The sequence below is a fragment of the Pristiophorus japonicus genome, chromosome 3 (genome assembly GCF_044704955.1).
Source record: "Pristiophorus japonicus isolate sPriJap1 chromosome 3, sPriJap1.hap1, whole genome shotgun sequence".
Lineage (NCBI taxonomy): Eukaryota > Metazoa > Chordata > Chondrichthyes > Pristiophoridae > Pristiophorus > Pristiophorus japonicus.
The window spans coordinates 216169062-216230009 of record NC_091979.1 but is presented as its reverse complement, the minus strand read 5'-3'; the positions used below and the strand labels follow the sequence as shown (position 1 = coordinate 216230009).

Genomic DNA, 60948 nt, shown 5'->3' with positions numbered 1-60948 from the left:
TGCAGGTCATCTCTAATTACAATCGTGTATGGCATGGTAAAATACAGTTATGTACAGTAGTGTGAGATACATGACATCACCCTCCCCCAAGGTCTTATTGTCTTTATAGGTTCAGTTTCTCAGGTGGTCTACGCTCTCGTGTGGAGCATCTTAGTTGTGGTTCAGTTGTTTGCCTTGGTGCCTGTTTTTCTTTCGGTGTGATTGATGGTATCTCGCCTGGGCTGTCTGTTCGTTCAGTATGATTGTTGGTGTCTCGCCTGGGCTGTCTGTTGGGATTGCCCTTTCCTCAGGTTGTTCCCTCTGTCTGTCCACCAGGTGTGGTGTGAGTTCCACATTTTAGTCTGCTTCTGGTTCAGCAGTGTTGTTGGTAAATCTACTTTTGACTTGGTCTACATGCCTCCGGCAGGTTTGGCCATTGTCCATTTGTACCACCAGTAGCCTGTTTCCTTCCTTGCCTGTTACTGTCCCTGCAAGCCATTTGAGACCCCTGCCATAGTTTAGCACAAACACTTTGTCCCCTATCTCATTCCACCTTCCCCTCGAATTTCGGTGAAGGTACTCGGTTAGCTTACGGCGCTTTGCCTCAATAATTTCATGCATGTCTGGGAGGATTAATGAGAGCCTTGTCTTTAAGGTCCGTTTCATTAATAGTTGTGCGGGGGGAACTCCAGTCAATGAATGCGGACGAGATCTGTATGCCAGCAGCAGTCGCGGCAGGGGGCCCTGCAGCGTGGGACCTTGGATTTTGAGCATGCCTTGTTTAATGATTTACACTGCTTGCTCCGCCTGGCCATTGGAGGCCGGCTTGAACGGTGCTGTCTTAACGTGATTTATGCCGTGGTCACTTATAAAATCTTGGAATTCTGCGCTGGTGAAGCACGGATCATTATCACTGACCAGTATGTCAGGAATGCCGTGCGTTGTAAACATGGTTCCAAGGCTCTCCACAGTGGTGGAGGTGGTGCTCGAGTTTAAAATGGTGCATTCGATCCACTTAGAAAATGCATCTACAACTACAAGGAACATTTTTTCCATGAATGGGCCCGCATAGTCTACGTGCACCCGCGACCACGGTTTGGTGGGCCAGGGCCAGGGGCTCAGGGTGGCCTCCCTGGGGGTATTACTGAGCTGGGCACAAATGGTGCACCGTCGGACGCAGAGCTCCAAGTCCGCGTCAATGCCAGGCCACCAGACGTGGGATCTGGCTATGGCCTTCATGAGAATGATCCCCGGATGCTCGCGGTGGAGCTCCCGGACAAATGCCTCTCTGCCTCGCAGAGGCATAACTACTCGACTGCCCCACATCAGGCAGTCTGCTTGTAGTGACAGATCATGCATGCGCCTATGGAAAGGTTTGATCTCCTCGGGGTAGGCATCGCGAGCCTCTGCCCAGTCACCAGTTAAGACACATCTTTTTACTAGCGATAACGTGGGGTCGCTAGTCGTCCAGGCTCTGATTTGGCGAGCCATCATGGATGAACCTGTGGACTCAAAGGCATTGATTGCCATGACTATCTCACAGTCCTGTTCATCAGACCCTTCTGTGGGTGCCAGGGGTAGCCTGCTAAGCGCGTTGGCAAAGTTGTCTGTGCCTTATGGTGTAATTGAAAGACGCCAGCATGTGTGCTCACCGTTGAATGCGCGCCGAGGCGTTGGTGTTTATTGCCTTGCTCTCGGATAGTAGGGACGTGAGGGGTTTGTGGTCGGTTTCTATTACTGCTTCTTTAATAATGGACTCCAACATTTTCCCAACCACAGATGTTAGGCTAACTGGTCTATAGTTTCCTGCTTTTTGTCGGCAAACTTGACCCCGAAAAGGTATTGGTGCAGCTTTTTGACACCGTACATGCACGCAAGCACCTCCTTCTCCACCATTCCGTACCCGCGTTCCGCCCGCGAAAGTGACCTGGAGGCATAAGCTATGGGTTGTAATTTACCCGCACTATTGATATGTTGTAAAACGTACCCGAACCCGTACGCTGACGCATCACATGTAAGAACTAGCTTTTTACCTGGATCAAAGAAAACCAATACACTGTTGGAGCACAGAAGGTTGCGTGCCTTATTGAAGGCGCGTTCCTGGGCGTCCCCCCAAAACCAATCGCACCGCTTTCTGAGAAGCACGTGGATAGGCTCCAGCAACGTGCATAAGTTCTGCATAAAGTTCTGAAAGTAGCGGCAGGGATTGTGGATGCATTGAATTTACTAAAATTCCCTGGATTCTGGGGAGGTCCCAGCAGATTGGAAAATTGCAAATGTAACACCCCTAATCAAAAAAGGAAGCAGACAAAAAGCAGGAAACTATAGACCAGTTAGCCTAACATCTGTGGTTGGGAAAATGTTGGAGTCCATTATTAAAGAAGCAGTAATAGGACATTTGGAAAAACAAATTTCGGTCAGGATTTATAAAGGGGAAGTCATGTTTGACAAATTTGTTGGAATTCTTTGAGGATGTAACGAACAGGATGGATAAAGGGGAACCAGTGAATGTGGTGTATTTGGACTTCCAGAACGCATTTGACAAGGTGCCACACAAAAGGTTACTGCACAAGATAAAAGTTCACGGGGTTGGGGGTAATATATTAGCATGGATAGAAGATTGGCTGACAAACAGAAAACAGAAAGGCGGGATAAATGGTTCATTCTCTGGTTGGCAATCAGTAACGAGTGGGGTACCACAGGGATCGGTGCTGAAACCCCAACTATTTATAATCTATATTAACGACTTGGAAGAGGGGACTGAATATAACATAGCCAAGTTTGCTGACGATACAAAGATGGGAGGAAGGCAATGTGTGACGAGGACATAAAGAGTCTGCAGGAGGACACAGACAGGCTAAGTGAGTGGGCAAGAATTTGGCAGATGGAGTATAATGTTGGAAAGTGTGAGGACATGCACTTTGGCAGAAAAAAAATCAAAGAGCAAGTTATTATTTAAATGGAGAAAGATTGCAAAGTGCTGCAGTACAGCGGGACCTGGGGGTACTTGTGCATGAAACACAAAAGGATAGTATACATGTACAGCAAGTGATCAGGAAAGCCAATGGAATCTTGGCCTTTATTGTAAAGGGGATGGAGTATAAAAGCAGGGAAGTCTTATTACAGCTGTACCTGGAATACTGCGTACAGTTTTAGTTTCCATATTTACGAAAGGATATACTTGCTGTGGAGGCAGTTCAAAGAAGGTTCACTAGATTGATCCTGGGGATGAGGGGGTTGACTTATGAGGAAAGGTTGAGTAGGTTGGGCCTCTACTCATTGGAATTCAGAAGAATGAGAGGTGATCTTATAGAAACGTATAAGATTATGAGGGGGCTTGACAAGGTGGATGCAGAGAGGATGTTTCCACTGATAGGGAAGACTAGAACTAGAGGTCATAATCTTAGAATAAGGGGTCGCCCATTTAAAACAGAGATGAGGAGAAATTTCTTCTCTCAGAGGGTTGTGGATCTGTGGAATTCGCTGCCTCAGAGAGCTGTGGAAGCCCAAGACATTAAATAAATTTAAGACAGAAATAGATAGTATCTTAAACGATAAGGGGATAAGGGATTATGGGGAGCGGGCGGGGAAGTGGAGCTGAGTCCATGATCAGATCAGCCATGATCTTATTGAATGGCAGAGCAGGCTCGAGGGGCCGTAGGGCCTACTCCTGTTCCTATTTCTTATGTTCTTATTATGTTGCCATGGTTATCTTCAGTGGAGCAGCCAAGGATTTTAGAGGTTAGAAAATCATAGTTTTAAAAGAGGATGCATTGTATAAATTGTAAAGCAGGGAATGTCTATTTTAATAGAGTATTGTTTTTTTTAGTTTCAAATAAAATTATTTTAGAGACGTTGTCCCTGGAAATAAAGGCACTGAGCATGCGCGGCGGCGCGGTGCATGGTGGGCCTGTCCTGGCAGGTTCCGCGGCTCAGGATGGCGCAGAGCTGCCGGATCGGGCCGTCCATCCTCAACAGCGACCTGTCGCGGCTCGGCGCCGAGTGCCGCCGCATGCTGGACTGCGGGGCCGACTACCTGCACCTCGATGTGATGGACGGGTGAGGCGGTGTGGCGGTGTGGCGGGCCGATTCTCGGACAGGGCTCTAGGGCCCCAGGGTCTGTGTGAGGATATCCCGGGGGGAGGGACCGACCCCTCCCCTCTTCCCCTCTTCCCCTCTCCCCCGGGGATGGTGCAGGGACTGGGACCCCCCTGTGCTGGAGGTGGTGCTGGGACCCCCCCCTCCTTGTGCTGGGGATGGTGCAGGGGCTGGGACTCCCCCGCCACCCTGTGCTGGAGGTGGTGCTGGAATCCCTCCCGTGCTGGGGATGGTGCAGGGGCTGGGGATGGGGATCTTCGATGCCTCTTGTATCCTGTCTGTTCATCCAGCTGGGTGGGACTGCACACGTCTGTCGTATCTAGCTGTAGCCAGAGAATTTGGCAAAAATTTGGCAGATTGACTATAATGTGGGCAACTGTGAGGTTATCCACTTTGGTAGGAAAAATAAAAAAACAAATTATTATTTAAATAGGGAACGATTACAAAATGCTGTATTACAGAGGGACCTGGGGGTCCTTGTACATGAAGCACAAAAAGTTAGTGTACAGGTACAGCAAGTAATCAGGAAGGCAAATGGAATGTTGGCCTTTATTGCAAGGGGGACAGAGTATAAAAGCAGAGAAGTCCTACAACTGTACAGGTGAGGCCACTGCGTACAGTTTTGGTCTCATTATTTAAGGAGGGATGTACTTGCATTGGAGGCAGTTCAGAGAAGGTTCACGAGGTTGATTCCTGAGCTGAAGGGGTTGTCATATGAAGAAAGGTTGAGCAGGTTGGGCTTATTAGAAGAATGAGAGGTGATCTTATTAAAACATAAGATTCTAAAGGGGCTTGATAGGATAGATGCAGAGAGGATGTTCCCCTCATGGGGAAATCTAGAACTAGGGGGGCATAGTTTCAGAATTAAGGGGAGCCCATTTAAAACAGAAATGCGGAGGAATTTATTTTCTCAGTGGGTCGTGAACCTTTGGAATTTTCTACCCCAAAGAGCTGTGGTGCTTGGGTCTTGGAATATATTTAAGGTGGAGATAGACAGATTTTTAAATGATAAGGGAGTCAAGGGTTATGGGGAGCAGGCAGGGAAGTGGAGTTAGGGCCAGGATCAGATCAGCATGATCTTGAATAGCGGAGCAGGCTCGAGGGGTCAAATGGCCTTCTCCTGCTCCTATTTCTTATGTTCTGATCACCTGCAGTGGCTTCTCGTCCTGCCCTCGCACCATTACCTCTGGTGTGCCCCCAAGGAAGGGTGTGTTGCTCCAGTGAATACTTGGAAGAATTCTTCCTTCAGTATATGGGTAGAGCTGCAGAACACCAAAGGGCAAAAAACGTTAGTAGGAGTTGTGTACAGACCTCCAAACAGTAATAGGGATGTTGGGGAGGGCATCAAACAGGAAATTAGGGGTGCATGCAATAAAGGTGTAGCAGTTATAATGGGTGACTTTAATATGCACATAGATTGGGCTAGCCAAACTGGAAGCAATACGGTGGAGGAGGATTTCCTGGAGTGCATAAGGGATGGTTTTCTAGACCAATATGTTGAGGAACCAACTAGGGGGGAGGCCATCTTGGACTGGGTGTTGTGTAATGAGAGAGGATTAATTAGCAATCTCATTGTGCGAGGCCCCTTGGGGAAGAGTGACCATAATATGGTGGAATTCTGCATTAGGATGGAGAATGAAACAGTAAATTCAGAGACCATGGTCCAGAACTTAAAGAAGGGTAACTTTGAAGGTATGAGGCGAGAATTGGCTAGGATAGATTGGCGAATGATACTTAGGGGGTTGACTGTGGATGGGCAATGGCAGACATTTAGAGACCGCATGGATGAAGTACAACAATTGTACATTCCTGTCTGGCGTAAAAATAAAAAGGGGAAGGTGGCTCAACCGTGGCTATCTAGGGAAATCAGGGATAGTATTAAAGCCAAGGAAGTGGCATACAAATTGGCCAGAAATAGCAGCGAACCTGGGGACTGGGAGAAATTTAGAACTCAGCAGAGGAGGACAAAGGGTTTGATTAGGACAGGGAAAATGGAGTACGAGAAGAAGCTTGCAGGGAACATTAAGGCGGATTGCAAAAGTTTCTATAGGTATGTAAAGAGAAAAAGGTTGGTGAAGACAAACGTAGGTCCCCTGCAGTCAGAATCAGGGGAAGTCATAACGGGGAACAAAGAAATGGCGGATCAATTGAACAAGTACTTTGGTTCGGTATTCACTAAGGAGGATACAAACAACCTTCCGGATATAAAAGGGGTCAGAGGGTCTAGTAAGGAAGAGGAACTGAGGGAAATCTTTATTAGTCGGGAAATTGTGTTGGGGAAATTGATGGGATTGAAGGCAGATAAATCCCCAGGGCCTGATGGCCTGCATCCTAGAGTACTTAAGGAGGTGGCCTTGGAAATAGCGGATGCATTGACAGTCATTTTCCAACATTCCATTGACTCTGGATCAGTTCCTATGGAGTGGAGGGTAGCCAATGTAACCCCACTTTTTAAAAAAGGAGGGAGAGAGAAAACAGGGAATTATAGACCGGTCAGCCTGACCTCAGTAGTGGGTAAAATGATGGAATCAATTATTAAGGATGTCATAGCAGTGCATCTGGAAAATGGTGACATGATAGGTCCAAGTCAGCATGGATTTGTGAAAGGGAAATCATGCTTGACAAATCTTCTGGAATTTTTTGAGGATGTTTCCAGTAAAGTGGACAAAGGAGAACCAGTTGATGTGGTATATTTGGACTTTCAGAAGGCTTTCGACAAGGTCCCACACAAGAGATTAATGTGCAAAGTTAAAGCACATGGGATTGGGGGTAGTGTGCTGACGTGGATTGAGAACTGGTTGTCAGACAGGAAGCAAAGAGTAGGAGTAAACGGGTACTTTTCAGAATGGCAGGCAGTGACTAGTGGAGTGCCGCAAGGTTCTGTGCTGGGGCCCCAGCTGTTTACATTGTACATTAATGATTTAGACGAGGGGATTAAATGCAGTATCTCCAAATTTGCGGATGATACTAAGTTGGGTGGCAGTGTGAGCTGCGAGGAGGATGCTATTAGGCTGCAGAGTGACTTGGATAGGTTAGGTGAGTGGGCAAATGCATGGCAGATGAAGTATAATGTGGATAAATGTGAGGTTATCCACTTTGGTGGTAAAAACAGAGAGACAGACTATTATCTGAATGGTGACAGATTAGGAAAAGGGAAGGTGCAACGAGACCTGGGTGTCATGGTACATCAGTCATTGAAGGTTGGCATGCAGGTACAGCAGGCGGTTAAGAAAGCAAATGGCATGTTGGCCTTCATAGCGAGGGGATTTGAATACAGGGGCAGGGAGGTGTTGCTACAGTTGTACAGGGCCTTGGTGAGGCCACACCTGGAGTATTGTGTACAGTTTTGGTCTCCTAACTTGAGGAAGGACATTCTTGCTATTGAGGGAGTGCAGCGAAGGTTCACCAGACTGATTCCCGGGATGGCGGGACTGACCTATCAAGAAAGATTGGATCAATTGGGCTTGTATTCACTGGAGTTCAGAAGAATGAGAGGGGACCTCATAGAAACGTTTAAAATTCTGACGGGTTTAGACAGGTTAGATGCAGAAAGAATGTTCCCAATGTTGGGGAAGTCCAGAACCAGGGGTCACAGTCTGAGGATAAGGGGTAAGCCATTTAGGACCGAGATGAGGAGAAACTTCTTCACCCAGAGAGTGGTGAACCTGTGGAATTCTCTACCACAGAAAGTAGTTGAGGCCAATTCACTAAATATATTCAAAAGGGAGTTAGATGAAGTCCTTACTACTCGGGGGATCAAGGGTTATGGCGAGAAAGCAGGAAGGGGGTACTGAAGTTTCATGTTCAGCCATGAACTCATTGAATGGCGGTGCAGGCTAGAAGGGCTGAATGGCCTGCTCCTGCACCTATTTTCTATGTTTCTATGTTTCTATGTTTCTATCTAGTGCTCATCCTTTGTTTCAGCTCCATTAACGTTTTACGTAAATCTTATTTTCAGATTGTAGCATTATCCCTCAGTAAATTTGCAGTAGTGAGATTATTGTTCGTGATGTTGTACATTAACTTTATGGAGCCTATTGAAGCATACAAATATTTACAAAAATTGTGACATTGGCTTCTTGGGTGATGCGTCAGCTTGTCATTAGAAATCACTCCTACAGTGACGGACCAGTACTGTACCCCAGTATTATGCAGTGACAGACCTGTACCCACCAGTACTGTACCCCAGTGTGATAGTGACAGATCTGTACCCACCAGCACTGTACCCCAGTATTATACAGTGACAGACCTGTACCCACCAGCACTGTACCCCAGTGTTATACAGTGACAGACCTGTACCCACCAGCACTGTACCCCAGTGTTATACAGTGACAGACCTGTACCCACCAGTACTGTACCCCAGTGTTATACAGTGACAGACCTGTACCCACCAGTACTGTACCCCAGTGTTATACAGTGACAGAACTGTACCCACCAGTACTGTACCCCAGTGTTATACAGTGACAGACCTGTACCCACCAGTACTGTACCCCAGTGTTATACAGTGACAGACCTGTACCCACCAGTACTGTACCCCAGTGTTATACAGTGACAGACCTGTACCCACCAGTACTGTACCCCAGTGTTATACAGTGACAGTGCTGTACCCGTGTTGTACAGTGACAAACCTGTACCCACCAGTACTGTACCCCAGTGTGATAGTGACAGATCTGTACCCACCAGCACTGTACCCCAGTATTATACAGTGACAGACCTGTACCCACCAGCACTGTACCCCAGTGTTATACAGTGACAGACCTGTACCCACCAGCACTGTACCCCAGTGTTATACAGTGACAGACCTGTACCCACCAGTACTGTACCCCAGTGTTATACAGTGACAGACCTGTACCCACCAGTACTGTACCCCAGTGTTATACAGTGACAGAACTGTACCCACCAGTACTGTACCCCAGTGTTATACAGTGACAGACCTGTACCCACCAGTACTGTACCCCAGTGTTATACAGTGACAGTGCTGTACCCGTGTTGTACAGTGACAAACCTGTATCCACCAGTACTGTACCCCACTATTATACAGTGACAGTCCTGTACCCACCAGTGGTATTGAAGCACATGGTATTAAGGGGATAGTGGTATCTTGGCTATGTAATTGGCTAAGTAATAGGAGGCAGAGAGGAGAGGTGAACAAATGTTTTTTTTGACTGGAGAGAAGTATGGAATGGATTTCCCCATTGGTCGGTATTAGGACCATTGTTTTTCTTGTATGAATGACCTGGACATGGGTATAGGGAATACAAATTTGAGGTTTGCGGACAGTACAAAACTTGGTAGTGTCATATGCAGTGAGAAGGATAGTAGCAGTCATTAGGGGTCCATAGACAGACTGGTGAAATGGGCAGACACATGTAGATGCAATTTAATGGCATAGAAATCCGGGCCTCCCCGGGACTGTGTGGAGTGTGTACGGACCAGGGAGACGCCGCAAAAGCCGGTTTTCAGCATACAATGCGTATGTGCTGAAAACCGGTGCTTTTGATCTGTCAAGCTCTGGCTTGCCCAGCGGATGTCCTGAAAACTCTTGCGCCTGATAAAAGCAGGCGCATAGCCTACTTTTACAGGCATAAGAGTTTTAAAACATACAAAAACATAGTAAAATAAAATTGAAAAAACACATTTTAATGTTAAAAACCCTGTCCACTAAAGTAAGTTTATTTTAAACCATAATTTTAAAAACTTTTTAAAAAATTGGAAAAATAATTTTCATTTAAATTAATCTTAAATCTGTAGTGTATTTTTTGTTTGGGGGGTGGGGTATTTCTCAATCATAATGAGAACTCCTACTTACGGAGTTCCCATTATTATGAATGAGAAAATATTGTAACTGGATTGGTGGCCCAGAGCCATGTGACTGCAGCTCCAGCTTACGGATGTCCTGACGTGCACGTGTTCTGATGTGCAGTGAATGGAGACCTCAGGACTGGGATCTCTCGTGGGTGCAGCAGGAAAAGGTATGTGCACATCTTTTCTACCTTTTTCTGTCGAGCGCCCAAGGGAAGCCCTCGACCGGGATTTCTAGGCCAATGTGGACAAGTGTGAAGTAATGCAGTTTGGGAGGAGCAACATGGGGATGCAGTATAATCTAAATTGCACTATTTTGAGGGGGCTGAAAGCACAGGGATGTGGGTGAATATTCACACATCCTTGAAGGTATCAGGGTAAGTTGATGAGGCAGTTAAGAAATATATGGGATACTTTTATTTGTAAATAGGAGCATTGAATACAAAACAAGGAAGTCATGCTAAAGCCATATAAATTACTGGTTAGGCCTCAGCTGGAGTATTGTATACAATTCTGGGCACCGCACTTTAAGAAGGATGTCAAGGCCTTGGAGAGGGTGCAGAGGAGATTTAGTGGAATGGTACCAGGATGAGGGACTTCAGTTATGTGAAGCGACTGGAGAAGCTGGAACTGTTCTCCTTGGAGCAAAGATGGTTTGGGGAGACCTAATAGAGGTGTTCAAAATTGAGGGCTTTGTTAGTATAAGCAAGGAGAAACTGGTTTCCTCTGGTAAGTGGCTTGGTGACCAGAGGTCATAGATTTAAAATTACTGGCAAAAGAACTCGAGGGGATAGTTCTTCACACGGAGGTTTGTTAAGATCTGAAAGGTTGGGAGAATCTGATTCCTTAGGAACTTCCAAAAGGCAATTGGACATGTACTTGAAGAAGACTAATTTTAGGGTTATGGGAAAAAGCTGCTGTGTGGGACTAAATTGGATAGCTCTTTCACAGAACCAGCACAGGCACGACAGGCTGAATGGCCTCCTTCTGTGCAGTAAGGTTTTCTGTCCTTTTCTCTCCAGACATTTTGTGCCTAATATCACCTTTGGTCATCCTGTGGTAGAATGTCTTCGAAAGGACCTTGGACAAGAACCCTTCTTTGGTAAGACTTTCCGCAGTAGTACCTCTATCTGCAGTTGTGTCAGTGATGTTGAAATAGTGGTACGAAGCAACGTGGGCAGCCTGGCTTTCCATTGCTACCAACTGGTAATACAGCCCCGCCACTATTAACCATTGGCATTATTGTCAATTGCGGAGATACCGCTTATAGCATCCATTTATTTTGTAGAAACAGCCGGGGGGGCCAGTGTTTTATTGGAGAGAAAGCCGATGATTGATGGCAGAGCTCCAGATTCATGCTGCCGGGAAATTGTTGGGAGCCAGCGGGTTTTCTCTCTCTCTGTCTCGGGAATTGTTTTTACCTCTGTCTGACCTGCCCTGATTTCCCACGGCCGCAGACTGTCCCTCACAGCTCTGGCTGAAACTCGTTGTTTACAATGTGTCTCCTTGGAAACACCATCACAAAGAAACTGCATTCAGAGATTTCCTGGGCAATTGGCTTTGATAAGTACTGTCCCCCAGTGAGCAACTATGATAAATGCTATTGAAACTCATCCCTCTGGTCCTCTACTCAGCTGCATTTTGAACTCCGTTTTGTTTTTGCTACATTAGCTGGTAGATTATTGCAAAAACGTATCACCTGAACAGTGTATAAATAAATTATAAAGCTGACCTGGATATTTTTGAAGGACAGAGCTATTTGCACTAGAAAATGCTCTGAGTGGCTCTCCATGATCACATGACCTGATTGCTGATTGGAGGATAAGCCACACCCAGAAGTTTCTCTGGCATGTGCAATTGGAACTGCCCAGCCCAAGTTCTGAGTGACATTGCAAAGTGTAATTTGAGCCATTCTGACTTCAGACCCCAGAGAGGATAGAGCTCCCCAAGCCGGCCCCAGTTCGTGCCCTGCCCCCCCCCCCCCCCCGGCCCCAGTTCGTGCCCTGCCCCCCCCCCCGGTCCCAGTTCGTGCCCTGCCCCCCCGCGGCCCCAGTTCGTGCCCTGCCCCCCCCCCCCCCGGCCCCAGTTCGTGCCCTGCCCCCCCCCCCCCGGCCCCAGTTCGTGCCCTGCCCCCCCCTGGCCCCAGTTCGTGCCCTGCCCCCCCCCCCCCGGCCCCAGTTCGTGCCCTGCCCCCCCCCGGCCCCGGTTCGTGCCCTGCCCCCCCCCCGGCCCCGGTTCGTGCCCTGCCCCCCCCGGCCCCGGTTCGTGCCCTGCCCCCCCCCCCCTGACCCCGGTTCGTGCCCTGCCCCCTCCCCCCGGCCCCAGTTCGTGCCCTGCCCCCCCCCCCCCCGGCCCCAGTTCGTGCCCTGCCCCCCCCCCCCGGCCCCGGTTCGTGCCCTGCCCCCCCCGGCCCCGGTTCGTGCCCTGCCCCCCCCGGCCCCGGTTCGTGCCCTGCCCCCCCCGGCCCCGGTTCGTGCCCTGCCCCCCCCCGGCCCCGGTTCGTGCCCTGCCCCCCCCCGGCCCCGGTTCGTGCCCTGCCCCCCCCCGGCCCCGGTTCGTGCCCTGCCCCCCCCCGGCCCCGGTTCGTGCCCTGCCCCCCCCCGGCCCCGGTTCGTGCCCTGCCCCCCCCCGGCCCCGGTTCGTGCCCTGCCCCCCCCCGGCCCCGGTTCGTGCCCTGCCCCCCCCCGGCCCCGGTTCGTGCCCTGCCCCCCCCCGGCCCCGGTTCGTGCCCTGCCCCCCCCCGGCCCCGGTTCGTGCCCTGCCCCCCCCCGGCCCCGGTTCGTGCCCTGCCCCCCCCCGGCCCCGGTTCGTGCCCTGCCCCCCCCCGGCCCCGGTTCGTGCCCTGCCCCCCCCCGGCCCCGGTTCGTGCCCTGCCCCCCCCCGGCCCCGGTTCGTGCCCTGCCCCCCCCCGGCCCCGGTTCGTGCCCTGCCCCCCCCCGGCCCCGGTTCGTGCCCTGCCCCCCCCCGGCCCCGGTTCGTGCCCTGCCCCCCCCCGGCCCCGGTTCGTGCCCTGCCCCCCCCCGGCCCCGGTTCGTGCCCTGCCCCCCCCCGGCCCCGGTTCGTGCCCTGCCCCCCCCCGGCCCCGGTTCGTGCCCTGCCCCCCCCCGGCCCCGGTTCGTGCCCTGCCCCCCCCCGGCCCCGGTTCGTGCCCTGCCCCCCCCCCGGCCCCGGTTCGTGCCCTGCCCCCCCCCGGCCCCGGTTCGTGCCCTGCCCCCCCCGGCCCCGGTTCGTGCCCTGCCCCCCCCCGGCCCCGGTTCGTGCCCTGCCCCCCCCCGGCCCCGGTTCGTGCCCTGCCCCCCCCCGGCCCCGGTTCGTGCCCTGCCCCCCCCCGGCCCCGGTTCGTGCCCTGCCCCCCCCGGCCCCGGTTCGTGCCCTGCCCCCCCCCGGCCCCGGTTCGTGCCCTGCCCCCCCCCGGCCCCGGTTCGTGCCCTGCCCCCCCCCGGCCCCGGTTCGTGCCCTGCCCCCCCCCGGCCCCGGTTCGTGCCCTGCCCCCCCCCGGCCCCGGTTCGTGCCCTGCCCCCCCCCGGCCCCGGTTCGTGCCCTGCCCCCCCCCGGCCCCGGTTCGTGCCCTGCCCCCCCCCGGCCCCGGTTCGTGCCCTGCCCCCCCCCGGCCCCGGTTCGTGCCCTGCCCCCCCCCGGCCCCGGTTCGTGCCCTGCCCCCCCCCCGGCCCCGGTTCGTGCCCTGCCCCCCCCCGGCCCCGGTTCGTGCCCTGCCCCCCCCCGGCCCCGGTTCGTGCCCTGCCCCCCCCGGCCCCGGTTCGTGCCCTGCCCCCCCCGGCCCCGGTTCGTGCCCTGCCCCCCCCCGGCCCCGGTTCGTGCCCTGCCCCCCCCCGGCCCCGGTTCGTGCCCTGCCCCCCCCCGGCCCCGGTTCGTGCCCTGCCCCCCCCCGGCCCCGGTTCGTGCCCTGCCCCCCCCCGGCCCCGGTTCGTGCCCTGCCCCCCCCCGGCCCCGGTTCGTGCCCTGCCCCCCCCCGGCCCCGGTTCGTGCCCTGCCCCCCCCCGGCCCCGGTTCGTGCCCTGCCCCCCCCCGGCCCCGGTTCGTGCCCTGCCCCCCCCGGCCCCGGTTCGTGCCCTGCCCCCCCCCGGCCCCGGTTCGTGCCCATCCACACCCCGGCCCCAGATGATTGAGACCGTTAGTGTTATATTGAGAGGCAACATGCACGCTTTAGAACTGGGATTTAATGTTTTTGCCCCACCATTGGCAGACGCGCCTTCAGACATTGAGGCCCCATGCTCAGCAATTGCAACCCCTTTCTATCTCCCTCGCCTCCTTTTAGACACCCTTTAAAATCCAGCTATGTAACCGAGCTTTTGGTCCATCTTTCTGCTGGCATCTATGTTTCACTCTCTGAAGCACTATGGGTTGTTTTTCTACGTTAAAGGTTGTGATTTTTGAAGGTCTTGCTCACCATTTGTAGAGCAGTTGTTATCTGCATTTGCAGGACCTAGCTTTGTCACTGCAGTGGGCTTAATAAATCTAACCTTTAAAAGTAACTGGTAGATAGGAATTTTTAAAAAGCGTTGCCTGCCACTGTGGGTTGTTTATTCTACAGATATGCACATGATGGTCTCGAAGCCAGAGCAGTGGGTGAAGCCGATGGCAGTAGCTGGTGCTAATCAGTACACATTCCATCTGGAAGCTACAAATAACCCAGGCTCACTCATCAAAGACATACGGGAAAACTTTATGAAGGTACGTGTAAAGGAATTGTTACTTTCAAAGAATTATGTCGAAAAGTATGAATAGCTTCAGTGCTGTCCGTAGTATTTGAATAAACGGGAATGGTCCGTATATAAAACTAACTGCTAGTTAGTTCTCTTCAACTATGGAAAACCAGCTGTCAATACAGTCATAGATTCTATCCTTCTTGTATGGAGAGAGCGTTTTGAGCTGTGTAACATTGGGACACCGTACTGGTAGGTACAGGTCTGTCACTGTATAATATGGATATAGTACTGGTGAGTACAGGTCAGTCGCTGTAACACTAGGGTACAGTACTGGTAGATACAGGTCTGTCACTATATAACACTGGGGTACAGTACTGCTACAGTGTAACTACTGTTAGGGGGCCTGTTACTACTCCCACCTGTGACTTATTTCCCTTAATATTTCTTATCTCTGTCCAAACTGATTCTACATCTTGATTATCCTTTATTAACAGCTTTTCCTTTCTGCCTATCCTTCCGAAATGTCAAATACCCCTGAGTATTCAGTTTCCAGCCTTGATCACCTTGCAACCACATCACTGTAATGGCTATCAGATCTTACCCATTTATTTCTATTTTTGCTGTCAACTCATCTATTTTGTTACGAATGCTGCGGAATTCAGATAAAGAGCTTTTAATTTTGTCTTATTATTTATCTCTACTCTGACCCCACTTTCTGATGCACTCTAATGTATATACGCACGGTCCCTTCCTGTCACACTCTGGTTATCACTATCCTGCACTATTGCCTTCTGCTTTCTCTTTGACTTTTTAAATTTCCGCTCACCTGATCTCTCTTCCCGCCCCCTCCACACCACCACCATTTAGTTTAATGCCCAATATACAGCTCTAGTTATTCTATTCACCAGGACACTGGTCCCAGCATGGTTCAATTGAAGCCCTTCCCAATGGAACAACTCCCTCTTATCCCAGTACTGGTGCCCATAAACCCATTTCTCCCACACCAATCTTTGAGCCAAGTGTTCATCTCTCTGATCTTATTTACCCTGTGCAACTTTGCTTGTGGCTCAGGTAGTAATCCAGAGATTATTACCTTTTTAAATTAGCCCCTAGCTGCCCATACTCCCTCAGCAGAACCTCTTTATTTGTCCTACTTATGTCGTTGGTACCTACGTGGACCACGACAACTGGATCTTCCCCTCCCACTCCAAGATCAGTCCAGAGGAGATGTCCTTAACCCTGGCAGGCAACACAGCCTTCAGGACTCATGCTCTCAGCTGCAGAGAACAGTATCTATCCCCCCCCAATGATATTGTCCCCTACCACTACAACGTTTCTTTATAGTACCCCCTCCCCCCCCCCCCCCCCCCCCACACTTGAATGGCCCCCTGTACCATTCTGTGGTCAGTTTGCTCATCCTCCCTGCAGTCCCTCATCCACACTGGGAGTAAGAGCCTCGAACCTGTTGGACAATAGCAAGGGCTGAGGCTCCTCCATCACTCCATCCTGAGTCCCCATACCTTCCTCACTTGTAGTCACACCCTCCTGTCCCTGACCACGGATTGAATTTGAATTAATTAATCTAATTGGATGACTAGCTCCTGATCGCGTCGTCCAGGTAACTCTCCCCCTCCCTGGGGCTCAGTTTAAGCCAGGAGTTGCTCCGTTTTTTTGGGGAGTAACCTGCTTTTTCTGGCGTAACTTAAAAATCCCCAGTTTCCCCAATCAATTTGCACCAACGTAACTCACTTAGTTATTTTTTTTTTACGTTAGTTTTTTTTCTCAAAAGGGGGCATTACCAGCCACCTACACCAGTTCTACCCATTTAGGCAACTTTGGTCAGCTAATAGTTACTCCATTTCTACTTATGTCAGCGTATGTGGCCACTCGAGAAAACCGTTGCGGAGAGTTAAAGAAATCAGCGCCGTTAGGTACATCGGAAGCCATTCGGCCTGGGATAGGGGCGGGAAGCGGAGAGGACCTGCACCTAAACCAACCAAGCCTTACCCTTAGCAATGTTTGCAAACAAAAAGTACTAACCATTCAATAAGAAATAAAACATTGAAGTCCTACCTTCATCTTCAAACTTGGCCCGGGAAGGCAGCAGGGGTGCGGGAGGCCACTCGGCCAGGGCTAGGGACGGGCAGGAGAACTGATAGTGCTCCTGCCTGCTGGTGATTTCTCTGTTCTCCTGCCCGCCCCTAGCCCAACAAAGGAGGCAGAATAAATAGAGAATTTTACCGAAAGGAGCCCAGCAACACAGGGAGGAAGAACATCGCCACACTCAAACTGGGACTGTTGTTGCAGACTCGCTGAACTACTACTCACGCGCGGACATCACCAGCGGACTCCACTGCGTATGTGCAGACGTCCCGGCACATTTTCCAGTGCAGAATGCAGGCTCCACCCGACTCGACTGGCCACGCTGCGCGACTGCAGTGAAGAGGCCGGACAACGGACAAAGTGGCAAAAAAAATTTCCGACACACCTCGGAACGTAGATAAGCGGCGCAACTCTGGTAAGTGCGCCGAAAAACGGGCTCGGACAAATTTGAGGCCCTGATGTGTCTGCAGCTTGTATTCCAGTTCATCAGCGTGGAGCCGAAGTTCCTCGAGCTGCAGACACTTGCTGCAGATGTGGTTGCCGTGGACCTCAATGTGGTCAGTTTGCTCATCCTCCCTGCAGGCCCTGTTCTTGTTCACATAGGGAGTAAGAACCCTGTACCTGTTGGACAAGGGCAAGGCCGAGGCTCCTCTAATGCTATATTCTGGATCCCCACTCGTAGTCACACCCTCCTGTCCCTGACCACGGACCAAATTTGAATTATTTAACCTAAGGGGTGTGACTGTCCCCTGAAACACAGCATCCAGGAAAAACTCTCCCCCTCCCTGATGTATTGCAGTGTCTGAAGCTCGGACTGCAGCTCATCAACTCTGAGCCGAAAAATCTATCAACCTCAGCTTTAAAATTAACTATTTAACTGTGTATCGATTGCCCTTTGTGGAAGAGAGCTCCAAACTTCTACCACTCTTTGCACGTAGAAGTGTTTCTTAACCACTCCTGAAAGGCCTGGCTCTAATTTTTAGACTATGCCCTCTAATCCTAGACTCCCCAGCCAGCAGAAATAATTTCTCTCTCTCTCTCTCTCTCTCTCTCTCTCTCTCGCGCTCCCCTATCAGTTCTCCTTAATATCTTGAAAACTTTGATCAAGTCACCCCTTAACATTCTAAATTCCAGGGAATACAACCCTAGTTGGTGTAATTGCTTTCCTCATAATTTAACCCTTGGAGTCCAGGTATTATTCCAGGCCAATATATCATTCCTACTTTGTCGTGCCCAGAACTGCTCACCATACACCAGATGTAGTCGATCCAGGGCTTGTACAGCTGTAGCATGACTTCTAACCCCTTGTATTCTAGTCCTCTCATTATAAAGGCAAGCATTCCATTAGCCTTTTTGATTATTTTCTATTTTAATCAATGTACATGGACCTCCAAGTCTCTTTGAATCTCCACTGTTTTTAGCTTTTCACCATTTCAGAAAGTGCTCTGTTTTATCCATTTTAGGTCCAAAGTGGATGACCTCACATTTGCCTGCATTGAAATTTATTTGCCAGTTTTGCCCATGCGTTTAATCTATTATCACTTTATAATTTTATGCTTCCATTTACACTGCTTACAATGCTGCCTATCTTTGTTTTATCGATAAACCTGGCTCTCTATGCCATCATCAAAGTTGCTAATAAATACTGTGAAGGGTTGAGGCCCCAACACAGATACCTGTGGGACACTACATCACCTGCCAATTTGAGTACCAACCCATTATTCCTACTCTGTCTCCTGCCGCTCAGCCAATTTCCTAACTAGGTCAATAACTTGCCTTCATTTCCAGGAGCTTCAACTTTAACTAACAGTCTCTTTAGAAGAGGCTTTATCAAATGCCCTCTGGAAGTTCATATAAATAACATCCATAGACATTCTCTTGTCCACCTCTTCAAAAAAAAAAATTCTACCAGGTTTGTCAGGCATGACCTACCTTTACAAATCCAAGCTGGCTCTATCTGATCAGCTTAAAATTGTCAAGGTGCTCAGTTACTCTATCCTTAATTATAGACTGGTCATCATCATAGGTAGTCCCTCAGAATCGAGGAAAACTTGCTTCCACTCTTAAAATGAGTCCTTAGGTGGCTGAACAGTCCAAAACGTGAACCACAGTCCCTGTCACAAGTGGGACAGGTAGTTGTTGAGGATAATGCTTGGCCAACTGGTCTATAATCCCTGGTTTCTCTCTTGTCATTCTTAAATAGTGGAGTTACAGGCGCAATTTTCCAATCTAAAAGAAAGTTTCCCGAATCGATAGAACTTTGGAAGATTATAGTTAGGGCATCTGCAATGTGCTCACCCACTTCTTTCTTTAGAACCTTGAGGTGGAAACTATCTGGTCCTGGGGATTTTTCATTCTAGTGCCATTATTTTCTTCATTACTGTTGTTTTGCTTACGTTAATTTTGTTGAGTCCACGTCCCTGATTCAATATTAGTTTCCTTGGGATGTTCGGCATGCTATCCTCTTCCTCTACTGTAAATACTGCCGCAAAGTAATTATTCTACATGTCTGCCATTTCCTTTATTCATTTACAATATCATCGTTATCACATTGCTCCTGACCACCTTACTTCTCTTAATATAATTGTAAACAAAATTGTGTTGATTTTGATATCCCTTGCAATTTTCTTTTCATACTCCCTTTTTGTAGCTCTTACTATCTGTTTTGTCATCTTTTGTTCTTTGTATCTCTCCCAATCTCCAGGATCTGTGCTAGTTTTTGCATTCTTGCATGCTTTTTCTTTTAGTTTTATGTTGTCTCTTACCTCTTTAGCTGTTTTTGGCAATAGAGCTCTTGCCCCTCGGGTATTAACTGGTTCTGTATCGCATTAAATTCTTTGAACATCTCCCACTGATCTTCTGTCGTTTTACCCATTCACCGATTTGCTCAATCTCATCACATTGAACTCAACCTTTCCTAAATCTAGAATCTTAGCTGTTTCGCAATTCTCCCTTTCAAACACTACATTGAACTCAATCATATGATTGCTATTGGATAAATGGTTGTGCATCGTTGGGCTGTCAACTAAATCTGGCTCATTACTCCTTGCTAAATCTAATCTGGCACACCCCCTTGTTGCATTCAGGAAATATTGTTGTAGAAAACTATCCCAAACACGCACAAGAAATTCACTACCTGACATTAGCTAGTCTGCTTATCCAAATCTATATCAGTTAAAATGCCCCATTGAAATCACTCTGCCTTTGTTGCACCCTTGTCTAATCTCTGCATTTATACAATCTGTCACTTCAGAGCTACCAGAGGGCCTACACACCACTCTGACTACAGTCTTGAATCCTTTTCTATTAATTCTACCCGTAAAGTTCTCTCTGCCTGCTTACCTCTCGTTATATCCTCTCATCATTGAAGTGATTTCATTCTTAATCACTAAGGTTACTCCTCCCCTACACTCTGTACTACTTGCCAGTGAATTCCCATTCTCTCTCAGTTCCTGTCGTCACTCTGTTTAGCAGATTTTCCCAACTCTGCGCACAGCTCCCAGTGCTGCTTTAAAATACCAAATACACTAATGAGGTGTGCTAGAACTTTTTAGGGCAATGGTTTTAAAACTAGCGCTAAAGGTCACGTAAACTCTCGGTGCGCTGAATGCAATTTGCACTTAAAATTCCTCGATCTTTTGCTCCGGTTACGCCGATAGCGGCCGAATTGCGCGGAAGAAAACAGCACAATTATGTGGAAACTCCAGGCCTATTTAAAAACCCCAGTAACGCATATGCTTTTTTCAACCACCTTTTCAGCTTGCTCTGTCACCTTTTGAGGATTTGTGTACATGGACACCAAGGTCTCTCTGCTCATCTACATTTTTCAAAATCGTGCCATTTATATTAGTCCTCCCAAAGTGCATCACTTCACCCTTCTCTGCATTGAATTCCTTCTGTTCTGCTTCTGCCCATTTCAGCATCCTTGTACATCATCCTGAGGCCTAGAAGTATCCTCATCACTACTATTTTGCCAAGTTTCGTATCATCTGCAAACTTTATAATGCTGCTCTCTACACCAGAATGTAGGTCGTTTACTCGTTTATAAAAATTGTAAAGAGTAATGGACCCAAAACTTTCCCTTGTAACACCACTGCAACCATTTCCAAGTCTGAAAAATGTCCATCTTCTGCTTCCTGTCACTCAACCTGGCTAACTTCTTGCACTTTATGGGCCCAAGTTTCCACATGATTTGCGCCTGATTTTTAGGAGCAACTGGTGGAGAACGGACTATCTTAGAAATCGCAATTCTCCACATTTTTTTTTCTGCAGTTCTAGTCAGGTAGAACAGTTCCACTTTGGAACAGAATTTTTTCTTCAAAAGGGGGCGTGTCCGGCCACTGACGCCTGATTTCAAAGTTTCCACAGTGAAAACGTACTCCAAACTAACTTAGAATGGAGCAAGTGAAGATTTTTGTAGAACTGAAAAAACCTGTTCTACACATTAAAAAAATCAGGTGCAGGTTACAAATTAGGCGTCCAGAACGAGGTGGGGGGGGGGGGGGGGGGGGAGGGAAGTCATTAAATTCTATAATAAATCCTTATTTATACTTATACAAATATTATACAAATAAATCCAACCTGAATAAACATAAGCAAAGAAAAGATTAAATAAACCATCTTCCTACCTGTGTGAAAGTGCTTCAGGCAGGCCTTTCGGGACCGAAGGCTGAACGGGCCGGCCCGAGACTTCGGGCAGGGCCCGTCCCCAGCACCAGATTTACAGGTAGGTGGCGTTGGTTCGGTTCGGGGTGGGGAGGAGGAGGAGGGAGGAGGGAGGAGGGGCAGCCCGGGTCCAGTCGGTGGGGGGCGGAGCGGGAGTCGGGTCGGGTCCAGTCGGGGGGGAGCGGGTGTCGGGTCCGGTCCGGAGACAAGCGGGTGTCGGTTCTGGTCGTGCTGCGCTGCGCCGAGGGCCAGAGGACCTGCAGGGAGGTGGAGAATACGGAGGATTTTTTTAGGCGCACTTTGTGGCGCGAAAAACTGGCGTCCAGGTCGGGACTGCGCCGTTCTAGGCGCATGTGGAAACTTGGGCCCTATATGTTTATAAAATGTTTAAGGGTTCAACTTCATGTTGCCTGCTAACCTTTTTTCGTAACCTCCCTTTGCCTCCTGTATTAACTTTTTCAATTCCCTCCTGTACTTTCCATAATCTTCCTGGTTATTAACTGACTTGCTCCTGACATTTGTCATAAGCCTCCTTTTTCTGTTTTATTTTAACTTTTATATCCTATCATCCTGGGCGCATCAGCCTTACACAACTTTGAAATATGCCAACAAATTTGCTCATCTGTCTTCCAATTGTTCGGAGCTCTATTTAAAAATAAAAAAATCTCCAAGCAATGTAACAGCTCCCCCCTGTTCCTCAACCCAAGCCAAATAGATTAAATCCTAGAACCATCGAGTAAATCCTTCCAATTTAGGAATTGTAACGTCATCCTTAATCAATACTGCCACACCCCTTGCTCTCTTTTTTTTCTTTTCTATCATTCCTGAATACTTGGTAACCAGGAATATTAATGCATTCCTGGCCTTGTTTCAGCCATGTCTCTGTTAATGCAACCACGTCATAATCCTCCCATGTGGCAACTTGTGCCTGCAGCTCACCAACCTTATTAGCTGCACTACGTACTTTGATGTGCATACAATTCAATACTCCTTTGTCATCTTTGCTATTTTGCTCAATCTGGTCCCTACAACTTTTGGTATATTTCTAATTTTACGACTGTTTATATTTCTCTGTCCTCTGATCTCATTTCTGCTCCTCTCTGCTATTTCCTGGTTCCCCTCCCCCTACCAAAACCCTCCCCAACAGTACTGGTTAACCTTTCAGCGAGAACATTGGTCCCGGCTTTGTTCAGGTGCACCCCGTCCATCTTGTGCAGGTGCCCCTTTCCCCAGAACCAGCCCCAATGCCCCAAGAATCTAAAACCCTCCCTCCTGCACCAGCTCTCCAGCCACGCATTTACCTGTTTTTATACTCACTAGCACGTGGCAGTGGGAGTAATCCTGACATTACTACCTTTTTGAGGTTCTGTTTTTTTAATCTTTTTCCTAGCTCCTGAAACTCTGCCTGATTGACCTCAACACTTCCTCTACCTATGTCATTGGTTCCAGTATGGACCACGACTTCTGGCTGTTCCCCTTCCCCTCGCAGAATGTCCTGCAGCCGCTCGGTGATATCCTTTACCCTGGCACCAGGGAAGCTACATACCATTTGGGAATCACATAGCATTGAAGTGAGTAGGTTAACTACAACATAAGTATGATGTCCCTGTGTATTCACTCAGCACTGTCAGTTCTAGGTCTGTACTTGGAACTACCCCCTGCCCAGTAAACATATGTAACCTAAGATGGGGCTGCAAATTCCACAATTGTTTCCAGTCATGTTGGATGTTTTCTGTGCCAATTCTCAACTACTAGAATCCTTTTGCTGATAAAGCCAAAACGGGACTTGATTCCCTCAACCATCCGTCACTGGGATAAACAAGCTGCTCAGATCGACTGTTGGCCTCTTAACTATTTCAGTGGTCTCTTGTCATGCAGTTACTCTCAGTAACCGCACCAAGCCCTGCTTGTTGTGCAGTGAACATTGGGGGAGGAGGAGGAAAGAGATGTATTTGGGGGGGGGGGGGGAGATGATGTATTTGGGGGGGGGGGGGGAAGGAGATGATGTATTTGGGGGGGAGGGGGGGAAGGAGATGATGTATTTGGGGGGGGAGGGGGGGAAGGAGATGATTTATTTGGGGGGGGGGGAAGGAGATGATGTATTTGGGGGGGGAGGGAAGGAGGAGATGTATGGGGGGGGGGAAGGAGGAGATGTATGGGGGGGGGGAAGGAGGAGATGTATGGGGGGGGGGAAGGAGGAGATGTATGGGGGGGGGAAGGAGGAGATGTATGGGGGGGGGAAGGAGGAGATGTATGGGGGGGGGGGAAGGAGGAGATGTATGGGGGCGGGGGGAGGAGGAGATGTATGGGGGCGGGGGGAGGAGGAGATGTATGGGGGCGGGGGGAGGAGGAGATGTATGGGGGCGGGGGGAGGAGGAGATGTATGGGGGCGGGGGGAGGAGGAGATGTATGGGGGCGGGGGGAGGAGGAGATGTATGGGGGGGGGGAGGAGGAGATGTGTGGGGGGGGGGAAAGGAGGAGATGTATGGGGGGGGGGAAGGAGGAGATGTATGGAGAGGGGGGAGCAGGAGATGTATGGGGGGGGGGGAGGAGGAGATGTAGGGGGAGGGGAAGGAGGAAATGTATGGCGGGGGGGAGCAGGAGATGTATGGGGGGGGGAAGAGAGAAGAGAGATGGAGGTGTGGGGGGTGGAAGAGAGAGAAAGAGAGAGACGGGGGTGATGGGGAAAAGAGACTGGGCGAGAAAGAGAGAGACTGGGGGTGCGGGGGGGAGGGGGGAAGGAGGGAGGGAGAGAGAGAGAGAGAGAGAGAGAGAGAGAGAGAGAGATTGGGGGGGGGGGGAAATAGAGAGACTGGGGGGGGGGGGAAAGAGAGTGACTGGGTGGGGTGGGGGGGGGAAAGAGACGGGAGGGGGGGAGAGATTGAGACTGGTGGAGGGGGAGGAGAGACAGACAGACAGTCTGGTGGGGGGAAAAGAGAGAAAGAGGTGGGTGAAGAGAGAGACTGGGGGAGGTGGGGAGAGAGAAAGAGAGACACGGCGGTGGGGTGGGGCAAGAGGGGTGTGAGTGAGACTGAAGAGAGAGAGAGACAGACAGACAGACAGACTGGGGGGTGGGGGGGGAGGAAGAGAGAGAGAGACTGTGGGGGGGGGGCGGCTGAGAAAAGAGAGAGGGTGGGGGGGTGGCTGAGAAAAAGAGAGAGAGAGAGAGAGAGAGAGAGACGGGGAGGGGGCTGAAGAGAGAAAGAGACTGGGGGGTGCAGGTTGATAGAGACTGGGGGAGGGGGGAGAGTGTTGGATAGCCTATACTGAGGAGGACTGCATAAATTACAAGGAGACATTAATAAATGCAGAATGGGCATGTGAATTTCAACACAGGTATGAGGTATTACATGTTGGTAATAAAAATAAGGAGTTCACATAATACTGGGAGAATAAGAAACTGGGGTAGAGGAGCAAAGGTACAAGTATACATCACTAAAAGTAGCGACTCGGGTTAATGCCATTTTTGAAAAAGGCAAACCAAGCACTAGAGTTTATGTTTAACGAGATGGAATTGAAAACTAGAGATGTTATGCTAAACTTATCGAACAACTGTGGTGTAACCAAGGAAGTACAACGTACAGTTCTGGTCACCATATTGTAAAAAGGATATAGAGGCACTGGAGAGGGTACAAAAAAGATCTACAAGAATGATACCAGAAATGTGAGGTTATACCTATCAGGAAAAGATGAACAGTCTTGGACTCTTTTTCTCTTGAAAGGGGTGACCCGATAAAGGTCTTTAAAATTATGAAAGGTTTTGATCGAGTAGACACAGAATGTTTCCACTTGAGGAAGAGCAAAACTAGATGCCATCAATATAAGATAGCCACCAATAAATCAAATGAGGAATTCAGAAGGAACATCTTTATCCAGTGAGTGGTGAGAATGGAACTCGCTATCACATGGAGTAGTTGAGGCGAATAGTATAGATACATTTAAGGGGAAGCTAGATAAGCATATGAGGGAGAAGGGAATAGAGGGTTATGCTGATAGATTTAGATGAGGAATGACAGAAGGAGGCTGAAGTGGTGCATAAACGCCAGCATGGCCTATTTCTGTGCTGTATATGACCTGCATGACACAGGAAATAAAAGTTAAAACAAAATAGAAAAAGGAGGCTTATGACAAATGTCAGGAGCAAGATTCAGTTAATAACTAGGAAGATTATGAAAAGTACAAGAGGGAAATAAAAAAGTTAATATGGGAGGCAGAGAGGTTATGAGAAAGATTTATATGGCAACATTACATTGATTCTTAAAACATTTTATGAACATGTAAGTGGTTTACTAGGGAAAAGTTGGGCCCATTAAGAACTCAAATGGAAATCTTCATGTAGAAGCAGAGGACATGGCAAAAATATTAAATGAGTACTTTGCTTCTGTCTTCACAAAGGAAGGTTATACTATAAGATGAGGAAAGTTATGGACAGAATAGTAATAGAGAAGACATACTAAAAAGATTAGCATTACTGAAAGTTGGTAAGTCACCTGTTCCAGATGGAGTGTATCCTAGGTTGCTGAAAGAAGCTAAGTTAGAAACAGCAGAGGCATTGGTCACAATCTTTCAGTCCTCATTGGATACTGGATTAGTGCTGGAGGACTGGAGGTTACTAATGTTATACCACTATTCAAGCAAGGGGAGAGGGATAAACCAGGGAACTAACAGGCCAGACAGCCTAACATCGGCGGTGGGAAAGTTATTGGAAACCATTATCGGGGACAAAATAAACTTTCATTTGGAAAGGCATAGGAGAGCCGGCATAGTTGTTAAAGGTAAAGTAGGGAAGTTAGCTAAACTTGTATCATCATCATAGGTAGTCCCTCGAATCGAGGATGACTTGCTTCCACGTCAAAAAGTTCACAGGTGTTTCAGTGAAGGACCTAAAATGCCAGGTCCCAAACTAAATCTTGAAGGGTGGAAGATGCCTGTTTGTGTATTTTTTTTAACATGGGGTGGCCGTTGCACACCAACCACCACACAGGCTTGACAGAGCTAGGTCTTGGTCCAGTAGCAAGGATTAACCAAGACAACTGGAGACCAGCTCTGCTGCACGGACCTAGTGCACGCACACATCGCAGTGTGGGCTGGCCCGTGCTGGCCCTGGGCCCTCGCCTCTTCTGGGCCCTGAACTCTCCTCTCCTGGGTGCCGATCACGTCCCTCTACAAACTCTCGCCGCTCCTTCGCCCCGACCTCGCTGCTCCTGCAGTGCCTGCCCACGCTCCAATCATCGACCTGGACCTTGGTGACGTCACTCTTCGCTGCCGTTGCTTTCCTGCTCCAGCACTTGCTGCTCCCTGGAGTGGTATGCCGCCTCGCTGCTCCTCGGCCTGTTCTGATGATGCTCGCAGACCGGGGGGCCGCTCAGCCTGCTTTGGTTAGACTGACTTTGGTTAGACTACAATTAGAGTACTGCATATAATTCTTATCGCCATATTATAAATAGGATATAGGGGGTGCAAAAAAGATTTACAAGGAAGATACCAGAAATGAACAGAGAAGGCTGAGGGGTCTTTAAAATTATGAAAGATTTTGGAGTAGATACAGAGAGCATGTTTCCACTTGTGGGAAAGAGCAAAACTAGAGGTCCATCAGTATAAGATAGCCATCAAGAAATCTAATAGGGAATTCAGAAGAAACTTCTTTACCTAGTGAGTGGTAAGAATGTGGAACTCACTACCACAGGGAGTGGTTGAAGTGAATAGTATAGAGCATTTAAGGGGAGGCTAGATGAGTATATGAGGAAGGAGGATTATGTGGATAGATTTAGATGGGGAAAGATTGGAGGAGGTTCAAGTGGAGCATAAATAGCTGGTTGGGCTGAATGGCCTGTTTCTGTGCCTTATATCCTATGTAATCATATGTAGACCTAGACTCTGATGTAGGGAGCAGCATTATAAAGTTTGCAGAAGATATGAAAATTGGCAAAGTAGTAGATCGTGATGAGGTTAGTTATAGTCGGACCGGGGTCAAGCAGGGCTGCGTCATCGCCCAAACCCTCTTCTCAATCTTCCTCACTGCCATGCTCCACCTCACAATTGACAGTGGAACTAAACTACAGAACCAGTGGGAAGCTGTTCAGCCTTCACCGTCTCCAGGCCAGGTCCAAGACCACTCCAACCTCTGTCGTCGAGCTACAGTACACGGACGCGCCTGCGTCTATGCACACACTGAGGCTGAACTGCTGGACATAGTCGACGTATTTACCGTGGCATATGAAAGCATGGGCCTTACGCTAAACATCAGTAAGATAAAGGTCCTCCACCAGCCTGACATCGCTGCACAGCACTGCCCCCTCCCAGACATCAAAATCCATGACGCGGCTCTGGACAATGTGGACCACTTCCCTTATCTCAAGAGCCTCCTAACAACAAGAGCAGGCATGGACGACGAGATCCAACACCGCCTCCAGTGCAGCCTTTGGCCGCCTAAGGAAAAGAGTGTCTGAAGACCAGGCCCTCAAAACTGTCAGCAAGCTCATGGTCTACAGGGCCGTAGTAATATCCGCCCTCCTGTATGGCTCAGAGACGTTGACCATGTACATGAGAAATAACACCAGCGATGTCTCCAAGATCCTACAAATCCCCTGGGAGGACAGATGCACAAACATTAGCGTCCTCATCCAGGCCAACATTCCCAGCATTGAAGCACTGACCACACTTGATCAGCTCCGCTGGGCAGGCCACATAGTTCGCATGCCAGACACGAGATCCCAAAGCAAGCACTCTACTCAGAACTCCTACATGGCAAGCGAGTCCCAGGTGGGCAGAGGAAATGTTTCAAGGACACCCTCAAAGCCTTGATAAAATGCAGCATCCCCACTGACACCTGGAAATCCCTGGCCAAAGACCGCCCTAAGTGGAGGAAGTGCATCCGGGAGGGCGCTGAGCTCCTTGAGTATCATCGCTGAGAGTATGCAGAAATCAAGCGGAAGGAGCGTGCAGCAAACCAGGCTCCCTACCCACCCTTCCCCCTCAACCACTGTCCCACCTGTGACAGAGACTGTGGTTCTCGTATTGGACTGTACAGCCACCTAAGAATTCATGCTAAGAGTGGAAGCAAGTCTTCCTCGATTCTGAGAGACTGCCTATGATGATGATGCGTTATAGGCCTCAATGACATGGCAAATGGAGTTCAATGCAGAGAAGTGTGAAGCGATACACTTTGAGAGGACTAATATGGAAAGACCGTATACTATAAATGGCACGATTTTGAAAAGTGTAGATGAGCAGCGAGACCTTGATGTCCATATACACACATCCACAAAGGTGGCAGGGCAAGTTGATGAGGTGGTTTAAAAAAGCACATGGGTTACTTGGATTTATAAATAGAGGAATAGAATATAAAAGCAAAGAGGTCATACTAGAACTTTATAAATCACTGGTTAGGCCTCAGCTGGAGTATTGTGAACAATTCAGGGCACCACAATTCAGGAAAGACGTAAAGGGTACAGAAGAGATTTACCAGAATGTTACCGGGGATGCGGGACTTCAGTTATGGGATGATGAGAGGTTAGTAAAATTGGGACTGTTCTCTTTAGAACCGAAGGTTAAGTGGTGACCTGATAGAGGTTCTCAAGGTGAGAGGTTTTGATAGGAGTAGATAGAGAAAAATTATTTTCTGGCAGGTGGGTCAATAACTCGAGGTCTTAAATTTAAAATCATTGCAAAAAGGTCTAGAGGGGAGATGAGAAGAATAGTTTTCACTGAGTTGTCAGGATCTGGAACGCTCTACCTGAAAAGGTGGTGGAAGTTGATTCCATAAATGATTTTAAAAGGGATTCGGACAGATACTTGCCCCTGTGAGGTCGGCGAGTCGGTAAGCCCTGTGAGGTCGGGAGTTCGGAGGTCGATGAGGTGAGTTGGTAAGTAGCACTCTTTCCTCTTATTTCTTTTTAAGTAGATTTTAAACTAGATAAGGCTAACTAGAGGGATGGCAGTGTAGCTCAGTCCCATGGAGTGCATATCCTGCAGCATGTGAGAAGTCTTGGATGCTTCGCACATCCTAGACAACCATGTGTGCAGGGGGTGTCTCCAACTTCAACTGCTCGAGCTCCACGTTTTGGAACTGGAGCAGCAGGTGGAGTCAATAAGGTGCATCTGCGAGGCTGAGAACGATGTGGATAGCAAGTTTCAGGAGGTGGTCACCCCGCAGCTTAATGGCGTGCAGGTAGAGGGGAAGTGGGTGACCACCAGACGTAGTAAGTGTGCTAGGCAGGTAGTGCAGGAGTCCCCCCATGAGTCCATCTCGCTTTCAAACCAATATTCACTTCTGAATATCGGTAAGGAAGATGATGTCTCTGGGGAGTGCAGCCAGAGCCAATTTGGGGGGGGGGGGGGGGGTGCAGGCAAAGAACAAAAGAGTCCTAGTGATAGGGAATTCTATAGTTAGGGGAACAGACAGATGTTTCTGCGGCCGTAGGCGTGACTCCCGAATGGTTTTGTGCCTCCCTGATGCCAGGGTCAAGGATGTCACAGGGCATCCTTTTGGGGGGGGGGGGGGGGGGGTAAACATATTGGGACCAATGACATAGGTAAAATAAGGGATGAGGTCCGACAGGAAGAATTCAGGGAGCTAGGAAGAAAATGAAAGGGTAGGACCTCAAAGGTAGTAATCTCCGGGTTACTACTAGTGCCACGAATAGAAGGATGGAGAGGATGAACACGTGGCTGGAAAGTTGGTGTAGGAGGGAGGGCTTTAAATTCTTGAGGTATTGAGACCACTTCTGGGGGAGATGGGACCTGTACAAACCGGACAGGTTGCACCTCAACAGCGGCGGGAACAATAGCCTCGCGGGGAGTTTTGCTAGTGCTGTTGGGGAGAGTTTAAACTAGCTTGGCAGGGGATGGGAACCCGAGAACAAATTCATAAGGGAAGGCAGTAAAGCTGAAATTGGATAGCAAGAATCTAGAAAGCGAATCTGTAAGACAGGGTTTAGTATGTAGTAAGCAAGGAGGTCTTCCTGTGCTGAATGGTATATACTTTAATGCAAGGAGTATGGCGAATGAGGCAAGAGCACAGGGTAGACACTTGTGAGTATGACATTTATAGCCATTACAGAAACACGGCTGAAAGAGGGGCAGGTTTGGCAGATCAATATTCCTGGCTACAGGATTTTTAGACAAGATAGAGGGGGTGGGTTGCGGTACTGATTAAAGAAACTATTACAGCGGTGAGGAAGGATGATATGTAAGAGGGATCATCAAATGAGGCCATATGGATAAAATTTAAAAATAAAAAAGGGGTGATCACACTGCTGGGCGTGTATTATAGACCCCCAAACAGTGTGAGAAAGATAAAGGAGCAAATAAGTAGGCAAATTGCTGTGAAGTCCAAAAACCATAGGGTGGTAATAGTAGGGGATTTTAACTATCCAAATGTTGATTGGGACAAATTTAGTGTGAAGGGTATAGAGGGTATGGAATTCTTGGAATGCATTCAAGAGAACTTTTTTATTCAGTATGTAGCAAGCCCAACTCGAGAGGGGGCAGTCTTGGATTTAGTTTTGGGGAATGAAGCTGGGCAGGTTGAAGGGGTATTAGTGGGAGAGCACTTGGGTGCCAGTGACCATAATTCAGTCAGATTCAAGTTGGTTATGGATAAGGACAAGAATAGGCCTGGAATAAAAGTTCCGAATTAGGGAAAAGCTAATTTTGCTAAGTTAAGGAGTGATTTGGCCATGGTGGACTGGAAACAGCTACTTGTGAGTAAATCCGTGTCGGAACAGTGAGAGGCATTTCAGGAGGAGATCCGGAAGGCTCAGGCCAAACATGTGGCCTTAAAGAAAAAGGCTGGGGAAAATAATTCTAGAGCCCCTTGGATGTCTAGGGACTCGGGAGAATTAAGAAAAAAAAGGTACGCTTATGTCATATATCAATGGCTAAATATTATAGAATCGTTAGCAGAATATAGACAGTTAAGAGGCAAAATTAAAAAGGATATTAGGAATGCTAAGAGAGAGCACGAGAAATTCTTGGCCAGTAAAATTAAGGAAAACCCTAAGATGTTCTTTAACTAACTATATTAAGAGTAAGAGGGTAACTAAAGAAAGGGTAGGGCCTATTGGAGATCATTGAGATCTTTGTGTGGAGGCGGAAGATGTTGGGAGGGTTCTTAACGAATACTTTGCATCTGTTTTCACAAAGGAAAGGGGCAATGCAAATGCAGCTATCAAGGAAGAGTGTGATCTTCTGGATGAAATAAATATAGTGAGAGGAGGTATTAAGGGGTTTAGCAGCTTTGAAAGTGGATAAGTCCCCAGGCCTGGATGAAATGCATACCAGGCTGTTGAGCGAAGTAAAAGAAGAAATAGCAGAGGCCATCATTTCCCAGTCTTCTTTGGATCTGGGCATGGTGCCAGAAGATTGGAGGACTGCTAATGTTGTCCCCTTGTTTAAGAAGGGAGAAAGGGATAAGTCAAGTAATTACAGGCCTGTCAGCCTAACCTCAGTGGTGGGAAAATTATGGGGAAAAATCCTGAAAGAGGATAAATCTGCATTTGGAAAGGCAAGGATTAATTAGGGACAGTCAGCACGGATTTGTTAAGGGAAGATAGTGTTTGGTTAACCTGATTGAAATTTTGAGGAGGTAACCAAGAGGGTTGATGAGGGTAGTGCGTACGATGTAGTATATATGGACTTTAGCCAAGCTTTTGATAAGGTCCCACATGGTAGACTGGTCATAAAGGTTAAAGCCCATGGAATACAGGGAAAAGTGTCCAGTTGCATTCAAAATTGGCTTGGAGGTTGGAAGCAACGGGTAATGATTGATGGATGTTTTTGTGACTGGAAGGATGTTTCCAGTGGGGTTCCGCAGGGCTCAGTACTGGGACCCTTGCTTTTTATGATGTATATCAATGATTTAGATTTGAATATAGGGAGTATGATTAAGAAGTTTGCAGATGACACTATAAAATTGGCAGTGTGGTTGATAATGAAGAGGAAAGTCATGGGCTGCAGGAGGATATCAGTCTGCTGGTCAGGTGGGCAGAGCAGTGGCAAATGGAATGTGTGAGGCACTTTGGGAGGGCTAATAAGCAAAGTATACACATTAAGCAGTAGGCCACTTAATAGTGTAGATGAACAAAGGGACCTTGGAGTGATTGTCCACAGATCCCTGAAAGTAGAAGGCCAGGTGGATAAGGTGGTTAAGCAGGCATATGGAATGCATGCCTTTATTGTCCAAGGCATAGAATATAAGAGCAGGGAGTTTATGCTTAAATTGTGTAATGCTTTGGTTAGGCCACAGCTGGAGTACTGCGTGCAGTTCTGGTCGCTGTATTATAGGAAGGACGTGATTGCACTAGAGAGGGTGCAGAGGAGATTTACTAGGATACTGCCTGGAATAGAGAATCTTAGTTATGAGGACAGATTGGATAGGCTGGGTTTGTTCTCATTGAAACAGAGGTTGTTGAGAGAAGACCTCATTGAGGTGTACAAAATATTGAGGGGCCTGGACATAGTGGATAGTAAGAGTCTATTTCCATTGGTGGAGGGGTCTACTACGAGGGGACATAATTTTAAGGTGGTTGGTGGAAGGTTTAGAGGGGATTTGAGGGGGCGATATTTTACGCAGAGGGTTGTAGGAATCTGGAACTTGCTGCCTGGAAGAGTGGTGGATGCAGAAACCCTCACCACTTTTAAGAGATGGTTGGATGGGCGCTTAAAGTACAGTAACCTGCAGGGTTACGGACCTCGAGTTGGTAATTGGGATTAGACTGGATGACCTTTTGTTGGACGGAGCAGATATAATGCTAAGTACTGCAGGGAATAGAATATGGCCAGGGTGATGATCTGGACTAGTTTCGATCGCCTGGATGGGTCGGAGAGAAATTTTCACAGATTCTTTCTCCCTAAATTGACCTGAGTTTTTATTGGGTTTTGCCTCTCCCAGGAGATCACATGGCTCCGGTTGGGGTGGAGTGTAGAATGTTTTTATTATAAGGGGTGTTGCAGTTGTGGTGAGGTGGATTGTTTGGGCTGGGTGCTCTTTGCCTTTCTGTCATTGTTCATAGGTTTATATGTAACCTTTAGGGTGGCTGACCAAGGGCTGTGTGGCTCTTTGTCGGCTGGCGCGGACACAATGGGTCAGAATGGCGGCCTCCTGCGCTGTAAATTTCTATGTTTCTATGAGGAACTTGCAGAAATACGGACAAAATGCCGAGATGTGAGACTGAGCATGACTGCTCTTTCAAAGGGTCGAATGGCCTCCTGTGCTGTAAGTTTCTAAGATCCGGGGATGAGGGGGTTGACTTATGAGAAAAGGTTGAGTAGGGTGGGCCTTCACTCATTGGAATTCAGAAGAATGAGAGGTGATCTTATCGAAACGTCTAAGATTATGAGGGGGCTTAACCGGGTGGATGCAGAGAGGATGTTTTCACTGATGGGGGAGACTAGAACTAGGGGGCATGATCTTGGCATAAGGGGCCGCCCATTTAAAACTGAGATGAGGAGAACATTTTTTCTTCTCAGAGGGTTTAAATCTGTGGAATTCGCTGCTTCAGAGAGCTGTGGAAGCTGAGACATTGAATAAATTTAAGACAGAAATAGACAGTTTCTTAAACGAATAAGGGGTTATGGGGAGTGGGCAGGGAAGTGGAGCTGAGTCCATGATCAGATCAGCCATGATCTTATTGAATGGCAGAGCAAGCTCGAGGGGCCGCATGGCCTAATCCTGTACCTATTTCTTATGTTCTTATATTCTATGTAATTCTAGGTTAAATATTGGCCTTTCACTTCTGGGACATGAAGCTGCACCTTGATGGGTGAAAGTCTTGCCTAGTTGTAAGGATCTGATGTGAAATGAGTTTAGCTGATCTCAGTCCATTTCCTAATGGACATGAGCTCACAAACTGCCTCTAGTTTGGTACATAGCTTTATTCTGCATTTAACTGTACCTGACCTGGGTATTATATATTACGTGAATGTAATGGAAAGATTACAGACAGACAGAATGATGAGGAAAGCACATACAGAAAATCCGGTTATATCAACAGAAGACAAAACTGGGACAGTAATGGTGAATTAATTTTTTCAGAATCAGTGGAAAGCAACATAAGCTTAATGTGAAGCCTTTTTTTAATCAAATGCCACTAACTTTGAAAGTAATTTAAATTGTATAATATATATCTCTTTTTGTGACCCGTAGCCCAGGAGAGGCGTGGGCCCAGGGGCAGCACGGGCCAGCCCACACTGTGATCTGTGTAGGTGTGAATTTTCAAAAAGTTGTATGTTCAATATAAACTGCCTAAAATAAATTCTACAGTAAGTGACATCCTTGTCGAGGTAAAACAATATTTCTTGATGAAAATGAAGTTAACTGACATGAGCATCTGCGATACTGAACTGCATTTTAGCACTTCCTAGTAACCTTTTGCCGATCTACTTATAGAGAAGGGATAATTGCTGTTCTCATTCTAATTCACAATGTACGAGGGAACACAAAGATGAATAGGAGTCTATGTTGCAAAAAGACAATTAAGAATATATAGATGTTAACCTAAACTAGGAATTAAATGTCAAACTGAAAAAGGATTTAATGTACCCAAAACTTGAAACAATTCAGACACATTTTTAAAAAGCATTTTAAATCCAGCAGTTTCATTAGAACATATACTGCTTCGAAGAGGGTGACTGGACTGGACTTCACCAAGGTCCAGGTCGGTGATTGGAGCGTGGGCAGGTACAGCAGGAGCGGCAAGGTCGGGGGCAAAGGAGCGATGAGTGATCGTGGAGTGACGCGATCGGGGCCCAGGAGAGGCGTGGCCCAGGGGCAGCACGGGCCAGCCCACACTGTGATCTGTGTGCGCACTAGGTCCGTGCAGCAGATCTGGTCTCCAGTCATCTTGGTTAATCCTCGTCACTGGACCAAGACCAAGCTCCGTCAAGCCTGTGTGGTGGCCTGGTGTGCAACGGCCACCACACGTTAAAAAAATCCACGCACCGGCATCTTCCACCCTTCAATATGTAGTTCGGGATCTGGAATATTAGGTCCTTCATTGAAACACCTGTGAAATCATCGAACTCATCCCTTTTTGGCGTGGAAGCAAGTCCTCCTCGATTCGAGGGACCACCTAATAAGAAGACCTGACCTGGGAGTTGAAACTGTTTTGAAAATGCCCAAATTCAAACCCTGTATCTGCCAGAGAGAGGAAACCCATCTTATCAGCGTGGGTGGTGTCTCTCTCAGGAGGTTCCAAAACCTGATGTAAAATGCAAAAACCCACATCATGTGACAATCATATTGGTAATGTAGTACATTGTATACTTCCTCAGGTGGGGCTGGCAATTAAACCAGGGACAACTGTAGAAGACTTAGCTCCATGGGCAAATCAGATCGACGTGGCCTTGGTGATGACTGTGGAACCTGGGTTTGGAGGTCAGAAATTCATGGGTGATATGATTTCAAAGGTAAAACTTCCACTTTGATGGGCTTTAAACTATTTTGTGGCCTGCTGCACTGTTTGATCAATGAAGAAATTGGTTTAATATGCAAAGCAGTAATAGCTCCTGCTGGGACATGTTCATTTCTACTGTAATAGGTGCAGCAGCACAGTTCTGCTTAAATTAATCAGTTGCAGTGTAATTCTTTTCTAATCCAATGCAGGTGTAGAATGCCTTGGTATACCAGTTATAGGTCTGTTTCCATTTAGCTGGGGGACACCTTGGCTGGAATGTTTTCCCCCCCACCACCTATTTATTGTCAATTTGTAGAAGAGCTTTTGGGACAGAAAGCAACTTGATTGACTTTTTTGTTTTAGGTCCACTGGTTGAGAACACAGTTTCCTTCTCTGGATATTGAAGTTGATGGAGGTGTGGGACCGGACACTATTCATAAATGTGCAGAGGTATTTCACCCTCACTAAAATCTAGCCCAGAATCTGTGATGTATAGTTACCTCAACAGGATCAAATTCCTTTGTCCCCCCTGCTTTTTTTTTTTACAAGCCCACTGGCTGATTGTGACATTTTCCCTGCCATTCTTCTGGAACTCAGGCTGAGTATCTGGACATGGATGTAGCACCAGATTGGCTCCCTTCTTTTCCTGTCCTCTCTTGAAGGTGCTAACCTTGCTTGGTGTATAGTTCTATAGGTGTCAGCAGCTGTCTGATACCTCGCTCTTTAAATCTTAAATGTTTCTGAGCCTAGAAAGTGAATGTCAGCAGGCTCTGAGGGGAACCACAGATAATACTGCACATGTCTGCATCCAGCATCCACAGATTCATTTTACCGCAGTGAGTCACTGGGTAGTAATTGGGAGCAGGATGATTTTTCTCCCTAGCCCAGGAGCACTCAGCCATTTGTAGTACCTGAACTGCTGCCCTGGCTCAATCAGCTAGCTCGCTCATGAGTTTATCCACACTGTAACATCAGGGGAGCTCTGCTTGAAGGGCACCTTTTTAAAATTCCCTAGATTCTAGATCGGTCCCAGCAGATTGGAAGGTAGCAAATGTAACACCACGATTCAAGAAAGGAGGGAAGAGAGAAAACCAGGAACTACATGCCAGTTAGCCCGACATCAGTCGTCTGGAAAATACTGGAATCTATTGTTAAGGAAGTGGTAGCAGGGCACTTAGAAAATCAAAACATGATTAGGCAGAGTCAACATGGTTTTATGAAAGGGAAATCATGTTTGACAAATGTATTTGTTTTTTTAAGCATGTAGCTAGCAGGATAGATAAAGGGGAACCAAAAGATGTAGTATATTTGGATTTCCAAAAGGCATTCGATAAGGTGCCACATAAAAGGTTATTACACAAGATAAGGGCTCATGGGATTGGAGGGAATGTATTAGCATGGATAGAGGTTTGGTTAACGGACAGAAAACAGAGAGTAGGGATAAATGTGTCTTTTTCAGGTTGCCAGGCTGTAACTAGTGGGGTGCCGCAAGGCTGGGGCCACAGCTATTTACAATCTATATTAATAACCTAGATGAAGGGACCGAGTATAATGTATCCAAGTTTACTGATGATACAAAGCTAGGTGGGATAGTAAGCTGAGGAGAACAGAGTCTGTAAAGTGATATAAAATAGACTCCGTGAGTGGGCAGTAAGGTGGCAGATGGTGTATAATGTAGGGAAGTGTGAGGTTATTCACTTAGGAAGAATAGAAAAACAATACATTTTAAATGGTAAACTTTAAAATGTTGGTGTTCAGAGGGTGTCCTCGTGCAAGAAACACAGAAAGCTAAGCATACAAGTACAGCAAGCAATAAGGAAGGCAAATGGCATGTTTCCTTTATTGCAAGGGGGTTGGAGTGTGAGTAAGGAAATCTTGCGACAATTGTACAGGGCCTTGGTGAGACCATACCTGGTGTACTGTGCATAGTTTTGGTCTCCTTATCTAAGGAAGGATATATTTGCCATGGAGACGGTGCAACAAAGGTTCATTAGATGGATTCCTGGGATGAGAGGGCTGTCTTATGATGAGAGATTGTGCAGAATGGGCCTATACTCATTTGACTTCAGAAGAATGCGAGGTGATCTCATTGAAACATACAAGATTCTGAAGGGAATTGACAGGGGTTGTTTCCCCTGGCTGGAGAGTCTAGAACTAGGGGGCACTGTCTCGGGATACGGGGTAGGTCATTTAAGACAGATGAGGAATTTCTTCACTCAGAGGGTTGTTAATCTTTGGAATTCTCTGCCCCAGAGGGCTGTGGATGCCAAGTCTCTGAGGCTGAAATAGATAGATTTTTGGAGTCTTGGGGAATCACGGGATATGGAGATCAAGCGGGAAAGTGGAGTTGAGGTCAATGATCAGCCATTATATTGAATGGCTCAAAGGGCCGTATAGCCAATTCCTGCTCCTATTTCTTATGTTATGTTATGTTTGTTTACGCTCTCTGTTCTACCTTTTGTACAAAATCTTTACACTTTCAGTTCAAGACATGCTGGTTTTATTTAAAACACAAAATCGGATACTTTCAGGATGGTTGAGCCGTTAAACCGAGACTCTGTCTGCCCTCAGCTGGATGTAAAAGTTCCATGGCACTATTCAGCAAAGGATAGGGAGTTCTTCTAGTCCACTGACCAAGATTTATCCCTCAATCAGCATAACTAAAACAGATTGCTGTTTGTGGGAGCTTGCTGAGCACAAATCAGCTGCCAAATTTCCTTCATTACAAAGTATCTTTGATTTTCTTTTAACAATTATACTTGCACTTTAATGAAGATAGCTTGAAGTTACTGAAGTTAGAGTTTGTTACACAGCCATACCTGTATTTCCACTACACTGTAGAACTTATGGGAAGTACAAGTCCATCAGGGCTCATTTCTAAAGTATAATACCTTCCTATATCGATTTTATAAAGACATTATAATCTAGGGATATTTAGTATGTGATTTTTACTGGCAGAATGCAGATTTATTGATGAAGCGTGGAGCTTCACAAGCATTGGCTTTGTTGTGTGATATTAAACCTGAAATTCTTTCAGGCTGGAGCAAACATGATCGTGTCTGGCAGCGCAGTCATGAAGAGTGATGATCCCAGATCTGTGATGAACCTGCTCCGAAATGTTTGTGTGGAAGCTATTCAGAAGCGCTGTCTGGACCGGTGAAATGTCAACAGTGCAAATCTAGGTTTACTCTAGATAACTCTACTGTGCCTACTGTTAATGGTGTGGATATGAACTTAAACTGTTGTATTAAACTAGTATCGTTCTTGCAACAAACTGAAACAATGTAGAAGTTCAGATCATTGTTGGCGCGGTACTCTGCAAATGTTTAATAACATTACTTTCTGTGGCTGAAACCCCTCTTCTCACACAATGCCCTTTCTAGTTTGAATAAAGATGTATCTCTGGAAAATATTACAACATGGAAGATTTTGTGTGAAATATATGAACTGATGTTCATTAAGCTCCAGTAAGTTTCATCCATTTTATATGGGTTTGTGCTAGGGATTGGGGAGGTATTTTTCCTTTTTATGTGTCCACTAAAAGGTTGGGTGTAGCCCTACCACCTCACTTTTAATCTTTCTTCATTTTTTTGTACAGACTGATCAAACTCCTTAAGTGAGACAATTTTCCAACAAAGTAAAACTTTCACCAATACTTCCCTACTCAAGGCATTGGCTCTTCACTGGGGCACTGGCCTGGCCCACTGGTTCGGGTATTTTGCCCAACTCACCATGTGTGAGGCTAGATGCTGAGTGTTGATATCACAGCTGCACCCATTCCCGTTTTCCTTAACCCATGAATTCTGTAGTGCCCCAGCTGTGATTAGTTAACTTGGCACAGAGCAGGAATCAAATGTGGAACCTTTGTGTCGCATAAATGTTAGGTATAAATTTATTATTAGTGACATCTGCATTTGTTAGGGCTAAAAATTCAATGCACAAATGTTTTGAGCACCATATTTTAAATACTGTTATTAATGAGTGCTATCTTTAACTGGAAATGTGAGATTAGTTCCCCAGGGTTAATGCAGTACCTTTCTATATCCCTTGATGTAGAAAGATTAAAATGTCTAAAACATTAACATACTCTAAATCATCAGTCTTGGTCAAGGTTGGGTTTTAACAATCTGTTGCATGTAGGGTGAAGTGATGACTGGAATTCCAGTTTTGCAATCTTGGGAAATAATGAGTATTTGCTGGGTGTTTAAATACCACATTTACTGTGTGCATATGGATCATAGTCCATCCACATTGCGCAGCATAAAGGAGATGTTTTCTGGTACAGGTGGGACTGTGGTAGCAGATGACCAGCTGCATTGCTTGTCATGTCATATGAAAGCAATCTATCAATCAATCACTTGATCTTTTGCATTCCAAAGCTTTAAAGCTCTGTGTGTGGGAGGGAGGATTTTGCCTCCATGCAAGTACAAACTTGCACTATTAGAAAAAATTCTGATTGCAGGAGATAGATTAACTCCAAGACTAATCATCAGTGAAAGCTTTCCTCCTTTTCATTTGTCATCTGATTTTAACCTGCAATACTTTCCCCAGAACTATCCACATCGGTGTTCCAACTCTCGTTCTGTAAGATAAGCTGAGGCTTCAGGTACAAATTCAGTTATGGAGGAGCAGACATTGCTGTCCAAGCTTGTCATGTCGGTAAAGCTTTCATTTCTGGAGAATATTAGAACTAACGTCATTTTGGACCAATTTGAGCCAGCCTTATCTGAGCCTTTGTTTGAACTGACCTGATGGCCACAAACTAATCCTTAGATTGCCAGCAAGTCTAGAGAATTCAGATCCACTAATGCTGAAATTAATAAAGTTTCTTGTATCAAATGATGACACTAAAACATTACATTTTTAAAAGCTTAATTTGAAATAGTTAATTTGCCTTTCTTTTGGCCTGTCTGGGCTTTCACAGTCCATTGGAGAATTAGGGCCTATATTGTGAAAGCTGACTGTTTAGCCAGTTGAAGCCCAGAAGTGTAAAGATTGACATGGTTTTTGCCAATGATCCCATCACCTTAATCCTGCCCTTGATTTAACTCAGTGGTAACACTTGGTTAAAATGACGTTCAGATTTAGAAAGAAGGATATTAAGTGATAAAAACTGATCTCAATTCAAATTTCTCATTTCACACAGGACAAAGAACCATTGCAGAAAAAAAAAAACAATCCTCAAGTGTGACATTATTAGTGACATCTGTTTATTAAGGATCAATAGATTTTGCCTGGGTAAGTGAGTTGAGGTACAGATCAGCCATGATTTAATTGAATGGGCTACTCCTGTTCTTAGAGAAATGGCATGTTGTCAGGCTTCATGACGGTTGCAGCAGGGAAAACAGGAATCTGCCATTAATTCCCCCTTTGGTGTGTGTAGAACGGGACCTGATCCTAGGAGGATCTGGCTGAATAGGATGTGTTTGCAATGTGGGGGAAAAGCACATTTAAAACTTCTCTGGAATGGAGAAGAACAGCTGCTCACTAATGGTCTGTATGTGTTCATTCCTCCCATGCACAATTATCAAACTCCAACATTGTGCACTGCACATAGGATGGGGAATGGAGGAAATATAACACATAGCTAACCACCAAGGACCAGAACCATGTGAAGCCCAACTAGAGAAAATAATTAATCACAGCAGTGTAGATGGAAGCAGAACATTATAAAGATTAATAGATTAAGTGAATAGGCAAAACTGTGGCAAATGGATTTCAATGTAGGCAAGTGTGAGGTCATCCACTTTGGACCTAAAAAAGGATAGAACAGGGTACTTTCTAAATGGTGAAAAGCTAGCAGTAGTGCAGACTTGGGGGTCCAGGTGCATGTGTCATTAAAATGTCATGAACAGGTACAGGAAATGATCAAAAAGGCCAATGGAATGCTGGCAATTTATATCTAGAGGACTAGAAACAGAAGAGGCTGAGGGGAGATTTAATTGAGGCATATAAAATTGAGGCCGAGGTAGAATGGATAAGAAGGACCTATTTCCCTTAGCAGAGGGGTCAATAAGCAGGGGGCATAGATTTAAAGTAGTTGGTAGAAGGATTAGAGGGGAGATGAGGAAATATTTCTTCATCCAGAGGGTGGTGGAAGTCTGGAACTCACTGCCTGAAAGGGTGGTAGAGGCAGAAATCCTCATATTTAAAAGGTACTTGGATATACACTTAGAGCCGTAACCTACAGAGCTCTACAGACCTAGTGCTGGAAGGTGGGATAAGGCTGGGTAACTCTTATGACTGGCACAGTCACGATGGGCAGAATGGCCTCCTGCGTTGTAATTTTTTATAATTCTCTGACTACTGTTCAAGAGTAAAGAAGTCTTACAATTATACTGGCCATTGGCGAGGCCACCTGGAGTTCTGTGTACAGTTCTAGTCTCCTTACCCAAGGAAATACATACTTGCAACAAAAGCTCACTAGGCTAGTTCCTGGGATGAGGGGATTGTCCTATGAAGTGTGATCTAATTGAAACAAAATTCTTAAGAAGTTTGACAGGGTTAATGCTGAGAAAATGTTTCCTCTGGCTGGGGAATCTAGAATAAGGGGTCATAGAAACATAGAAAATAGGTGCAGGAGTAGGCCATTCGGCCCTTCGAGCCTGCACCACCATTCAATAAGATCATGGCTGATCATTCCCTCCATATCCCTTTCCTGCTTTCTCTCTATACTCCTTGGTCTCTTTAGCCGTAAGGGCCATATCTAACTCCCTCTTGAATATATCCAATGAACTGGCATCAACAACTCTCTGCGGTAGGGAATTCCACAGGTTAACAACTCAGTGAAGAAGTTTCTCATCAGTCCTAAATGGCCTACCCCTTATCCTAAGACTGTGTCCCCTGGTTCTGGACTTCCCGCATCTAACCTGTCCAGTCCTGTCAGAATCTTATAAGTATCTATGAGATCCCCTCTCATCCTTCTAAACTCCAATGTATAAAGGCCCAGTTGATCCAGTCTCTCCTCATATGTCAGTCTCGCCATCCCGGGAATCAGTCTGGTGAACCTTCGCTGCACTCCCTCAATAGCAAGAATGTCCTTCCTCAGATTAGGAGACCAAAACTGTACACAATATTCCAGGTGAGGCCTCACCAAGGCCCAGTAAGACTGCCTTGCTCCTATACGCAAATCCCCTAGCTATGAAGGCCAACATACCATTTGCCACCTTCACCGCCTGCAGTACCTGCATGCCAACTTTCAATGACTGATGTACCATGACACCCAGGTCTCGTTGCACCTTCCCCTTTCCTAATCTGCTGCCATTCAGATAATATTCTGCCTTCGTGTTTTAGCCCCCAAAGTGGATAACCTCATATTTATCCACATTATATTGCATCTGCCATGCATTTGCCCACTCACATAACCTGTCCAAGTCACCCTGCAGCCTTTTAGCGTTGTCCTCACAGCTCACACCGCCACCCAGCTTAGTGTCATCTGCAAACTTGGAGATATTACATTCAATTCCTTCATCTAAATCATTAATGTATATTGTAAAGAACTGGGGTCCCAGCACCGAGCCCTGCGGCACTCCACTAGCCACTGCCTGCCATTCTGAAAAGGACCCGTTTATCCCGACTGTCTGCCAACCAGTTCTCTATCCACGTCAGTACATTACCCCCAATACCATGTGCTTTGATTTTGCACACCAATCTCTTGTGTGGGACCTTGTCAAAAGCTTTTTGAAAGTCCAAATACACCACATCCACTGGTTCTCCCTTGCCCACTCTACTAGTTAAATCCTCAAAAAAAATTCCAGAAGATTTGTCAAGCATGATTTCCCTTTCATAAATCCATGCTGACTTGGACCGATCCTGTCACTGCTTTCCAATTGCGCTGCTATTTCATCTTTAATAACTGATTCCAACATTTTCCCCACTACTGATGTCAGGCTAACCGGTCAATAATTACCCGTTTTCTCTCTTCCTCCCCCCTCCCCCCTCTCCCCCCCCCCCTTTTTTTGAACAGTGGTGTTACATTAGCTACCCTCCAGTGCATAGGAACTGATCTACAGTCGATAAATGATCACCAATGCATCCACTATTTTTATGGCCACTTCCTTAAGTACTCTGGGATGCAGATTATCAGGCCCCGGGGATTTATCTGCCTTCAATCCCGACAATTTCCCGCTTTATAAGGACATCCTTCAGTTCCTCCTTCTCACTAGACCCTCGGTCCCCTAGTATTTCCGGAAGGTTATTTGTGTCTTCATGAAAACAGAACCAAAGTATTTGTTTAACTGGTCCGCCATTTCTTTGTTCCCCATTATAAATTCACCTGGATCTGACTGCAAGGGACCTACGTTTGTTTTCACATCTTTTTCTCTTCACATATCTATAGAAGCTTTTGCAGTCAGTTTTTATGTTCCCAACAAGCATCCTCTCTTACTCTATTTTCCCCCTCCTAATTAAACCCTTTGTCGTCCTCTGCTGTATTACAAAATTCTCCCAGTCCTCGGGTTTGCTGCTTTTTCTGGCCAATTTAATGTTGGCTATGAATTGCTTTGGTGTATAGCACTAACATTAGTTCAAAAGTTAGGTTATTACAATGACAAACGGGCACCAGAAAATAGTTTGAATTTAGTTTCCTTGCTACACAAAATGCAGCTTGTTAAAAGTTAAAACTTTAGTAACTGTTACGGGGCTAACTAAGCCACTTATGACTGTTAAGTCAACATGCAAAGTAAACATGAAAAATGCAGGAAATACACAGCAGCTCTGATTAAGATTTCAGTTGGTGACCCAGTCTAACCTCAGACATTAGCCTGCTTTTCTTGGGTGCTGCTCGACCTGCTGAGTATTTACAACATTTCCTGTTTCTCCTTCAGATTTTCAGCACGACTGCCCAGGGTATATCCTTTGTGCACAAGAGAGAACAATGACACAAAGATTTTTTTATAACTAAAATAACTTTACTTTTTAAAAAGTAAACAGAAGGCAACAGGGTGTGAAAAGAAAACAAAACAAGCAGTTTTGGAACAATTCCTCAACACAAATGCAATTACATACATTTTCTCGATCTAATTGTTAGGATCACAGAGCCAGCTGCTGGTCAAATAATCTTAGAATGCAAAGTATCCAATAGAATAAGAAATGCTTATATGTTTGAATACTCCTGTTCTCATTGAGACCACTTCAGGTTGGCTCTTTGTTAATATAATCCACACTCATTTCCCTTAATGCAAACATCCAATATCCAACATTGCAGCTCTTTGTGTGACATCAGGTTCAGAACTTTTGCCGAGTTGCATTTTAATGATTGTGATTAAAGTCAGCCCAAATGCTTATAGGATTGCAGGTGTCATTCAATCCCATAGGTTGGTTTCTTGAAGATAATGGCTCCAATTTAATGCCTGGCTGCAAGACAATAGGAAATGCAAGGGATTAGTTGTATTTAAGAAAGTAAATATGATCAAAACTGAAAACCGGATATAAACAGATATAATTCAGAAACTATGGGCTCAATTTTCCCGTGATTTGCGCTGCTTTTTTTGAGCCGGCTGCTTTTTTTGGCTTAAGTTTTTAAAAAAAAGTTTCCCCAATCCATTTGCACCAGTGTAACTCTGTTACAATTTTTTTTAGATACATTTTTTTTTCCAGCCAAAGGGGGTGTAATTTGCCACCTGTGCCAATTCTGGCCATTTAGGCAAGTTTGGCCAGCTGAGAGTTACTCCAGTTCTGCTTAGGCCAGTGTATGTGGCCTCTGCAGAAAAACCTTCCGGAGAGTTGAAGAAATTGGTGCAGGTATGGAAATCGGCGCATGTAAGTGCAGCAGATGTCCCGAGAGAGAGAGAGAGAGAGAGACCAGGCTGCCATTTTTCAGGATGTCGGGCGGGGGATGGAACGGCAGGTGAGTTGTTGCAATATATTTTAATGTGTTTTTAAATTGATGCAATGTGTTGCGAGTTAGCCGTGTGTTTCATTTTGCAGCCTCAGCTTGCCTTGTGTCCCTAGTTACCATGGCAGCCTGATCTTTTTGGCACAGATCAAGGCTCCACCCCCAAAACTAAAGGACAGGTTAGGCCACGCCAAAATGAAGAAATCCAGTGGGGAAACTTAGAACTTTTTTTTGGTGTACTTAGGCCGCCAAAAAAAAGCTTTGGGGAAAATTGAGCCAATAGGATTATTTTCCTCTTTGATCTTTACTATTTGACTGAAGTTAATTTCAGGTTATTCCCAAATGGAAATCTGATGTGAATCATCAGCCACAGTTTCCCCTCTACTGGAAAGCACATGCACGTGTGTGTGTGTGTGTGTGTGTGTGCGCGAGAGCTGGCGATGACAGAATCGAGCTTGGCTGCAATTAATTTTACAGTAGAATAGCTTGGTGTCACCGTCCAGGCTCATGTGTGAAGAATGGCTATGTGGATGAGGTGCCAGAAGGTTGCTAGTGTCCTTGGAATGTTTTACTTTACTGCAGGTTAAGTTGTCCAAAGATAAATTAAAACATGTTTTTTCTTGTCTCCGACGAAGTGATAGGTGTTTGCAGCTTTACAAAGGGAAGGGGAGAGGGGGGGAGAGAGGGGAGAGGGGAGGGGAGGGAGAGGGGGAGGGGAGGGAGAGGGGGAGAGGGAGGGGGGGGAGAGGGAGGGGGGGGAGAGGGGAGGGGTGGAGAGGGGAGGGGTGGAGAGGGGAGGGGTGTACTTTCCAGCATTAAGGCCTCATATTTTGAGAAGGTTTAAAAATTGCTAGCAACTGTTTTCCAGTCTGTGGAATCTGAGGCATCTTTGCAGGCATATCTTTGTTATATCCTGAAAATAAACAATATCGCTGAGAAAAATTGCAGCACTGCATAAAGTTAACAGAAACTGCACATCCCAACCACCACATTGCATTCCACTCTTTCAACACACTGCAAACCGAGGACAGGCTAGAGAGGATCGCCCAAATTTACATCCAGCATGGGAGTCAAGAGATAGAGTTGGAATAATTTAGTAGTGGAGTGGAATCTAGGTTTTTGTGGCTGTTCCGACATGGATTACTTGCGTTGATTGACTGGAAATCTATGCTGGGGCAGCAGTGGAGGATTACAATTAGCTCCTGCTGAAAAATACCCATGTGTGGATGTTAGTTGAAGGCAGGAACCAGCAGAGCGGAGATGCTCTCCACGAGTAAATAGCCTAGATGATGCATCTAACCCCTTGGATGAAGTACTGGCAAGTCACTCCCATCCATGAAGCTGCCTCCCTGTTGGAGTTTGTACCTTTCAGAAGGGGAGTGGAGAAAATTAGCAAAAGAAAATAATGATGCAAAGGCTTGATTGCAATGCTGCAAACAAAATGTAACAACAAAATTACTGAAATATCACCTTATGATCATCCAATAACACTCTGTTTGCTAAATAAACCCCAGGTTTATTGGCACTACTTCTTTGCACTGTTCTGTCCCTGGATTGAGAGCTTAGATTCTGTTTCTTCAGCATTTATCTGTCCAGTAGATGGCACTCTCTCTGAAGTTGCAGTGCCACTGAGTGACTGGTTATGAGCTGGGCTGTTCACACTGAGTGCTGAGTATGACCTTGTGAGTGGCCCTGGGCCACCTTTATCAGCTGCAACCACCTCTGGATGAGTTAAGCGTTTTTTTTCTTCATCACTTAGAGGGAAAGTACGACAATTCCATGGTAGAACGACCTGCAATAAAGGACAATTCTCATTACAGATAAAGCTATGTTTATGATTTACATATTTTCCATTACACATTATTCTCCAATATTATGTTCACAAGGAGCAGCACACATGAAATCCTGAAGATCTGCAGCAAAACTATTTGATTTCTGTACATTTTAAACCCGCCTCACTGGTAAACTTCCAGTGACTGTTCACAGAGTATGACCTCACATGTCCATCTTTCACAATAAATACACCTGAAGCCTTAATCGACTGGGCATATTTTGAATTTCAAAAGTAACTTGCTCAAGAGCGTGAGAGAGACAGGAAGAATGTTTCTTGCTTTACTGCAGGTTAAATTGTCCAATTGTTATCCCCAAAGTGTTTTAACATTTAATAAATTATTCTCCATGTTGAAGAACTTTAATTGAGTGTAAAATCCAACCTATGGTTGGTAACTTTCATCTTATGCAGTGTCATACAGCAAGTGCTCGTTTCAGCAGTACCTATTTATGGAGGTGCTTATTTGTACTGCCAAAGTGGCCACCATGCTCCATCCTTTGTCTATGATTGGTCCCCTTGGAGGATAAGCCACACCATGAAGTTTCACAGGAATGTGTTACTGGAATCACCCATCCCGTCTCACGGACTTTGCAAATTGTAACTCGATCCACCTTGACTTCTTGACAGAGGACAGAGCTCCCCAGAAGACAGCAAGGGCCAGTCAAAGTGCATGCCTCTCCCAGCTGAAATGTTGGAAAGTGTGAGGTCATGCATTTTGGCAGAAAAAAATCAAAGAGCAAGTTATTATTTAAATGGAGAAAGATTGCAAAGTGCTGCAGTACAGCGGGACCTGGGGGTACTTGTGCATGAAACACAAAAGGATAGTGTGCAGGTACAGCAAGTGATCAGGAAGGCAAATGGAATCTTGGCCTTTATTGCAAAGGGGATGGAGTATAAAAGCAGGGAAGTCTTGCTACAGTTGTACAGGGCATTGGTGAGACCGCACCTGGAATACTGTGTGCAGTTTTGGTTTCCATATTTACAAAAGGATATACTTGCTTTGGAGGCAGTTCAGAGAAGGTTCACAAGGTTGATTCCAGAGATGGGGTTGACTTATGGAGGAAAGGTTGAGGAGGTTGGGCCTCGACTCATTGGAATTCAGAAGAATGAGAGGTGATCTTATCAAAATGTACAAGATTATGAGGGGGCTTGACAAGGTGGATGCAGAGAGGATGTTTCCACTAATTGGGGAGACTAGAACTAGAGGGCATAATCTTAGAATAAGGGGCCGCCCATTTAAAACTGAGATGAGAAATTTCTTCTGAGGGTTGTAAATCTGTGGAATTCGCTACCTCAGAGAGCTGAATAAATTTAAGACAGAAATACAGTTTCTTAAATAATAAGGGAATAAGGGGTTATGGAGAGCGGGTAGGGAAGTGGACCTGAGTCCGTGATTGGATCAGCCATGATCGTATTAAATGGCGCAGCAGGCTTGGGGGGCCATATGGCCTTCACCTGCTCCTATTTCTTATGTTCTTATGTTCTAAATGCCTTACTCCGAAGTGCATGCCTCCCCCAGCCAAAGTGCCTTACCCCAGCGCAAGTGCATAGATGGGGCAGGCATTGTGTATGATTGTTAACAGGTTTATTGGGTATGAAGTGAATAGTGACAGTGTCGTGATTTCTGGATATCATCCACTCCAACGATGTCCCTTGTAGGGGGTTGGAAGAACGTGATCCATCTTCCCTAAGTTCCCTCTCTCCCCTCTGATCCCCCACCACTCCCCCAGCCTCCCTCTCTCCCAGTTCTCTCACTCTTTCCCCCCAGTCTCTCTCTCTCACTCTTCCCCCCCGCCCATCTCTCTCACTCTTCCTCCCAGTCTTTCTCTTCCCCCATCTCTGTCCCATTCTCTTCCCCCCCCCCCCCCCGTCTCTCACTCTTCTCTTCCTCCCGCTCCCCCCCCAGTTTCTCTTCCCTTCTCAGTCTCTCTCTCCCCCCCCCCCCCCCCCCCGGTCAACCCTCCTCAGTCTCTCTCTTCCCTCCCCCCCCCCCCCCCCCGCCCACCCCAGTCTCTCTATCTCTCTCACACTCTCTTCCCCAAGTCTCTCTCTCTCACTCTTCCCCCCCGACCGCTTCTCTGCTCGCTGCCACTCACGGCCACAGGCCGGCCGGGGGAAGAGGGGAAGAGAGCCGAGGCCTAAGTGGGCGAAGAGAGTCGGGGCCTCAGGTCCTGCTTCTCGGCACCACATGGGGGGAATGGGCGGGGCTTGACACGTATGTGTCAAAAAAAGTGCAGTACAAATAGTTACATTGCTTTTTTATATATGTCCCATCAGCTGCCACTAGCACTTTTACTTCTCAATTCTGGACTTGGCTGTCTCCTCTTTGACTCAATAGTTACATTATTGTCAGCAAAACGTGACACCTGAGCACTGGCAGGGTCTGCCAGCATAAACAATTAATTACTTCATGGAAAAGCACTGAGCGATCAACGTTCACTGTCTTTACCCTTTACCTGCTCCCTCACTGTATTAATGTGCACAGATGAAAGTGAACTGTATTAAAGATTCATCTACTGCATAACCAACCCCTGCCATCTCTTTCCATACACACCAGTCATCTGCACTGCCTATTCTTTACGGTTCAAGTTTATATTTTTTCAGATTATGTTTTCAATTTGCTACTTTATATCAAAACTATTCAAAATGGCTACTAATCACAATCTCCCTAGCACTAACCGAGCTCGATACTGTATCCAGGCTACACACACAATGTCATATACTATGCAATGTCTTAAAGGAAAAGGAACTTTGAGAAGGCTAACTCCTGATAAATTATATTCAGTAATACAGCTTTTATGAGATCTAGAAAGTGATTGGAAATGGATATTTCTGGACTGAGAAAATCTGATAAAGATAATGAAATTCTGGTGATTTATTTGCTTTTTACATACCTTTACAAATTAACACTCATTAACAGCTTCCTCAGGAGAATAAGCAAAATTTATCTCCGCTCACAGCTCAATCCTAGCTTATCTTGTATCTTTTTTAAAAAATTAGTCCGGGATGTGGGTTCCATTTATTTTTATGGAGCAAAGAAGTGGAAGATATTCTTCCTTATCTTGCTTCTCCACTGACCGACCAAGATATTGAAAAAGCTCAAAGATGCACCCTTGAATTTTCATTACCCCTTTCTCTCAGACAAAACATCACCTCAGACATCCAAACTGTGATCTGCAATGCATCACATGGAGAATCATAGAATCATCGAATGGTTACAGCACAGAAGGAGGCCATTCGGCCTGTCGAGCCCATGCCGGCTCTCTGTAAGAGCACCTCACAGCTAGTCCCACAGTCCCACTCCCCTGCCCTTTCCCCATAGCCCTGCAATTTTTTTTCTTTCTGGTACTTATCCAAATCCCTTTTGATAGCCACGATTGATTCTGCCTCCACCACCCTTTCACGCAGTAAATTCCATATCCTAACCACTCTCTACATAAAAATGTTTTTCCTCAAGTCACCTTTGGTTCTTCTGCCAGTCACTTTAAATTTGTGTCCTCTGGTTCTCGACCCTTCTGCTAATGGGAACATTTTTTCTCTATCTACCCTGTCTAGACCCCTCATGATTTTGAGCACCTATATCAAATCTCTTCTCAACCTTCTCTGCTCTAAGGAGATCAACCCCAGCTTCTCCAGTCTATCCATGTAACTGAAGTCTCTCATCCCTGGAACCATTCTTGTAAATCTTTTGCACCCTCTCCAAGGCCTTCACATCCTTCCTAAACTACGGTGCCCAGAATTGAACACAATACTCAAGTTGAGGCCGAACCAGTGTTTTATAAAGGTTCATCATAATTTCCTTGCTTTTGTACTCTATGCCTCTATTTATGAAGCCCACGATCCCGTATGCTTTTTTAACTGCTTTCTCAACCTGCCCTGCCACCTTCACCGATTTGTGCACATATACCCCCAGCTATCTCTGATCATGCACCCACTTTAGAATTGTACCCTTTAGTTTATATTGACTCTCCTCGTTCTTCCTACCAAAATGTATCACTTCGCACTTTTCTGCGTTAAATTTCATCTGCCACGTGTCCGCCCATTCCACCAGCCTGTCTGTCATCTTGAAATCTATCACTAGCCTCCGCTGTTCACTATACAGGTTGTACCTCTCCAGTATGGGATTCTTTAGTTCAGACGCATCCTGCGCAGCGCATGTGCAAATCCAGCTTCAGGGTCGGGACTCCACCTTGTCTGGAAAAGATCAGCAAACCAGCGCGGAGAGGGAGTGAGGCCGGAGTTTTGCAGTCGGAGTGTGGCGGTGGCATTCAGGGGCCCGAGCGCTGCCATCAGGACCCAGTAAGTGTAGGGTCGTCGTGACCTCCCGTGGTCCGGAAATTCTCTGGTCCAGCACCCAAAGCAGGTCCCAAGGGTGCCGGACTAGAGAGGTACAACTTGTACTTCCAAGTTTTGTGTCGTCTGCAAATTTTGAAATTGTGCCCTGTACACCCAAGTCTAAGTTTATAATATATCTCAAGAACTAGTACTGATCTCTGGGGAACACCACTGTATGCCTTCCTCCAATCCAAAAAACAACTGTTCACCACTACTCTCTGTTTCTTGTCACTTAGCCAATTCGTATCCATGCTGTCCCTTTTATTCCATGGGCTTCAACTTTGCTGGCAAGCAAAGTTTATCACTTTATCAAACGCATTTTGGAAGTCCATGTACACCACATCAACCGCACTGCCCTCTCTGTTACCCCATCAAAAAACTCAATCAAGTTAGTTAAACATGATTCACCTTTAACAAATCCGTGCTGGCAATTAATCCATCACTATACAAGTGACTGTTAATTTTGTCCCTGATTACTGTTTCTATAAGCTTCCCCACTACCGAGGTTAAACTGACAGGCCTGTAGTTGCTGGGTTTATCCTTATACCCATTTTTGAACAAGGGGATAACATTTGTAATTCTCTAGTCCTCTGGCACCAGCCCTGTATCCAAGGAGGATTGGAAGATTGGCCAGTACCTCCACAATTTCCACCTTTCTTTTCTCAGCATCCTAGGATGCATACCACCTGGTCCTGGTGACATATCTACTTTAAGTACAGCCAACGTTTCTAGTACATAAGAACTTCCCTGCCCGCTCAAGTACCTCCTCCTTATCAATTGTTATTCCATCCAGTATCTCCACTACCTCCTCTTTCACTATGAATTTGGCAGCATCTTCTTCCTTGGTAAAAACAGATGCAAAGTACTCATTTAGTACCTCAGTCATGTCCTCTGTCTCCATGCATAGGTCTCCATATTGGTCCCTAATCGTTACCATCTCTTCTCTTACTAATCAGTTTACTATGTATATGCCTATGGAAGATTTTTGGATTCCCTTTTATGTTAGCTGCCAATCTATTTTCATACTCTCTCTTTGCGCCTCTTATTTCCTTTTTTACTTCCCCCCCGATCTTTCTATATTCAGCCTGGTTCTGATTTGTATTCGCAACCTGACATCTGTCATTCGCTCCCTTTAGTTAAACACAAATGTAATGAATTTTTAAACAGAAATTCTGCCATTAGGCAGACTGCTCCACTGGGCTGTGAACACACCTGACTCAATAAGAATATTAACACCATTCTGGGCACAAAATTTCAAAATGTTTCATATATACCTGTTTAGTTCACTAATGTCCTTTAGGGAAGGAAATCTGCCATCCTTACCTGGTCTGGCCTATATGTGACTCCAGATCCACAGCAATGTGATTGACTCTCAACTGCCCTCTGAAATGGCCTAGCAAGCCACTCAGTTGTAAAAAAAAAATGCTTTGAAAACTATTAAGAAGAAAAAAAACTGGAAGGACCACCTGGCATCGACCTCAGCACCATCTACGGACATGACCACGGCACACCCAGCCCAGTTGACCCTGCAAAGTCCTCCTCACTAATCTCTGGGGACTTGTGCCAAAATTGGGAGAACTATCCCACAGACTAGTCAAACAGTCTGACATACTCATACTCACAGAATCATACCTTTCAGCCGAGGTGGCGGCACAGTGGTATACAGTCGGGAGGGAGTGGCCCTGGGAGTCCTCAACATTGAATCCGGACCCCATGAAGTCTCATGGCTTCAGGTCAAGCATGGGCAAGGAAACCTCCTGCTGATTAGCACCTACCGCCTGCCCTCAGCTAATAAATCAGTACTCCTCCATGCTGAAAGAAGCACTTGGAAGAAGCAGAGAGTAGCAAGGCCACAGAATATACTCTGGGTGGGGGACTTCAATGTCCATCACCAAGAATGGCTCGCTAGCACCACTACTGACTGAGCTGGCCGAGTCCTGAAGGACATAACTGCCAGACTGGGCCTGCGGCAGGTGGTGAGACAACCAACACGAGGGAAAAATCTACTTGACCTCGTCCTCACCAATCTACCTGTGCCAGATGCATCTGTGCATGACAGCACTGGTAGCAGTGACCACCACACAGTCATTATGGAGATGAAGTCCCTTCTTCACCTGAGGACACCGTGTAGTGTGACACTACCACCATGCTAAATGAGATAGATTCAGAATAGATTTAGCAGCTCAAAACTGTGCATCTGTGAGGCCATCAACAACAGCAGAATGAATTCCATCACAATCTGTAACCTCATGGCCTGGTATATCCCTCACTCTACCATTACCTTCAAGCCAGGGGACCAACCCTGGTTCAATCAGGAGTGGAAGAGCATGTCAGGAACAGCACCAGGCGTACCTAAAAATGAGGTGCCAACCTGGACAAGCTGCAATACAGAACTACATGCATACTAAATAACAGAAACAGCACTCTATAGACAGAGCTAAGCGATCCTACAATCAATGGATCAGATCAAAGCTCTGCAGTCCTGCCACATCCAATCGTGACTGGTGTTGGACCATTAAACAACTAACGGGAGGAGGAAGCTCCATGAATATTCGCAACCTCAATGATGGCAGAGCCCAGCATGAGTGCAAAAGACAAAGCTGATGCGTTTGCAACCATCTTTAGCCAGAAGTGCCAAGTGGATGGATCCATATCAGCCTCCTCATGAGGTCCCCACCATTACAGAAGCCAGTCTTCAGTCAATTCTATTCACTCCACTTGATATCAAGAAACGGCTGAGTACACTGGATACAGCAAAGGCTATGGGCCACGACAATATCCCAACTGTTGTGCTGACGACTTGTGCTCCAGAACAAGCCACACCTCTAGCCAAGCTGTTCCAGTACAGCTACAACACTGGCATCTATCTGACAAATTAGAAAATTGCCCAAGTATGTCTTGTTCACAAAAAGCAGGACAAATCAAATCCAGCCAATTACCACCCCATCAGTCTACTCTCAATCATCAGCAACGTGATGGAAGGTGATATCGACATTGTTATCAAGCGACACTTACCAATAACCTGCACATCGCTACTCAATTTGGGTTCTGCCAGGACACTCAGCTCCAGACCTCATTATAGTCTTGGTCCAAATATGGACAAGAGAGCTAAATTCCACAGGCGAGGTGAGAGTGACTTACCTTGACATCAAGGCAGCATTTGACTGAGTATGGCATCAAGGAGCCCTAGTAAAACTGAAGTCAATGGGAATCAGCGGGAAAGCTCTCCACTGGCTGGAATCATACCTAGCACAAAGGAAGAGAGTTATAGTGGTTGGAGGTTAATCATCACAGTCCCAGGACATCGCTGCAGGAGTTCCTGAGGGCAGCGTCTTAGGCCCAACCATCTTCAGCTGCTTCATCAATGACCTTCCCGCCATCATAAAGGACAGAAGTGGGGATGTTCACTGATGACTGCACTGTGTTCAGTGCCATTCGCAACTCCTCAGATAATGAAGCAGTCCAGGCCTGCATGCAGCAAGACCTGGATGACATTCAGGCTTGGGTTGATAAGTGGCAAGTAACATTCGCACCACATTCTCTCCAAGCGAGAGTCTAACCACCTTCCCTTGACATTCAACGGCATTACCATCACTGAATTCCCCACCATCAACATCCTGGGGGTCACCATTGACCAGGAACTTAACTGGATCAACCACATAAATACTGTGGCTATAAGAGCAGGTCAGAGGCTGGGTATTCTGCAGTGAGTGTCTCACCTCCTGACTCCCCAAAGCCTTTCCACCATCTACAAGGCACAAGTCAGTAGTGTGATAGAATACTCTCCACTTGCCTCGATGAGTGCAGCTCCAACAACACTCAAGAAGTTCGACATTATCCAGGACAAAGCAGTCCATTTGATTGGCACCCCATCCATCACTTTAAATATTCACTCCCCCAACCACCGGCGCACCATGGCTGCAGTGTGTACCATCTACAAGATGCACTGCAACAACTCGCCAAGGCTTCTTCAGCAGCACCTCCCAAACTCGTGACCTCTGCCACCTAGAAGGACAAGGGCAGCAGGTCCCTGGGAAAACCATCAGCTCCAAGTTCTCTGCAAGTTACCATCCCTGACTTGGAAATACATCACCGTTCCTTCGTCAATGGTTCAAAATCGTAGAACTCCCCAACAATATTATGGGAGCACCTTCACCAGACGGAAACAAAAATACTGTAATTAAGGGAGTGGGGTGGAAATATACAATTGTATAAAAAAAATTATATTGAGCATCCTAGAGTCTGAAAAATAGTCAAACATTACAGACTTTAATTGGGATGGTTTAATTATATAAATTCTAGCACATCTTTAGACTTTTTCTTAACAGTAGAAGGCCAAGCCATAACATGCTATAACCTCTTTAGCCAGAGAGCGTTTAGAATATGGAACTTACTACTATATGGGGTTGAGGTGAATAACAGATACATTTAAGGGGAAGCTAGATAAGAGCATGAGGAAGAAAGAAATAGAAGGTTATGCTGATAATTAGATGAAGTAGGATGGGAGGCTCGAGTGAAGTATAAACACCGGCATGGGCCTGTTTCTGTGCTGTATATTCCATGTAATTCTATGTATATACTCAGTGGTAATCTGTTGCAGTTTAATGAATATGGCTTTTAAGGCAATCAGATGAAAGTATAACTCAGTCTTTGCCTGTATGATCAACGATTTGAATTGTGACAGACATACAAAATGCAGAATTTCTTTTAAATAATAGTGAATCTCCTATGGCAATGCTTGTAGTGTGCAGTCTTAGATATTTGCCTCAAACCAGCTCACGAGGTGAACTCCACAGGCGATTGTTTGAGGGATAGAGCAAGTTTTCTGTAAATGGGAATACAGTTATTTAAAAAAGACAGCAATTAAAATACTGTGATAAATCTAAAAATGTGCATTAAAATAAAATCTACGCAATTTACTTAAAGCTCCAAGCCTTTTCAGGAAGCTGAACAGATGTATGAAGTCACCTTAGATGGGATTATGAAGGGAAACAGCTGCAGCACATAGGGTGACAGGGAGAGAATGAGGCTGTCAATTGTCACCAAAGGCCACGTTACTGGAGAAGTAATACACACTCAAGGACAGTAAAACATGTGCATAACCAGATTTACTACAAAGACAAATGCCTAATAGAAACAATGGAAGTAGCTACGCAGTTCAAATGATACATAACACAAAGATTACAGATAAGAGAAAAACATTTTCTTCAATCTATGATAAGCAACTGAATATTTAATTGTACTTTACCTACCTTTGCATCGGGCACTCCCTCCAGGAGTAACTCCTGAGTCTCTCCACTCCATGTCATCTCAGAAACACAGCACACTGAGCTATAAAGGCTGAGTTGGTTTTCACCATCTGGATGAGGTGGAAGGTGAGGATTCAAATGCTCATTATTATTCTTACTGAAGGATGATGACCTAAAGGGAAATGCCACACTGATAAGCCAAATGGCTGCAAAACACATTTATCATTGATTTTACAATCAGAAGGAAAGCCTGGCAAGGCACATTCAGTACAAACTATACCCCCAGATTTGAAAGGCAAGAACAAGTCTCTGGAGATTTCTTCAATTTACTGGAGTGGTTTCCCTCTATGGAGGGCATGTGTTTCAAATGAGGTTGTTTCTGGGAGTGTCCCACACTAACACAGGCTAACTGGGCACTGATTCACAGGCCCAGGAGGGTGAGCACCAGCTGGGTTCTGTTAACTGTTTCCAACAATGAATTCAGCAAAAGTAATGTGTCTTTACAGCCAGTGATTGTCAGACACTCAAAAAATACAAGATCACAGAATAATCCTATTCAATAATCTACAATCTCGTTCCACACAAAACTGACCAAGATGGAATTAAAAACTAAATTCAGTTGTATGATGGATCTGCTATTGTAGGCCTGACTCCGGCAAGTTCTCATTCTTCAGCTCTGCCATTGTGTGGAGATCAGAGCTGAAAACAAAAACTTCCACAGCGAGAAAGCGCCACCCCAGCTGCTCCACTGTCTACTTGCAGAGAGGCACTGACAGAGGCCCGTTGACCTGACTTGCAAAAGATATTGTGACATGGCAACATCTAAGAGAAAATAATGCAAGTCTTAACAAATAGATAAGATAGCATTAGAGTCCAGAAAGGCCTCCAATAGTTGTCAGCAATAGCAACACGTGTCAAGTTGCTCTCAATAAAACTGTGACCATAACAGTGCCAAGGAATGTTACAGCTTATCCACAATTTTAAAGGGTCTATCTTTCTGCCCTTTAAGAATGAATTATAAAGTGCTCCCAATGACACTATGGATAAGGTATCGCCATGTGTAGTAGTGGGAAGACTAGGAAATTCTCAAATTCGATTCTCGCTCTATATTCAGTTAGCTGATCACGTGGCTGCTACAACTAGGCTGGAAAGGGAAGAATCACCCAGGGGTCCTGCTCATTGTCCAACAGCCACTCTGGAAAATGACTGAGTGTAGATGTCAGATGAGGAGAGCGTAGGGCTAGGTACCAAAGGCTGCCAGCGCCCATGTCTCCACACACTGGCAAGGAGTCAACGGCTTTAGGAGAGAAACTTTTACAAAAAGATAATTTGACACATGACCATATATGGTACAAACTTAGAAAAATATATAGACGGCAGGTTAAAAATAGTAAGCAGATTATAGTCAACGAATATATACCAGATTGGGCTACTTCATATTCCTTTTAATGTCCCAATACAGAATGAATATAGAGAAATATTGAAAGTAATTTAAATTGTTAAAATACAATTCTCAACACACTCCTAGGCTATTTGTGCCATTATATGAGAGAGAGAGAGAGAGAGAGAGAGAGAGAGAGAGAGAGAGAGAGAGCGCGCGCGAGCGAGAGAGACGTAATGTCATGTTGGATGAGTATACTTGCCTGTTGCCCCTTCGTTGACATCTGCTTTGCTCCCACAGGAACCACCTTGCCTGCTCCTTTCCTTCATGTTTTTTATGCCGTAAAGCAAATGCTTCATCTGAAGTGTCTTCTAGCTGTGAGCAAGGTAGACAGTGACCAACAGAAACTAGTATCTTGGCCCTAATCAAATAAATCCTGTTAAAATGCTGTACAAAGATTGCATTGCACTTCAAGAGAAAAAAAGTGAATGCAAGAAATGTGAAATAAAAACAGAAAATTCTGGAAATACACAGAGGCCCCGATAGTTACAGGGAGACGGGGACGATGCAGGGTAGAGTGAAAATGGCCGAAGAATATGACGAGGCTGGGGAAGCAGATGTCCTGCCGAATTTAACAGCAGTACCTTATTTTTCCTTCTGTTTCCCGCCCGGTGGCCGACCAAATTGACTGAGCTCCTATCTTTCTTTCGCTGCCGGGTTTCCTGAGCCCTGGGAAACTTGTGCGGCAACTGTTAAATTTAAATCAGGCTCCCAATTACATTAACTTGAGCACCCTTATTTGCATGATTAATATGAGGGGTTGCCATTAAAAGCTGATTCCACACTGTTATTGCAACATTTGCTGTACACTTTAAACCTACCACTTTCCTTTGTACGTGTAGTTCCTTCATTGGTTTGATGGCCACAATTCGCCAGCTGTTGATACAAGGGAAAACAGATTTGATTAACAAATCATTGAATGATGCAGCACAGGTGTCCGCCATTCAGCGCATCGTGCTTGTTCCGGCTCATTGAAAGAGCTATCCAATTAGTCCCACTCCGCTACCCTTTCCCCAGCCAAATGTTCCCCTTCAAGTATTTATCCAATTCCCTATTGAAACTTAGTATTGAATCTGCGTCCACCATCTTTTCAGGCAATGCATTTCAGATCACAACTGGGAGAAAAAAAATTCTCATCTCGCCTCTGGTTCTTTCGCCAATTACCTTAAATCTGTGTCCAACCAACGTGCCAGGTGGAAAGTTTCACCCAACCTACTCCATCAACGCCCCTTATGATTTTCAATACCTCTGTTAAATCGCCCCTTAATCCTCTCTGCTCTAAATACTGAACTTTAAATACATGTTATGATCAAAATGATAAGACACCAAATCTCATATTTTCATTGCAGCTACCAGCAGATTGCAGTACTTGTGCTCTAATAAGGTGGATGAATTAACTGCGCAGATAGCTGTTAACGGATATGATGTAATTGGGATTACGGAGACATGGCTCCAGGGTGACCAAGGCTGGGAACTCAACATCCAGGGGTATTCAATATTCAGAAAGGATAGACAGAAAGGAAAAGGAGGTGGGGTAGCGTTCCTGGTTAAAGAGGAGATTAAGGCAATAGTAAGGAATGAAATTGGCTTGGATGATGTGGAATCTGTATGGGTAGAGCTGCGGAACACCAAAGGGCAGAAAACGCTAGTGGGAGTTGTGTATAGACCACCAAACAGTAGTAGTGAGGTTCGGGATGCCATCAAACAGGAAATTAGGGATGCGTGCAATAAGGGTACAGCAGTTATCATGGGTGACTTTAATCTACATATCGATTGGGCTAACCAAACTGGTAGCAATACTGTGGAGGAGGATTTCCTGGAGTGTATAAGGGATGGTTTTCTAGACCAATATGTCGAGGAACCAAATACATAACTGGCCATCCTAGGCTGGGTGTTGTGTAATGAGAGAGGATTAATTAGCAATCTTGTTGTGCGAGGCCCCTTGGGAAGAGTGACCATAATATGGTGGAATTCTTTATTAAGATGGAGAGTGACACAGTTAATTCAGAGACTAGGGTCCTGAACTTAAAGAAAGGTAACTTCAATGGTATGAGACGTGAATTGGCTAGGATAGACTGGCGAATGATACATAAAGGGTTGACAGTGGATAGGCAATGGCAGACATTTAAAGATCACATGGATGAACTTCAACAATTGTAAATCCTTGACTGGTGTAAAAATAAAACGGGGAAGGTGGCTCAACTGTGGCTAACAAGGGAAATTAAGGATAGTGTTAAATCCAAGGAAGAGGCATATAAATTGGCCAGAAAAAGCAGCAAACCTGAGGACTGGGAGAAATTTAGAATTCAGCAGAGGAGGGCAAAGGGTTTAATTAGGAGAGGGAAAATAGAGTATGAGAGTAAGCTTGCAAGGAACATAAAAACTGACTGCAAAAGCTTCTATAGATATGTGAAGAAAAAAAGATTAGTGAAGACAAACGTAGGTCCCTTGCAGTCAGAATCAGGTGAATTTATAATGGGGAACAAAGAAATTGCAGACCAATTAAACAAATACTTTGGTTCTGTCTTCACTAAGGAAGACACCAAT

The 60948-nt window shown here is 46.1% G+C and overlaps 2 protein-coding genes across 11 annotated transcripts in view; one reads left to right on the top strand and one right to left on the bottom strand.

Moving 5' to 3' along the window:
* The first annotated feature begins 3878 nt into the window (after positions 1–3878).
* On the top strand, positions 3879–39130 carry rpe (ribulose-5-phosphate-3-epimerase). 2 transcript variants are annotated; one of them, XM_070876259.1, is made up of 6 exons: positions 3879–4038; positions 10902–10981; positions 14432–14571; positions 35589–35723; positions 36074–36160; positions 38748–39130. In XM_070876259.1, exons 1-6 carry the CDS (start codon positions 3881–3883, stop codon positions 38868–38870), a joined length of 723 nt encoding a protein of 240 aa, XP_070732360.1. In that variant the 5' UTR covers positions 3879–3880; the 3' UTR covers positions 38871–39130. The 2 variants fall into 2 exon arrangements, with proteins under 2 accessions (XP_070732360.1, XP_070732361.1); XM_070876260.1 differs by lacking the exon at positions 35589–35723.
* A 5518-nt stretch (positions 39131–44648) lies between these two features.
* kansl1l (KAT8 regulatory NSL complex subunit 1-like) overlaps positions 44649–60948 on the bottom strand; it is a 321460-nt gene continuing 305160 nt past the window's right edge. For 8 of the 9 annotated variants that reach the window (XM_070876265.1, XM_070876263.1, XM_070876266.1 and 5 more), the window contains 5 exons: positions 59223–59277; positions 58604–58716; positions 56964–57132; positions 47016–47337; positions 44649–45064 (listed from right to left, as the gene is read on the bottom strand). In XM_070876265.1, the coding sequence (XP_070732366.1) occupies positions 47071–47337; positions 56964–57132; positions 58604–58716; positions 59223–59277 (604 nt within the window). In that variant the 3' untranslated portion in view covers positions 44649–45064; positions 47016–47070. Of the gene's footprint in view, positions 45065–47015; positions 47338–56963; positions 57133–58603; positions 58717–59222; positions 59278–60948 lie in introns of those variants that run through there. The other variant, XM_070876268.1, reaches the window with a different exon arrangement.

Excerpts from the sequence above, each read along its gene's own strand:
- rpe (XM_070876259.1), top strand. The coding sequence starts at position 3,881 with ATGGTGGGCCTGTCCTGGCAGGTTCCGCGGCTCAGGATGGCGCAGAGC. Across the intron at positions 10,982-14,431 it reads TGGACAAGAACCCTTCTTTG|ATATGCACATGATGGTCTCG; the intron begins GTAAGACTTTCC and ends TTTATTCTACAG. Across the intron at positions 36,161-38,747 it reads CTATTCATAAATGTGCAGAG|GCTGGAGCAAACATGATCGT; the intron begins GTATTTCACCCT and ends AAATTCTTTCAG.